A 72,089-nucleotide genomic window follows, 5' to 3' on the forward strand; every position below is an offset into this window, starting at 1 on the left:
AGATGCCTAACATCACAAATTACTAGAGAAATGCTAATCAAAACTTCAATGAGCCATCACCTCACACCAGTCAGAATGGCCATCACCAAAATAACAAATAACAAATGCCAGAGAGGATGTGGAGAAAAGGGAACCCTCCTACACTGTTGGTGGGAATGTAAGTTGATATAGTCACCGTAGAAAACAGTATGAAATTTCCTTAGAAAGCTAAAAATACAGTTACCATATGATTCAGCAATCCCACTCCTGGGCATATATCCAGAGAGGATGAAAAATAATTCTAAAAGATTCAGGCACTCCAATGTTCACAGGAGCACTATTTACAATAGCCATACATGGAAGTAACAAAGTGTCCACTGACAGATGAATTGATAAAGAAGATGTAAACACATACATACAGTAGAATATTACTCAGCCTTTAAAAAAGGAATGAAAGAATGCCATTTGCAGTAATATGGAAGAACCAGAGATGATCATACTAAGTGAAGTAAGTCAGAGAGAGAAAAACAAATATTATAGGCTATCCCTTATATGTGGAATCTAAAAAATAATACAAATGAATTTATTTAAAAAACAAAAACTGACTCATAGACATAGAAAACAAATCTTATGGTTTCCAAAGTGGGAAGTGGGAGTAGGATAAATGAGGAGTTGGGGTTTAGCAAATGTACACTACCAGACATAAAATAAACAATAAGAATTTAAAATATAAAAGAAAAAGTAAAAATAAATATGCTAGTTCCTCTTGTGGCTCAGCAGATTAAGAATCCGACTACATCCATGAGGATGCAGGCTCCATCCCTGACTTCGCTCAGTGGGTTAAGGATCTGGCATTGGCACAAGTTGTGGCATAAGTTGCAGATGTGGCTTGGATCAGACCCCTAGCCTGAGAACTTCCATATGCCGCAGGTGTGGCCCTTAAATAAATAAATAAATAAATAAATAAAAATAAGCTTACCTAGTATCCACTTTTTTAAGCTGGTCCTCATTAGAGTTCAGGGGATCTGTGTTTGCAGGTGCTGTTGACCAGACCTGCAGGACACATCTCAGTCTTCTGTCCCTGGCTACCTCCCTGGGTGAAAGGCACCTCCCTGACACAACCTCCCACTGTCCCCTCTGATCATAGGAGCCCAGACTCACAGCTCTTTTTTTCCATTGGGATGCTGATATCATTTGCACTAATCCTTAGGTTTCTTCACCCAAACCGTATGTAGAATGGGACAGAAGCCATAGGTTGGTTGTTTCTTAGATAATCCAGAGAAATTGCGAAGGTTCAAATCTCACAAACAACCCCTCTTCATTTTCTTGAGGTTTGTATTTTTCCAATGTGTTGTTGTCATCCCTTTATTACTTTTTTATTTATTACTAACTTTTCAGACAGAGAACTAGGCATTCATAGATATTCATTCTGAGTGATGGAGAAGAAAAGCCTATTTCCTATAAAGCTGAAAGGTGTTTTTCACTTGCCACCAAAACTTCCTAGCTACTATAGCTTGAGTTTGGTTTTCACCTTTGCAGCCATGTGCTACAGATTATAGCCCAAATTTAGGACCATTTGAGGGGACTTTTTGTTTGTTTCTTTGTTTGCTTTTTAGAGCCTCTCCCATGTCTTATGGAAGTTCTCGGGCTAAGGGTCAAATCAGAGCTACAGCTGCCAGCCTATGCCATTGACATAGCAACTTGGGTACACTGCATTTCACAACACCCAATTGCCAACCCACTGAGTGAGGCCAGGGATCGAACCTACATCCTCATGGATACTAGTTGGATTAGTTTCCACCACACCACAATGGCAACTCTTATGACCATTTTCGTTTTAATTTTTTCCTTTATAGCTGGTTTAAGTGTTCTGTCAATTTTCTACTATACAGCAAGGTGACCCAGTCACACATGCATATATTCTGTTTTCTCACATTATCATGCTCCCTCATAAGTGACCAGATACAATTCCCAGTGCTAAACAGCAGGATCTCATTGCTTATCCATTCCAAAGGCAATAGTTTGCATCTATTAACCCCCAATTCCCAATCCATCCTACTCCCTCCCCTTCCCTCTTGGCAACCACAAGTCTCTTCTCTAAGTCCACAATTTTTTTTCTGTAGACAGGTTCATTTGCGATGTATATTAGATTTCAGATATAAGTGATATCATTTGTCTTTCTCTTTCTGACTTACTTCACTTAGTATGAGAGTCTCTAGTTCCATCCATGTTGCTGCAAATGGTATTATTTTGTTCTTTTTTAATGGCTAAGTAGTATTCAATTGTGTATATATACTACATCATTTGTTTTTATTGTACATATCACATTATTACCAAACTAGTTTAATTTTGCCTGATGGAAAGCAAGACATTAATGCTGAGATGCTTAGATTTATAGCAAAGAAAGAGTTTACTCACAAGGCAGCCAAGCCAGAAGACAGGAAAACAAGTCTCAAAACCCCCTACCCAAAGGCAAGGGCGACAGCATGGTCTAAAGCATGGGAAGCATGAGGAAAGTTGATGGGCAAAAGGTACGGAGATCATTGTTCTCTGCAGACCTAACTAAGCTATAGGCGTCTGCCCAATCAGAAGATCTCCGAGTGAGTGAGCAGAACTCATGCATACCTGATTGAAGGGTCAGTGGTCCCAACCAGTCTCAACCAGCTCAGCTCAAGCTACACATAGTTCAAAACAACTCAGGCAAACAACGTAGAGGACATGCAAGTCTTAAAAGGACCTTGAAGGTGGGGCAAATGGATTGGACTAATTACCCACAATCTCAACATTTCTTAAGGAACTGATCCATTTCTACGATATACAATGTCAACTACATTCCATAGAAACTATAATGAATACAGAATTTTTTTGTCAGAAGTTGGTGGTGGTATCGGTTCATCCTGCCCTTTTCCAAAGCAGGCAGATTATTTTGGTACTTTGGTACATCTATTTATTTGTCCTTTCAGTGTAGGTGGAATTTATGTATATGAAGGATGGAACACAATTTCCATGGTTTATTACACTTTAGGGCCTCGGACAGAAAAAGACTGTATACAAATGTCATGTATCATCAATACAATTCTCTTTTTTTAAATACAAATTTCCATTTCCCTGTAGTTTATATATCTGATCAGTTTCCATTTTTTACTTCTTTTTTGTTGTGGGGAGACTAAGAGGCAGAAATATAAGTATTGTCAGATATTGCCAGGGTTTCCATGGCTGCCAGTGACATTCATGCTTTCCTCTTGATAGTGCATAAGAAAGCATGTATTATGTAAATAATTTCAAATGCCATCTAAAATTACATTTCCCTGAAGAATTAGACAACTTGGAGGCTATGTCTCTTTTCCCTCAAATGATCTGGAATCCCTCATTTGAAAAATGATTCCACCTTATTCCAACTAACTATCATGGAAACAATTTCCAATATTTAGAATTCACTCTTAGGTAGCAATAAGAGTCCTAAGATGCTGCTCCGGCCTTGACTGCACTCTGAGGGCTCATTAAAACCTACCTCACCTTTCCCACCTTAGCTGGTGCTTTTATTTACAGGGAATTAAGATACTTTTCCTCAATCCTCATAGGAATATGCTTGCCTCCAAAATACTCCTAGCAGGACCACCTTGTCTAAACCCACAGCCAGGTGACTAGTGCATGAAATTGAAAATAGCTTGAACAATATAGACCAAAATGATAGATGAGATTGGCTAGGCAGGCATCATCCTTCACACAGGGCATATGGTCTCATTTTCCTCCATCAGTATAGAGGGTTTTGCATTCTCCTTTGCACTTTCTCAATAAAAACTGTAAATCTACCAACAGGAGGAGCAATGCCAGTTTCCTAATGTACTGTTTTTTAGAGGAGTTCCTCAACCCAGCCAGAATGCTGGATTGGTGGGCAATCATTAGCGCTATTTTCCAGTCACATCCTTTCTCACTGGTTTCTTCCCTCTAGGAACATAAAAATATATATATTTTTTGTCTATCTCCCTTAAGCATAAGTAGAAACAAACTCTGGCCAATGGGCTGTGAGCAGAAATAATGTGTGTCACTTTTATTCTAGAGCTCCTAATTGCTTGTCTCAAACCCTCCACAGCTCCCCATCCATCTGTCACAAAATTCAAAGCATTTAACTTATGGCTGCTTTAACATCCTCCATCCTTTAAGAAGATATGCCCAAGCTAAAAGACAGAAGACATGCAGCAGGATAAGAAATAAACCTTTGTTGCTTTAAAGCACTGTGATTCTGGAGCTATTTATTATCTCCTTGTAATTTAGCCTATCCTGACTAATACCATTGGGAAGTTCAATTCTTCACAACTAATTTCAGCCTTATTTCCAGAATTATTTGTGGACAGTGGGCAACAAGTTAATTTAGTTCAATAATCAGAGGAGGGGCCAGAAGAGGAAATTCATCCAAGTCACATTCAGTGGTGAGAGCAATTCTAATTTGTAAGTAAAGGAGGTGGATAGTGAGGGCTGAGAAAAACAATGTCTTGGGGCCTAGAGACACTCACAGATCTTGTAACCCTCAGCTAGGGCCCTTCCTGGAGAGTAAGAGGGAATATCCTCTCAGAATCAGAGGAAGCATACAATTTGACAAGAAGAAGAAGTGGGAGAGGAGGAAGAAGAAGAAGGAGAAGGATGCAAAGTGCAAAAATGCAAGGGATTCTGAAATACCACCCACCACATTCCTTTGCCTTTCTCCTCTGTTTTTACTGGAGTCTCTGCACCAAGATAGAATTCTGGGATGGTGTGTATTAATTTCTTAAAAACTTGCATCAAGACATTCTGATGTTGGGGCAGAGTACAAAATGCGACAGCCAGAGTCATGGCAGGACAGAAATTTAGAAAGTTTCTTCCTCTCTTTGACATGGTTTTAGTCTTTTCTTTTCTTTTAGGGCTGCTCCTGCAGCATATGGAAGTTCCCAGGCTAGGGGTCCAATCGGAGCTACAGCTACCAGCCTACACCACAGCCACACAGCAACTCGGGATCCAAGCCACATCTGTGAGCTACACCACAGCTCAGGACAATGCCAGATCCCGAACCCACTGAGCAAGGTCAGGGATCCAACCCGTATCCCCCTGGGGTTTTTTGGTCAGATTTGTTTCTGCTGCGCCACTACTGGAATTCCCTGACCTACTATTAGTTGAAAGAAGTTCAGCTGAAACTGCAACCAAAGGAGGCATTATGCTTCCAGAAAAATCTCAAGGAAAAGTACTGCAAGCAACAGTAGTAGCTGTTGGATAGGGCTCTAAAGGGAAGGGTGGTGAGATTCAACCAATTAGCATGAAAGTTGGAGATAAGTTTCCTCTCCCAGAATATAGCGGCACCAAGGTAGTTCTGGATGACAAGGATTAGTTCTTACTTAGACATGGTGACATTCTTGGAAAATATGCAGACTGAAATAAGTCACTTTTGAAATGGCATCACATAAAGCTGCCTATTCCACTGACATTCTGAAATCTTTTCATCATGTAAATAACTTTCATGTCTCTCTATCATGATAAACTAATTGATATTCAAACATCAGTGTCTAATGACATCCAGTGTCTCTAAAATGTAGTTACACTGTAATGATATAAACATTCCCAAATAAGAATATAAAAATTTAAAAAAGAAGTTCTGATGTTAAATTATATAACAAAATCATAAAAATGTACTCCTATCACTCAGTGGGTTGGGGATGTGGCGTTGCCGTGAGCTATGCTGTAGGTTGCAGACGTGGCTCGGATCTCGTGTTGCTGCGGCTGTGGTATAGGCCGGCAGCTCTATCTCCGATTCGACCCCTAGCCTGGGAACGTCCATATGCCACGGGTATGGCCCTAAAAAGCAAAAAGGAAAAGAAAAAAATACTCCCACCAAGAAACAAGCAAACTCGTCTGTGCCTTAGCTGGCTCCAGGTTTTCCATTGTGCCAAATCCTCCCTGGTCTTTGCTGTTAATGACAGCCGTGATTTTCCTTTTCTCATCCCACTTACTGCAATGCTCTGACAGGCTTCCTGCTCAATAACAGTGACAGACTAAAGCCCAAGGCCAAAAGCATGGGGACACCTGATTAACCTGCTTTCTTCTCTTAAAAATATGAGAGACATTTATATGCCACTGAAAGACCCGAATCTTCCTCTTTACCCACTTCACCTCCATTCTTGGTAAACATAAGAGAGTTGCCTGAGATTCTAATCAAACCCTTACAAACAGAAATTTTGTTTTTTCCCAGCTTTTGTATTCTTAGGAAGATTCTTCTTTCAGGAAGGACCTAGAGGCAAAATTTGATGAGCAAATGGAGAGGGAACTAGCAGGAGCAAACTGCCGCCATGCTTGGCAACCACTGCAGCATCACCTGAGGTGGTATCCTGCCTTGAGACCCCACTTGGATCTATGATACCCTCAATACCAAGGGAAATTAACTGGATTTATCACTGATGGGAAAGAAATGGAGGCCAAATGGCATCTGGGACACCATGAAATAATAATTTTGGCAATGACTCAAGGAAAGAAACAATGAGAGACTTGAGACAGCACCTAGTGTCACGGCCGCAGACGTCCACATGGCAGAAGCAGAGCCACTGGTGCCTGGTGCATCAGAGAGCAGCCACTGAGGAAAAGAGCCTGTTTCCTATGAAATCAATTAGGCTAACATGATTTTATTTATTTTTTTAATTTTTAAAATTATAGTTGATTTACAGTGTTCCGTTAAAATTTTTTGGGGGGGGTCTTTTTGCCTTTTCTAGGGCCACTCCTACCGCATATGGAGGTTCCCAGGCTAAGGGTCTAATTGGAGCTGTAGCCGCCGGCCTACGCCACAGCTATAGCAATGCCAGATCCTTAACCCACTGAGCAAGGCCAGGGATCGAACCCGCAACCTCATGGTTCCTAGTCAGATTCATTAACCACTGAGCCACGACATGAACTCCTGTTAATTTCTGCTATACAGCAAAGTGACCCAATTATACATATATATGTGTGTATATACATATATATATATGTATATATACACATTTTTTTCCTCATACTATCTTCCATCATTTCCATCGCAAATAACTGGATATAGTTCTCTGTGCTATACAGTAGGACCTCATTGCATATCCATTCTAAATGCAGTAGTTTGCATCTATTAACCCCAAACTCCCAGTTCATCCCTCTTCCTCCCCCTACCCCTTGGCAACCACAGATCTGTTCTCCATGCCCATGAGTTTGTAATTTGATTTTAATTGGTTGCAAAACTTGATAGCTTTGCCTGAAATTTCTATAAAATTTTGTTTTTGTTTTCGAGATCATTAAAGCCAAAAACTTAAGAAGTTCAACCAAGTTCTGTACTTTACATATTAAATAACTTTAAAATACAAATAGCATAGGAGTTCCCATCGTGACACAGTGGGTTAAGAATCCGACTGCAGCAGCTCAAGTCACTGCAGAGGTGCAGGTTCAACTCCCAGCCTGGCACAAGGGGTTAAAGGATCCAGTGTTGCCATTGCTGCAGCTTAGGTTGCAGCTGTGGCTCAAATTCAGTCCCCGGCCCAGGAAACTCCATATGCTGCAGGTGCAGACATTAAAAAAAAAAAAAAAATACAAATAGTGTAGATCACTACTTAGTGGCTCATCAACCTCTTTCTTTTCACAGTTATCCATTCATTACTCAAGTCAGAGAGCTGCGGTTGTGAAGTGAATAATTGATACTTTGGATAACTGCTAAGGATACAAGTAAAATGGGGTAATGTTCAGAGACCAGCTTCCCTCTGTGTGTACGTGTGTGTGTGTGTGTGTGTGTGTGTAGAGGGTTGGGTGTTGGGTAAGGAATTAGGGTATGTCCTGAATTTCTTGGTGTGGGGTGACAATGTAAGTCATGAAAGGACAAGGCAGGGGTGCCTTCTTTCCTTCACTACCACAATACTAACTTTATTGTGAGTGGCTGGGTCTACCAGTAAAACTCAGTTCTTTTGTGGAGGAAGGGCCATGTAGGACAAAGCTGGAGTGAAATGCAAGCACAGGTTGTGAGGTAGGGATTCCAGAAAGCTCCTTTAAAGGGGGTTGACTCAGCATGCTTGCTTCTTCCTTGCCTTTCCTATTGCCTGCTGTGTGGACTGTGCACAGTTGCTGGTGCTGATGCAGCCATCTTTCCAGGAACCAAGACAGAGGTGCCTAGAGACCTCCAAGGACCCCTAGAATGCTTTCCTTCAAGTTTCCTGATTACCAAGAGGAAGATCTTGTTCAAGCCTTTGGCACTAGGATTTCCCTTACAGGCAACTGAGCGGGGCCTTCAGAAGAAGGCACCCCAGCCCATCACAGCCCTCTGCTGATGCTGTGTGGGGAGAGCGGCAACCTATCACAGAGACCCTGACCCATAGCAAGGTGGCCACTGGCCCCAGTTGGCCTGGCAGCTGGAGGAGAGGCCCTAAGACATCAAGAGGGGCCACTGGGGTTGATATCAAGAAAAGGAAGCAGGGGAGTTCCCGTCATGGCGCAGTGGTTAACGAATCCGACTAGGAACCATGAGGTTGCAGGTTCGGTCCCTGCCCTTGCTCAGTGGGTTAAGGATCTGGCGTTGCCGTGAGCTGTGGTGTAGGTCGAAGACGCGGCTCTGATCCCGCGTTGCTGTGGCTCTGGCGTAGGCTGGTGGCTACAGCTCTGTTTCGACCCCTAGCCTGGGAACCTCCATGTGCCGAGAGAGCGGCCCAAAGAAATAGCAAAAAAGAAAAGGAAGCAGAAACTCCCCTACCCCAAAACCCTCTTCTCCAAAAACTCAAAGGGAAAGGGATCTTAAAGGGAAGGATAAAACTGGCTCTTTCAGATTACCTACATTTAGCACTTCCTGAAAGCAGCTATTTTGAATTGTGTGAACAAAAAGCAACGGAAGATGTTAAAAGAGGAGAGAGAGAGAGTGTGTGTGTGTGTGTGTGTGGAAGGAAGCCGTGTAAATTTAACTTGGAAGAAAAGAATGAGAGTGAAGTAATTCAGAGCATCACCTATTTGGGTCCAATTCTAGTTGATTAGTGGACAGCATGGCCTTACAATTAGAAGGAGAAAGGGAATTCTTGTCGTGGCTCAGTGGTTAATGAATCTGACTAGGAACTATATGGTTGTGGGTTCGATCCCTGGTCTCCCTCAGTGGGTTAAGGATCTGGCGTTGCTGTCAGCTGTGGTGTAGCTCACAGCCGAGGCTCGGATCCTACGTTGCTGTGGTTCTGGCGTAGGCCCCTCTGATTTGACCCCTAGCCTGGGAACCTCCCTATGCCGGGGGTGAGGCCCTGGAAAAGGCAAAAAGATGAAAAAATAAAATAAATAAATAGAAGGAGAAAGAGGAAGATAGAGGAAAGCAGTACTCAAGCTTGAAATCAGATGAGGAATGAAATGCTGTTTCATACACAAGCCTGGAAACAGCGCTCCCTGACTGAGACCATCATTGCTGGGACAATTTGAATGTTTACTACGTGACAACACTGTGCCAAGTCTTTCACCTCTGGGGTTTCAGTTCATCCTAAAAGATATTGCTCCTAGTTACCGCTGAGGCAATGAGGGTGTCTGTTTGTAGCCAATCACAGTGCAGAGCAGAGAGTACCCACCCTTCCAGCCCCGGCTTTGACAGTGTCGTTTTCAGTCGACAGCAACTACAGCGGAAAGAGCCGGACTCTAAAGCTCTGGGAAGCTTCTCGTTTTAAATGTGATTGCAAAAATCTCAATTAAGAGAGTCTTCAATTAATCGAGTGTTCTGGGTAATTTAATTTCCTGGCTTCATTGAGCACCAACCAGGAAAACTTCTCCAAACGTTCTTCCCAAAGTATATAAGACACACTTTCTTGACTTAGTGAACCCAGTTTAAATTTTCTTCAATTAAGTCACTGACGGTGCCGCAGGGGCTGATGGCTCTTCCCACCATCCAATAGCACACGGCTGCTTGGTGGTGTATCAAACTTTTTTAGGTTTTTTCCAATAAGCTACTAATTTAGGTTGAAAAGGATGTCTCTGGGCAGACGATGTTTTCTATTTCAGAGAAGATTCAGATATGCCTACGGTAGGTCTGTGAGTTATAACATATTTCAGAGTTTTTTATTTTTATGTATTTATTTATTTATTTTGACTTTTCTAGGGCTGCTCCTGCGGCATATGGAGGTTCCCAGGTTAGGGGTCAAAATCACCCGCCTACGCCACAGCCACAGCAGCGCAGGATCTGAGCTGCGTCTGCGACCTACACCCCAGCTCAGGGCAACGCCGGATTGTTAACCCATTGAGCAAGGCCCACAACCTCATGGTTCCTAGTCGGATTCATTAACCACTGCACCACAACGGAAACTCCTATTTTTATTTTTTAATGATTTTTATTTTTTACATTACAGCTGGTTTACAGTGTTTGGTCAATTTCTGCTGTACACCAAAGTGACCCAGTCACACATATATATACATTCTTTTTCTCACATTATCTTGCATCATGTTCCATCATAAGTGACTAGATATAGTTCCCAGACTAGTTATAGTTCCCCAGAGTTTTTTTTAATGCTTCTAAAGATGTTTCCAAGATGCTACACCTGTTTTCACCACCTTCAGCCCTCAGCACTCAGTTGCCAGCACGCAGTATTATAGTTTTTACAAATCTTAAAATGTAATTGCGTGTGATGAATTTAACAATAAACTGGAAACTGATGAGCTGGGAGACCAGCAGAGAAGATTCAGGTGAAAATAGGATGAAGATGGCTAACAACCAGGGAAAAAAGAACGTGCTCAGAGAACAAAGTCTCAGAGAGGAAAAGATAAGACACTTGTTGACCTACACGTCAACCGTGTGCTGGTAAATGTTTAACAATCAGCTCTTCAGCAAAGAAAGGGGAGGGAAGGGGAGGGGCGGGGGGGCAGGGAGGAAGGCAAGGAAAGCCTTGATTTGCAGTGTTTGATAAGGTGTAAATGTATGTTCCTGCCGTAGCTGAGCTCAATGCACTTAACCCTCAGTTAGGAAAAAAAATGGGCCCAGTGGATTCTTGTGACGGAGTAGACCTGACACCAGCACACTGCTGACTACGAGGGACAAAGGGGACCATTGGAAGGGGGTAATGAGATTGAAGATTCTTAGATGCGGATGTGCCACCACATCCTCTACAAGGTGTCCTGTGACACTTGCCACCCAACAGTTCTGGACACATCCTGGGACCTCTAAACAGAGAGCTGGATGCAGGTTCGATCCCTGGCCTTGCTCAGTGGGTTAAGGGTCTGACGTTGCCGTGAGCTGTGGTGTAGTTCCCAGATGCAGCTTGGATCCCACATTGCTGTGGCTGTGGTGTAGGCTGGCAGCTGCAGCTGATTCGACCCTTAGTCTGGGAACCTCCATGTGCCACAAGTGTGGCCCTACAAATACCAAAAAAAAAAAAAAAAAAAAAAAAAAATACATCCCCTGACCATGACACAGCTGAAATTTTCCTATGTGTTGGAGGAAGTGCCCGCTAGGAACCATCATATCCCTTAATCCTTTCATGAAGTCTTGTTCAATCAGACCAGACAACAGAGGCCCTGGACCAGGCATTAGATTCCATTGCATAATCAGATCTCATATTGGTCATCTATTTCTGCCAAATTAGAAACACCTAACAACACAAAAATAGCTCATTATGAGTGACAGTAAGTGGTTGATTATTCTGGCAGACAGTTTTAAGTACTAAGAACTAAGGTTAAAAATGGACTCAGAAATGGGAAGATGGTTCTCAATGGACCCAATTTCAGTGCTTTATCTGATTTGGGTGAAGGAGTACAGAATACTCAAAAGCCAGAGGTTAAACATTTCAAAAGAAAGATCATGGCAAATGGATTCTTAATCTAGTCACTTATTTCATTTGGCTTTAGAAGGTGTTTCTTCATGTTCTTTTTCCCAGCATTTGGATAGGGTTTTAAATTATTCATACTATGACACTGCTTTATTTCTCTAAAAACTTAGAAAAATAAAATATGGGGGAAATGGTGATCGAACCATCTCATGAGATCTTTTTTTTTGTCTTTCCAGGGCCACACCCACAGCATATGGCGGTTCCCAGGCTAGAGGTCAAATTGGAGCTACAGCTGCCAGCCTACACCACAGCCACAGCAACTTGGGATCAGAGCCACATCTGTGACCTATACCACAGCTCACGGCAATGCTGGATCCCTGTCCCACTGAGTGAGACCAGGGATCAAACCCGCATCCTCATGTATGCTATTCAGATTCGTTTCTGCTGAACCATGACGGGAATTCCATGAACTCTTAATATCCTACCTATGAGATAGAGTACCAGTGTATTTATCATGACTTTTATTTTCTGTATTGCTGATGCTTTGACATCTGGGGCCTTGTTGACCCTGGAAGGACTGTCCTTCCCAAGGTCAGCCACTTCCTAGAGATGGGAAATGACTCACCTATGAGCATGTCTTTATTATACAAACCCCCCAAAACAGAGCCCACATCCCAACCACTTCCTTTCTGGGACTCTCACACTCAGTCCCTTCCCTGATACCCCAAAGCCAGGTACCAAACTACCAAAAACAGCCTTTTTGCATTAGTCTGTTGAAATTTTTCACACTAGCCAATCCTAAATTTGTTTACCTTGCCTTGTTCATTCCTTCCCACAGAAGCCACAACAAGGCTCTTGTCTGCATTGTCCACTCTCCCTCTGCCTCCTGCATGGTTCCTGCATGTTTCTCCCCCCCCCCCCCCCCCCCCGTGGCATGACATGCTATGTCCTTCTTATTAGAATCTGTGAATATAACAAACTATCTTTTTAATAACAATTGTCCTCTGATCTGTTGATCTAACCATATCTGAAAATGAATAAAACCTACATTTTAAAACAGCCGGTTGTGGACTGCCCTAATGGCTCAGCATGTTGAGGATATGCATTGTCACTGCTGTGCCTCGGGTCATTGCTGTATTGTAGGTTCAATCCCTGGCCCAGGAACTTCCACATGCTTTGGACATGGCCTGAAACAAAAATAGCCCAGTTGCCTGTCAATACAAACTTTTCCTTCCTTGATAACAGATCCCCAACTTCTAAATAAGCACACTGCCTCCCAGATAAAAAGAGAGTCTTTTCTGAGTCTTTCTGGCCACCAGCAATGGCTAGGTGAATACTTTCTGCTCAGTGGAGTGCAGTGGATTATGCATACTTTCCTTTGTATCCATCCTATTGCTGTCAGCCTGCAGAGAATTTGATGGCTGGAGCTCCAGCAGCTATGATGGGCCATTAGTATGTGTCCCATACCCTAGAGAAGGGGGAGCTGAATCATATAATTAATCTGGACCCTCATGATTTCCTGAAGTCACTGGACTCCTCTCAGTGACAAAGAATAAAAATCTATATTGTTTCCATTATTATCATTTGAGATTTTACTGTTATATTCAGCCAAATAAGCTCACATGATACATTCTCCTTAATGTAAAACATCACATCTTGACCTAAAGTAAGAGTTCAAGTCTGTCAAGGTACTCAATGTATCCCAAAAATGTATCACTTAATCATGTTACTGACATAATCGGTATTAAAAAGAAAATAGTTTAACTCATCTTTAATGTCAAAAACTTGGTGTCTTTTCTTTCAAGAGTCAACATACTAAAACTGAAAAGCAGCATGCAGCTCCTCCACTTTTTCTGAACATAGAAGACTGCCAAGGTACTAGTGGCTATGCTTTGATCATATTCCCAATTTTCACTTTTTCTTTGAACCATAAATTAGAATCCAGAAGCAACTCATTAACATCCCACAAAATAACCACAAGTATAACAAGTGACAACAACGAAACATCTTCCTTTTATAATGTGGATTCTCTGTTGACCCCTCCTGTGTTCCCCTCAGTATGTCAAGAACTGATTCAAGTGGAACAGAATCAGCAAACACACTAACACATTGGTTACTGTCCTTCTCCGGGGATGGCCATTAATATTAAATAATATCTAACAGTAAATAAATGAATTTTAACCAAAACTTGTTGTCCTTTCTCTCTGAGAACATCTATAATAAACTTAGCCTGATTTTATCTCTGTGGTAGAATGATTTGTGTCTCTATTACCAAAAAAAAAAAAAAATACAATTTATAGTTTATTCATTTCTTTATCAACGATTCATTAATTTCACACTTAAAAGTATTATGTTGTGGAGTTCCCACTGTGGTGCAGTGGGTTAAGGATTCAGCATTGCCGTAGATGCAACGTAGGTCACAGCTGTGGCTCAGATTTGACCTCTGGACCAGGTAGTACTTGCACATGCTATGGGTGCGGGCAAAAAAAAAAAAAAAAAAGTATTACGTTGTGTTTGGTTAAAAAATAAGATCATGATTACCTTATTTACTAATGATGGTGAAATTTTGGCAGAGCCTCCTTGCCTGCCTGCTTGCATCTCTCACAAAGGTCCTATCTTAATAAATCTATTCTTTTAAAAAAATGATGGTGAAATTTTGATGATTTGATAAACCTTCTGAAAGAATAACTCACTGACAGGAAGAGTCCAGACACACAATATCAAATTGTCAGGTATATTTGCCTTATTTCTTTTCTTTTTTTTTTTTTTTTTTTGTCTTTTGTCTTTTGTTGTTGTTGTTGCTATTTCTTGGGCCGCTCCCTCGGCATATGGAGGTTCCTAGGCTAGGGGTTGAATCGGAGCTGTAGCCACCGGCCTACGCCAGAGCCACAGCAACGTGGGATCCGAGCCGCGTCTGCAACCTATACCACAGCTCACGGCAACGCCGGATAATTAACCCACTGAGCAAGGGCAGGGACCGAACCCTCAACCTCATGGTTCCTAGTCGGATTCGTTAACCACTGCGCCACGACGGGAACTCCTGCCTTATTTCTTAAACACCTTTGTTAGGGGGTGAGGGGAAGAGAGTTCTGTCTTAGAAAATCATCATACTCACAGATTCACAGATTCTCTGTATGCACAGAAAGATCCTAGTGTTTTATGATGTTATAAGTTTGCTACTACTTTATTTTACCATTATGCTTTTATTGAGTCATGAGTTAGGCATTTTTTAAAATGCAATTTAACAAACCAAGAAGGTCCATGCAATAGTATGAAAATATACTAGTCAAGGTGAAATGCACAATGTTAATAAAATAGCAGCCTGGGGGACATGACAAGTCCCAGTGGCTCTGCAAGAGCTGCTGTGAGCACAATTACCAGGAACTCAATGGAATTTCTGTGACAGTCAATTAGTTTTATAGTTCACATTTATAAAATTTAAAGAATTGCAAAAAGGGGGTGGTTAACTGTCTTCCCTTTGAAGATTATGAAAATACCTACACGCCACTCAATTGGCCACATCTTTTTTTTTTTTTTTTTTTTTTTTTTTTTAATGGCTGCACCCACCCCATGTAGAAGTTCCCGGATCAGGGATTGAATCTGATCCTTTAACCCACTGCACCAGGCCAGGGATCAAACCCTCACCTCTTTAGAGACCTGAGACAGAGCAGTCGAATTCTTAACCCACTGTGTCATGGCAGGGACTCCAGCCACATCTTGAGTCTAATTGATTTATGGGGCAAAAGTAAGACATTCTGGAGAGCCTGAAGAGTTGTCAAATTGACCAAATTTTTTGCATAATTTCTGTAATCTAATTCATTTTTAGTTGACATTAGTCGGCCTAAATTTGAGAATTTTTCATTAAATTAATTTTTTTTGTCTTTTTTTTTTTTTTGGTCCTTTTTAGGGCCGCACCCAAGGCATACAGAGGTTCCCAGGCTAGGGTTCTAATCAGAGTGACAACTACCGGCCTAGACTGAAGCCACAGCAACGCCAGATCGGAGCCGCATCTGTGACCTACACCACAGCTCACGGCAACGCCAGATCCTCAACCCACTGATCCAGGCCAGGGATTGAACCCACAACCTCGTGGTTCCCAGTTGGATTCGTTTCCGCTGTGCCATGATGGGAACTCCAGGAAATGCAAACCAGAGATAATGTATTAGTCAAGACAGAGTGGGTAACACTACTGTGACAAACAACCCCAAAATCTCAAGTGCACAAAACAGCAAAGGTTTATTTCTCCCTTGGGAAATAGATAGATAGATGATAGATAGACAGATACATACATACATACATACATATGTACACTGCAGGTTAGCAGAGGGCTTTGCTTCCATCTCACCCTAGTCTTCTCTGATGCAGGTTAATGGATCAACCACTGTCTAGAACATCGCTGCTCCTGTGGGAGAAGTAAAGCAGAACTCAAAGGGCCTCTCACTGACCACTAAATATTCCAACCTAGAAATGACAGGTGTCTCTTCCATACACCCTTCTTGGCCAGAAATGGTCAGATCCAACCTGACAATAAAGGCCCCAGGAAGTGAAATCCTCCCCTACCCCAAGTGGGAGGATGGGTATGTTTGGAAAACTGCCCAGAATCCCACCGTGAGTGATATGTGGTAAATAAGCATTTACAGGGCATTTCTGGTCCAAAGTACAGTTCAGGTTGTCAAGTGAGTTCAGCAATGATTTCAGGTTAAATAGTATGGAACAAATCGGGACATATGCAAAAGTCATTTCAGAGTAACCAAAACAGGTCGTAGGAGCCATAAAGGACAGGGAAAAAGAACCCAGAGGGATTCTGAAGATGGAGAAAATTCTCTTTTGATTTAAGTGACCAGGGAAGAGTTCATGGAGGAGTTCATTAGATGGAAGCCTTCGTATAAGAAAATATTTCAATATGCAGGAACGGGACCCAGAGACAGAAAGGATTTCTGAGCAGGAAAAACGGCATGGTCAAAAAAATAACATTTTGACACAGTCAGTTTATAATTGTATGTTAACAGTTTTACAGTGACTGATATCTTAAACAAAGCTCATTTCTTCACCCTCAGTGGAGTTCCTGATACTTACCTTGTGGTTATCTTATTGGGGGCATTGGGGATACTTTATAGAATCTAACTCTGAAGCCTGATTTATTACTATGGTTGACTGAAGGCCATTGAGCACTTAGAGAAACTTCCTCAAAGCTGTCTTTGTTAGGGAGTTCCCTTCGAGGCTCAGTGGTTAATGAACACGACTAGGATGCATGAGGATATGAGTTCAATCCCTGCCATTGCTCAGTGGCGTAAGGATCCAGCATTGCTGTGAGCTGTGGTGTAGGTCCCAGACACGGCTCAGATCCCGCATTGCTGTGGCTGTGGCATAGGCTGGCAGCTGCAGCTCCAATCTGACCCCTAGCCTGGGAGCTTCCATATGCCACGAGTGCAGTTCTTAAAAGCAAAAAAAAAAAAAAAAAAAAAAAAAAAGCTGTCTTTGTTATTAGATGGACCACAAAGAATGCAATCCTGTCTTTTGAGATGTGGGAAATAAATCTTCCGCATCTACTTTACATTCCCTTTTTTCCCCTAATCAATTGCAGAATTTTCGTCTTAAATTCATTATAAGTGGCTCCATCTCCACCTAGCTTTTTGCTGACCCCTAGATCTTTCTTTTTATAGAAGTTCAGCTGGAAGTTGGTAGTTTACACAACCTTCTTATACCTAAACTAACCCTCCCCACCCCTGCCATGTTGCTTGGGGCAAAGGGAGTATGAGGAGTTATAACAGCAACCCAATAAAAGCAAAGATAATAATGATAACAATCTTTATTGATAAAAGACTGAGTTACATGCTTTCCTCTCTGGGTCTGTCTTGTGATAACGCTAGGATGGGCAAAGACTTCTTTTAGTTAAGAAAAAGTATTGGAAAGGGAAAATGAAAGAGAGCAACCCCAAAATATGAAAATAGGCGCCCATGTGAGGTCATGCCCCAATCTGTAGCAGGACTGCAGTGGGGCAGAGCCATTGCCTCACATCAAAGGAATGGTGTAGGGGTTCCCATAGTGACTCAGGGGAAAAGAATCTGACTAGCATCCACGAGGACGCAGGTTCGATCCCTGGCCTCACTCAGTGGGTTAAGGATCCAGTGTTGATGTGAGTCGTGGGGTAGATCACAGACGTGGCTCTGATCCCATGTTGTGACATAGGCCGGCAGCTACAGCTCTGACTGGACCCTTAGCCTGGAAACTTCCATATGCCGCAGGTGTGGCCCTAAAAAAAAAAAGAGGAATGGTGTAGCCACTGAAGGTTGAATGTAAGAAGCTCTGACCACTGATCACATTCATAGTATTGGTACGAGAGCAATGGTAATTCAGCAGGACTAAGGCATGATTGATAAGGGGCCATGGACCCTCAGTATTTGTAGGTCTGACGAAACTGGAGGGGTTTTCAAGAATGAGTGTTGTGGAGTTCCCGGTGGTGGCTCAGCGGTAATGAACCTGACTAGTGACCATGAGGATTCGAGTTCAATCCCTGGCCTTGCTCATTGGCTTAAGTATCTGGGATTGCAGTGAGCTGTGGTGTGGATCACAGATGCAGCTCCAATTCCACCCCTAGCCCGGGAATGTCTATATGCCGCCCGTGTGGCCCTAAAAAGAAGGGGGAAGAAAAATGAGTGCGTGTCATGCTGGCATTGGTCTAAGCAAGGATGGGACACTCAGCTGTTGGGACTCAGACTTAGGACTAGTGACATCACTTCAATAATTAGAGCCGACTCAACTCCTCTAGATGGCGCAGTGGGTGGGCGTTTTATACCTGGATTGTAATTTCTTCTCAGTGCCAATGTGGGGAGAGACTACACATAAAGGAGGCTGTGATGGTCACACTGACTTCATCAATTGCCTCCTGGAAAACGTTCATTAAAAGGGAAATCTTTTTTTTTTTTCTTTCATTTTTGGCTGCCCCAAGACACATGGACTTTCTGGGCCAGAGGTCAAGATTTGAGCCACAGTTGTGACCTGTACCACATGTGCAACCTATGCTGCAGCTCCACCAACCCCAGATCCTTTAACCCACTGTGCTGGGCCAAGGTCCGAACCTGTGTCCTGGCACTGCAGAGACAGCCTGATCCTGTCGCACCATAGCAGGCACTCCAGAGAACTCAATGTAATAAGCAACCTGATCCCCTCCATCCTAGGAAATTTATGAAGCTGGCAGGGCTTCCCAGTTAAACTTGACTGACCATGGTGGTTCTCAAACTTTATTCTACATTCCAATCATATAAGAACTTTTAAACATCTCAAAGCCAAAGCCACATTCCACACCTACTAAATCACAGTTTCTGGGGTGAGGCCTGAATATTGATGCGCTCGGGGCAGGCCGAGACAACATATACCAAAGTGGAAAATTGATTATTTTCCTTAACACACAGCCAGTGGAAGAAGGACACTCTGACCCTCCTTTGTCCCCCTCACAGCAGGAAATAAATCTCTCTTGTGAAAGGTACCCTTTCCTGCACAAGGAAGTAGAGATGCTTATCACCAAAGGGAGGGAATTCAGTGCTCAGAAGGCTATGTAAACACACCCCGCTTAGATCCTTCACCACCTAGCACCCAAACCTAAGTTTCTTTGTCATGTCAGTTCTTCAAAAGAAGAACTTTGTCTAAAAAGGTATAAAAGGTGCCTGCTTTGGTCACTTCTCTGGCCTGCCATATATGCATAATTAATTTTGGTTTCATGCCAATTTTTAAATTTTTTTTTTCCCCCTTTTTGTGGCTGCACCTGCAGCATATGGAAATTCCTTGGCTAGGGGTCGAATGGAGCTGCAGCTGAGGCCTACGCCACAGCCATGGCAATGCCAGATCTGAGCCACATTTGTGACCACAGCTTGTGACAACGCCAGATTCTGTACCCACTGAGCAAGGCCAGGGATTGAACCCTCATCCTCTCAGACAGTATGTCGGGTTCTTAACCAACTGAGCCATGATAGAAACTCCCAGTCTCATGTCAATTTAATTATTAAGCTGGCCAGAATAATCTAGAAGGGTAGAGGAAAGCTTTTGCCTCCCAACAATTGCCTTACTTGACAGAATCTTCACTGGCTGGAAACTGCTTTCTCTTAGGACTGGTGCAGATAAAGAGATTCTGGGCATTGTGACAGCCAGCCACAGAAGATAAGAATTCTTACCACATCAGCCTCCTGAACCTCTGTTTGCAAGGTCCAGTGGGAGCAAAAAATGGTGAGAGTCTTTTTTCTTTTTTGCTAAATTTAGATTAGTAGAAAATATTTGTGACACTCATTCCTTGGGCATTAACAACTCTGGTAAGAATTTGGTAAGGTGTACTCTTGGCTTTTATTGATCCTTTTTCTTCCCCCAGAGATGGTCATGGTTTTCCCAAGCCTCTGTTGTGTTGTTCATCACAAAGAGAAAAAAGAAAGAAAAACAAAAACAAAAACAAAAACACAAGCCATGGCCCTGTAAGGTTATTGTTCAAGCCAGTCTCAGACTGGTGGGTGAGTTTAGGGATCTTATCTGTTTAGACAAATTTTGGTGTGGGCCCCCTAGGTAAAAACTAGAAGAGGTTTTTGTCCCTTTTATTTTGCCTTATGTTCTGAGAGCTTGGCTTTGTGACCAGAGAGAATATTTTCTCCGATCTCTGCCATTTGGAAGGTGCACTTCCTGGGGTGCATCTGGTGGCCAGCTGAATGAACTGAGTGGGGTTCTAAGGTGCAAAGTCACAAGGAGCACTCTCTTTGCCAGGCTGTGCCAGTGCTCAGGGGAGTTTGCTGTGCTGTGAGTGTTGGAAAATACCGTGAGCACCTGCTTTGTGTCATAGAGGGTCAGGTTTGTAACCAGAAGTGCCTCACGGTTCCCCTGTGAGACCTGAGACACCGTTTTCGCCACACCAAGCCTACCTACCAGCTGGTGCAATTAAGGTCTTTGCTGTCTTAGGTTATCTTTGAGAACACACGTTCCCAATCTTGTGAGGGCTACACTCTCTTGTGCGATGCCTCTTGCATCCTTGGTTAAGCCATAAGAAGGCTTATTGGTTTGAGTCATTATTAAGATCCAGCATGCCAAAGGATGACTAGACAATAAATCCTTTTTTCCTTTTTTGTCTTTTTTGCCATTTCTTGGGCCACTCCCGCAGCATATAAGGGTTCCCAGGCTAGGGGTCTAATCGGAGCTGTAGCTGCCAACCTACACCACAGCTCGCGGCAACACTGGATCCTCAACCCACTGAGCAAGGCCAGGGATCAAACCCACAACCCCATGGTTCCCAGTCGGATTCGTTAACCACCGCGCCACAACGGGAACTCCCAGACAATAAATCCTTTAAGTTGAAAATCTAAATTGATTTTTTTTTTAACAATTGTCTTATTGGTGTTTATGGGCAGATCAAATTAAAAAGTGGACACAGGAGTTCCCATTGTGGCTCAGTGGAAACGAATCTCACTAGGTTGCAGGTTCAATCCCTGGCCTCAATCAATGGGTTAAGGATCCAGCCTTGCCATGAGCTGTGGTGTAGGTCGCAAACATAGCTCAGATCTGATGTTGCTGTGGCTGTGGCATAGGCTGGCAGCTATAGCTCCAATTGGACTCCTAGCCTGGGAATCTCCATATGCTGCGGGTGCAGGCCTAAAAAGCAAAACAAAACAAAATGAAGAAACAAACAAACAAAAAAATGGATACAGAGCGGAACTCCTGCTGTGGTGCAATAGGATAGCTAGAGTCTTAAGAGCAAAAGGACACAGCCTCCATCCCTAGCCCTACACAATGAGTTAAGGATCAGGGTGTTGCCACAGCTGCAGCTTAGTTCGAGGCTGTGGCTTGGATCTGGTCCCTGGCCAAGCGCTCCATATGCCTCTGGGCAGGCAAAAAAAAAAAGTGGATATAAAGAAATATAACAGCTAAACGTATGGACTCCCCAACAAGAGGAAAAAACAGAAATTAGACATAGAACAAAATTAAAGTTCACAGCCAACATAAATTCCCCTTCTTAAAATATGGCCCCATCTCTTCAGCAAATTCCTTTAACTCCCAAAACACCTTCATCTTTCCCAGAAAAGCTCTTAAACACGCAGTTGCTAATTTTAACTTCCCTTTCTCTACAAGATTTACAGAGGACACTCCAGCCCAATTTCTAGACCCAAAGTCTACAGGTTACTGATATTAGTGCTTCAACCAGGAAATAAATTTCTTGGCAGTACCCAGGATAGACAAGAAGGCAATAAGGCTATTTTGCTGGGACCTCTAATCAGGCTTTCCAGCTTCAGGCCTTCCTATGTAATGTCCTTTGCAGATGTATCCTAGACTCCCAGCCAAATAATTAATATCCTCTAGATAGCAGAACATAAAAATATTTTGATTTCCATCTTAGCTGGAAATTGTCTCCCTGATATAAAAAGGCAAATTCAAAATAATATGAGCCAATCAACCTCTAACCATTATAATGAAAACGCCTATGCAATTCTTTGAAGATAGTTTACAGAAATGCAAACAAGCAAAAAAAAAAAAAAATCAGTGATACTTAATTTACTACTTGGCTCTTCAGAAAAACAAAAGCGTAATTCTGAAATAACTCAAAATCCACTCAGACTTTTTTTATTTACCTTCAGACCTTTACAGATACTGTAAAAAATCAGGCCACTAGGAGTACAATTGATCTAAACTTAACAAAAATAAGAAAAGGAATTCCCATCGTGCCGCAGCAGAAACAAATCCGACTAGGAACCATGAGTTTTCGGGTTCAATCTACGGCCTTGGTCAGTGGGTTGAGGATCAGGGGTTGCCGTGAGCTGTGGTGTATGTCACAGACTGCAGCTCCAATCTGGCGTTGCTGTGGCTGTGGTGTAGGCCCGCAGCTGTATCTCAGATTTGACTGTTAGCCTGGGAACCTCCATATGCTGTGAGTGTAGCCCTAAAAAAAAAAGAAGAAAAATTAAATCGTAATTACCCTAGACTTCTAATAATAGTCAAATATATCCCCAAACTCTAGGAGAAAACTTGCATTCTCCCTCTATCTTTTGAAGTTGTAAATTTTACCATGTCTTTGAAACGTAAACATTCTGAAAGGTAATTAAAACTGCCCTGACTGAATTAAAAAGGGGGAAAGGGTTGTCTTTTTAAAATATATATCGCTGGGAAGATACTTTTACCAAAAATCTAGCTCACAGCCTTCTCAAAATTATTTATCAAAGACAAATACAAATCTTAAAAGTTTTCTCCTTAAAGAGTACAAAGCTTTAGCAATCTGAACGTAGAAACCTTTTTTAAATGTTATTTATAAACTAGAGATTTTATATTGTTATATAAAACTAAGAGAACAAAGCTTTAGCCACCTGAACATATAAATCTATTTCAAATGTTATTTATAAACTAGTGAGTTTTATATTGGTATACAAAACTCTAAGATTGGCAAATGTTTGTCTTTATGTATGTCTATGTATGAATATTATATACATGGTATTTTTCTACCTTCAGAAGCAATTGCCAAATTTAATTTGAAAAGGAGTTCTATAAGGCTTAAAATTAATCACCTATAAATAAAGTATTTCTCAATCTCATAAATATAATAGAAACTAATTTAAATGTTTGGCAAATGTAATATAGGATAACTTTTGGTGAATAAAAGCTACTTTAAGTGTGTTTAATACAGACTTGTCTTTAGAATTATCAACATTATATATAATACTATTTTTCTACTTAGGTTTCCTCAAATAAGTTTATCTTATCTCTGTTATAAAATTTGTCAACAAAAATACAACTAAAGATGATAGCAACTTGGCTTAATGTATCATTAAGTCTTCAATCTTCAGGAGCAATCTAAGTATGATTGTTTAAGAGATGAATTAAATAGATGTAAATGAGAAAGTTTTCAGGTGAACTTTTAAACGATGATTGTTTAATGCTTACCCATTTCAATAGTTTCCCAAATCTCTTTAACTTGTACACTTACAGTTTTGTTAATTGAAATGATGGGACTTTACTAAATGTTTAAGTAATTTCCAGATAAGATAAAATACTGAGACATTAATTGCTAAACAAGTCTATCTACTTTCCATCTCTTATCACAGGGACTAAATATATTTGAGTCTATTAATACATGTGGTATATGTTACATTGAAAACCTGTGTTATGAGGAAATGTGTATTTCTAGAAATTATGAAATGGATTCATAAATTTGCCAATCTAAAGACTGCTGATGTAATTGTTCATAATTTCTTCTTAGATTTTAGTTGAAAAGAAGGCTTCAAAGGATTAAGAACGCTAATTAACATATACGATTAAAGCTATTGGAAAGAATAAGAGAAACAACTCTACATGTAAGGAAAATAGGATGTGTTTGGGGGTAGAAAAGGTATGAGATGTGAAGATGCATTTTGGTTGAGGGAAAATAAAATAATTTTGTCCTAAAATAAAGCTGAATGGGAAAAACAACAAGGAACAAATGAAAATGGGCATAGAAAGTTGTAGAAGTTTTTTAAAAAAAAAAAAATGGAATCTTAGAAAAGAAATGGGATTGGTGGCATCTCTGTAGCACCAGGGCACAGATTTGACCCTTGGCCCAGTACAGTGTGTTAAAGGATCCAGTGTTGCTTCAACTGTGGCATAGGTCACAACTGTGGCTCAGATCTGAGCCCTGGCCCAAAAAGTCCATAGGCCATAGGGTGGCCAGAAAAGAAAAGAGAAGAAAAAATTTTTCTTGGACTATTGGTCTGCTCTCATGAAAGGCTTTTCTTTCTTTTTTTTTTTTTCTTTTATCTTTTCTAGGGCTGCACCCTCAGCACATGGAGGTTCCCAGGCTAGGGGTCAAATCGGTGACACTGGATCCTTAACCCATTGATGGAGGCCTGGGATCAAACTCGCAACCTCATGCTTCCCAGTCAGATTTGTTAACCACTGAGCCACAACGGGAACTCCCAGAGGCTTTTCTTTATCTTCAATGTAATCTGCCTAGAGAAACAAAGGTTCTGTTTTGTCTTAAGTTTTTTTTTTTTTTTTGTCTTTTGTCTTTTTTTTGTTGTTGTTATAGTTGCTATTTCTTGGGCCGCTCCCGCGGCATATGGAGGTTCCCAGGCTAGGGGTCGAATCGGAGCTGTAGCCACTGGCCTACGCCAGAGCCACAGCAACGCGGGATCCGAGCAGCGTCTGCAACCTACACCACAGTTCACGGCAACGCCGGATGGTTAACCCACTGAGCAAGGGCAGGGATCGAACCCGCAACCTCATGGTTCCTAGTCGGATTTGTTAACCACTGCGCCACGACGGGAACTCCTATCTTAAGGTTTTGATTATTAAAAAAATTGCCTAGAGATTATCATACTAAGCAAAATAGGCCAGAGAGAGAAAGACATACCATATAATATCACTTATCACTTGTAGGTGGAATCTAAAATGCAACACAAACCAACATATTTATGAAACAAAAGCAGACTCAGACATAAAGAACAGATTTGTGGTTGCTGAGGGGGAGGAAAATTGGGGTGGGGAGGATTATGAGTTTGGAATTAACAGAGGCAAACTACTATATATAAGATGGATAAACAACAAGGTCCTACTATATAGCACAGGGAATTATATTCCATATCTTGTGAAAAACCGTAATGAGAAAGACTGTGAAAAAGAATATATTATATATATACACACATATATGTATCACTGAGTTACATATATATGTATATATGCATAACTTTCCTGTATAGCAATTAACACAAAGTAAATCAACTATACCCAAATAAAAATTTTTAAAGATTAAGAAAATTGAGTCTTGTCTATACTAAAATAGCTAAAGCTTTTTGCAACGATTCAACTTTCTATATTTGCCCATGAAATCTCTAACTGTTGCCATATTTAGATGAATATGAATAATTTAGAATAGTTTCACAGTAACTTATGTTTCTATTTGACCAAATATTCTAAAATCGCTGACATTTTTGACAAACTTCCCAAAAGTCAAATTCTAAATGAGGTCTTTTTGACCTAAAACTAACTTTGAAAATTTCTAGAGGGCCCCTGGAGTATCTCAAAGGATTTATTCTCTTTCATTATAGAAAGAGAGAGATTAAACTAATTAGGTGTATTTGGTATGTTAAATTACACGGGAAACATTTTCAAATAAGGGATAATAAAACTTCTTAGGTTATATTGTATGGATACATGTTATTTAATACGTGTTCTAGAAATTACATAAAATTCTTAAAAGTCAGATATGTCCTAGTATAATGTTATCATTTGTAATTCCAATTACTATTTTTAAATGTATGTCACAAAAATAATCAAATTTCCTTGTCAACTGATCCTTTATCATGGTCATTGGTTTTTTTGGCTGCACCCTCTGCATGCAAAAGTTCTTGGGCCAAGGATGGAACCTGCACCATAGCAGTCACCAGAGCCACAGCAGTGACAATACCAAACCCTTAAACCACTGAGCCGCCAGGAAACTCCAGTCATGGTCAATTTTTAAGTTTTCACAGACAGTTATTGTTTTACTCTGATGCTTTAGCAAGTATGCTTCATCTTCAAAGGAATTCACGTAAAGGACTCTAAAGTACTCTAAAATACTGTCTCTGGGAGTTCTCCTTGTGGCTCAGAGGGTTAAGGACCTGACCAGTATCCATGAGGATGTGGGTTCAATCCCTGGCCTCGCTCAGTTAAGAATCCAGCATTGCCACAAACTGCAGCTTAGGTCGCAGATGTGGCTCCAATCTGGTGTTGCTGTGGCTGTGGCGTAGGCTGATGGCTACAGTTCCGATTTGACCCCTAGCCAGGGAAACTCCATATGCCGCAGGTGCAGCCCTAAAAAGACAAAAAAGAATGAGTCATACTAAAGTGGAAGAGTTTATTTAGAGAGACACACATTTCATAGGCAGAATTTGGTCCATCTTAGAAGGTGAGAGTGCAACTCTGTGGAGATTTTAGGGGGTGGATAATTACACATTCTATTAAGTGGGAGGAATATTCTAACTATTCTGGGTGAGCTTTTGTGGGGTGGGTAATCACACATCTATTAAGTGGGAGGAATATTCTAACTATCCCCGGGAAGAGGCAGGGATTTCCAGGAATTGGGCCACCACCCACCTTTTGGGCTTTTATGGTTGGCCTCAGAACTATCACGGCACCTATGAGCGTGTCATTTAGCTACTCCATTACAGTGAGCATATAGTGAGGCTCAAGTTCTAAGGCAAGTTGAACCTTCTGCCCTCTTGTGGGTTCTAGCTAGTTTTTGTCATATCCTCAACGGCTGTATCCGTCTTTTAAAAGTTGTGCCCTGCCCCCTTCCCTCCCATCTGAATTCTAGTGCTGTGTCTCTCTTGAGGTTTTGTTTATTATTTGTAACCTGGACTGGATCTTTTTTTTTTTTTTTTTTTTTTTTTTTTTTTTGTCTTTTTGCCTTTTTCAGGGCCGCTCTCGTGGTATATGGAGATTCCCAGGCTAGGGGTCTAATCGGAGCTGTAGCCACCGGCCTACGCCAGAGCCACAGCAACGCGGGATCTGAGCCGCGTCTGCAACCTACACCACAGCTCACGGCAACGCCGGATCGTTAACCCAATGAGCAAGGGCAGGGAACGAACCCGCCACCTCATGGTTCCTGGTCGGATTCGTTAACCACTGTGCCACGACGGGAACTCCTGGACTGGATCTTGAATTCTCCTTGTGTCCTCATATCTGGCTACAACTCTCCAAACTAACATTTTCCTTTTTTTTTTTCCCCACTCTTTTGACTGGGAACCACTATGAAGAAATGTTGCCCTTTCCCCCGTAGGCCCTGCAAACTGAATGGGGGCAACTGCAAATAAACTTCAGAGTAATCAAGGCAACAGCTCATGTACAGACAATCTTCATGTTTACTGCTCTGTGGTCACTCAGAAAGATCACCAGAGACATTCGAATTGTAATCTAGGAAAACTGTCAGATTGCTATTTCCTGCCTTCATCACGAAGATGATTTGAGCCTGACATCTAGAAATCTTCTTGACTGCCTGCCCTCGAAACTCAAAAACTGGTTTATAACTTGTTCCAATCATTAACCATTGTTTTTCTTTTGTTTCCATTGAAATGCCTCTAATGAACACCTGATCACTTGTGCCCCGTGCCCAACTTTGGGAGCCCACCCACATCACCGCCTCCTGTTGAACCAAACTGACCCATGTTCAAGACTAAAATATTAGTTCACCAAACAAAACATTCTCCCAGTTCAGTTTTTAATGTGTGAAACTTGCAGGGAAGCTTCAGATGAGGGAACTGATGGAGCTGGAGGCAAGCTACCACGAAACAGGCCAAACTGGAATATTGATTATTTTGAATTAAAGTTCTTTAACTAACTTGTTGATGCAAGAAGGACACTGTGACCCTCATTTGTCCCTTGAAAGCAGGAAATAAGTCTCCCTTGTGAAAGATACCTTTCCCTGCACCAGAGATGGAGCATTCAGGGCCCAGAAGTGGATATAAACAAGCTCTGCTTAGACTCTCCACTAATTGGTCCCCAAACCTAAGTTACTTCGTCATGTCATTTCTTCAAAAATGCAGTTGGGGGTGTTCCCGTCTTGGCGCATCGGAAACGGAACCATGAGGTTGCAGGTTTGATCCCTGGCCTCCATCAGTGGGTTAAGGATCCGGCGTTGCTGTGAGCTGTGGTGTAGGTTACAGACGCGGCTTGGATCCTGTGTTGCTGTGGCTCTGGCCTAAGTAGGCCGGTGGCTACAGCTCCGATTGGACCCCTCGCCTGGGTAAGGGCCTAAAAAAACAAAAAACAAAAAACAAAAAAATGCAGTTTATTTAAAATGTTGAAAAGCTGCCAGCTTTGGTCACTTCTCTGCATCACCATATATACATAATTTTTTTTTTTCCTGTTAATCTCATGTCAGAAGAACCTGGAAAAGTGGAGTAAGGTTTTTCTTCCCCAACAATATCAATAGGTTTCAAAACTCTTCCAGGTGATTCCAATGGCAACAAAGGTACAGTATCAGCAGTGAGGTCCTACTGTACAGCCCAGGGAACCACGTCCAACCTCTTGGGTTAGAACATGGTGGAAGACAGTATGAAGAAAAAAAGAACTGATATATGTGTATGACTGGGTCACTTTGTTGTACAGCAGAAATTGAAGGAAATTTGTAAATCAACTATAATTTTATTTTTCTTTTTCTTTTGTCTTTTTAGGGCTGCACCCGTGGCATGTGGAGGTTCCCAGGCTAGGGGTCTAGTTGGAGCTATAGCTGCCAACCTACACCACAGCCACAGCAACACCAGATCCAAGCCACCTCTGCGACGTACACCACAGCTCACGGCAACGCCGGCTCCTTAACCCACTGAGTGAGGCCAGGGATCAAACCTGCGACCTCATGGTTTCTAGTTGGATTCGTTTCTGCTGCACCACGACGGGAACTCCACAACTATAATTTAAAAAAATACAGGAGTTCCCATCATGGCTCAGTGGAAACGAATCAGACTATCATCCATGAGAACTCAGGTTCAATCCCTGGCCTTGTTCAGTGGGCTAAGGATCTGACATTGCTGTGAGCTGCGGTGTAGAACACAGATGCGGCTCGGACCCAGCGTTGCTGTGGCTCTGGCGTAGGCAGGCAGCTGCAGCTCCAATTTGACCCCCAGCTTGGAACCTCCATATGCCGAGGGTGCAGCCCTAAGAACATAAAAATAAATAAATAAATAATGAAAAATACAGGAAAGAAAGTGCGGTATATGTAGAGCACAGCCTTGCTGCTCAAACTGTGGTCAGTGGGCAGGGAGCGTTCATGCTCTCCTGGGAGCCTATTAGAAATGCAGAGTCTTAGGCCTGCCCCACCCTGCTGACTCAGACTCGGCTGACGCTCAGGGCCTTAAGGGCTTTATTTGCGCATTAAAGCTTGATAAGTACTGGATGGGATGCCCTTTAATGGGGTCTAATGGGGCCTGCTGGTTGTAATTATTCCTGTAAGTGGAGAAATCCCTGAATAATGTAGTATTAATGAGCTTGGGGGGGCGGGGGGGGGGTAGAGCATGCCAAGAGCAAGCCCAGAAAAAGCTGTTAAAGAGATTTAAAGACACTGAAAGTTTCTGGTGTTTTGCTGTGTCTGCATAGATTGATTTTCACAGGGCCCCAGACCTTGCAGAGTCTTAGTGACCGAGGGGGGTCTTTGTTTCCACTGAAAGCTGGATGTGTCACAAGACAGCACTAAGTGCTTTGTGCTTATTGTTGCTTTAATTCTCTGTGCTACAGATGTTAATAATTCCCATTTTGCAGAAGCACAGGAAGGTTTAAGAACCTGCCCACAGTCTTTTTAGCTATTGAGTTTAGCTATTTAGCTATTGAGAATGACAGTTTGGTTTGGTTTTGTGGGTAGTCATTGTCTTTCAAAATCAAAAGCAGGCTTTAATTTATAGTTAGTGTTGAGAAGATTAGAAGGACAAATAGTGTCAGAAGTTGGGCCGGGGAACAGAGCTGGGGCTTTTTATATCAGCTCCGCTTGACAGCCTGGCCTCTGTGAGGAAGCCAAGAGTGGGGAGAGATGGGATTGTAATGGAGCAGGGCCCCGTGGGACTCCTTGAGCACATAAGCCTTTCTGTGTCCTCCATTTCTTTTTTTTTTTTTTTAACTTTTTTTTTATATTTTCTTTATTTTTATTTTTTTATTGCTACTTCCCCAATATATTTTTTTTTCCTATTGCACAGCATGGTGACCCAGTTACACATACATGTATACATTCTTTTTTCTCCCGTTATCCTGCTCCATCATAAGGGACTAGACATAGTTCCCAGTGCTACACCGCAGCATCTCAGTGCCAATCCATTCCAAAGGCAATAGTTTGCATCTGTTAACCCCAAAGTCCCAATCCACCCCACTCCCTCCTGTGGAAAGTCACATAATGTCTTTTCTATCAAAGGAAATCTTGGTTACTCCATTTTGCTCTGGTTTCAGCTGAAAGGCCTTCCTGTGACCGCCCCCCTCCCCTTCTCCCAGTAAAATTTGTTTCAAATTAGCCAACAGGGAAGAAGGGCACCCTGACCTGACCTGACCAATGGGAAGGGGACAGGTACAGCACCTGCGTTAGGGATAAATAGGGAGGATCTTTTCCTCTTTGCACATGCTTTTTGAGTACCTGCACCCTTCCGCAGAAGTAAAGAGCCTTGTTTTTGTTGTTGTTGTTGTTGTTGTTGTCTTTTTGCCATTTCTTGGGCCACTCCTGTGGCATATGGAGGTTCCCAGGCTAGGGGTCGAATCAGAGCTCTAGCCACTGGCCTAAACCACAGCCACAGCCACGCCAGATCCGAGCCGCGTCTGCAACCTACACCACAGCCCACGGCAACGCCAGATCCTTAACCCACTGAGCAAGGGCAGGGATCAAACCCGCAACCTCATGGTTCCTAATCAGATTCGTTAACCACTGAGCCACGACGGGAACTCCTGAAGAGCCTCGTTGAGATCTCCCCTTGTTCATGTGTCTCATTGTCCGACACTGACCATCTGAGCCATGTCCCCAACGCTCCCCCTCCCCCTTGGCAACCACAAGTCTAGTCTCCAAGTCCATGTCCTCCATTTCTTGTTTGCAGGGAATAAGCTTCAGCCTCCATGACCTTCCCTGAGTTCCAAAGCGCAGATTCTAACAGTTGCTACTCAGGGAAAGAAAGGGATGCAGAGACCAAGGAGGAGCCCTCAAGAGACAAGACTGGAGACTTGGGGCAGGGTCCCGGTTCCTCTTCAAGGAATATACATAATATCTTTCAGCCTTTCTGCAGAACTAAAACCCCCAACACAGGGAAGAACTACTTGATGCCGCATTCTTCCTTCTGGGAAGAAGGAGGACCACCAGAACCAGTCCTGGGGCCACTAAACACCAGCTTTGAAAGAAAATGCGACCTTGCCTCCTCACTGATCTTTATCTGTGGCCCTTTTCTTCCACACCCCAAACTGTAAAACCACCTCCTAACCCCTTCAGGGGGTGGAGGGAAACAGTCTTTAAGGCATTAGTCTGCTTTGGCTCCCTTTGCCTAGCAAAGCAATAAACCTATATTTTTCTCCTTCACCCAAAACTCTGTCTCCAAGGTTTGCCTTTTTAGGGCCACAGCCACGGCTGTCTCCGGATTTCTGTTCTGCAATGGCATACAGAGGCCAAGTTTCGGCAACAGAATTAAAATGGAGTTTTTCTTCTGGCACTATTTCCCCTCTAAGCCAGGGAGGGCCCTATCCCTACGCCTTCCCTCTCACCTCACCCAGCCTGGAGCATCGCATCATCCTGGGGACAGGAACCATTTGGAAAACTTCCACAGAGCACCCAAGGGCAGCTGCTGTTGCCAACCCCAGACCTGCAGAGCCTGGCAGTCACCCACGTGGTCAACCAGCAAGTGAAAGCAGCTGCAGAGGAACTAGGGCAAGACCATCACAGACCCCTTGGTACCCTGAAGAGTAAGAAACGTCACCACCTTCCAGCCGCATGTCAGAACCAAAGCTTTATTTGAATATGCTTATTATTTTCAGAACATTGATGACGACTAGAAACTTGTGTGCAAGAGGGATTGTTCTAACTGTCAATAAACTAGGTCATGGAATTGTAACAGTAAATACACCTTAAAGGTAAACAGACACATGGCCATCCCACACACAGAAAAGTCATGCTCTGTAAGTGCTCTGTCCACACACCGCCTTTGTGCGGCGCTAAATTCCAGGAAGGATCTTCGAGGGTTTACATGTGTCCCATAAGTTATGAATATTTCCAGAGAGCTTAGGGAGGAGCAACATTTTACAAATTTTGAAAAAGAAATTAAATATCACAGAGTGTTTTTTGATATTTAATACTTTTGTTCTATAAAGAACAAGCATCTCTTAAATATTACAAACAGTGAAACAAAGATACTAGCTTACAGATATGTACAATGTACTCCTTTACACTTCAAAAATGCAGAAAGAATTATATATATATTATATATATAATTTTAGATCTAACGAACAATTGAATATTGCTCTTGTGTTGGTCTTGCTGTATTGCATGCATGCCCAGGGCACGCCCATGGCTTGTCACTGGATGGAAGAGGGTTTGGCAGGGACAGAAGGGGACTCATGGAGCCCCATGCTTATTCCCAGAGTGCCATCTTCAAAGCAATATTTTGAGTTTTGTAATGTACTGTAGCTAGGTCAAAAATCTGCTATGCCCTTATGCAGTGTAGGAGGTATTCCCAAAGACCAGGACTACTTCTTTGGAGATGGGGCACATAGATGCTAAAAACATCTGACTCACTGGAATTAACTCCTTGAGCCCTGAGTCAATTGGGGAGCTCTGAAAAAAAAAATATTTTTAGATAATCAACTCTACCCTCAGGGCACTTCATAAAGAATTATCTCAGAACAAAGACCCATGATTGAGACATCAATAGCCTCACCATAAACTCCACAGGCAAAGTGCAAAGGAGCACTTGAATGAGATCAGAATTTCAAGAATTACAAGTTTCTCAGACTGATGAAGCTGTAAATGTTTTTAAAATGTAGCTCTCGCCTTGAGAGGGCTCAATGAATTTCTCACTTGGGCCAGGAGGAACGAGACAGTGGGAGGGAGCCCACACCCTGAGAGCCTTGTGGACACAGCTGCCCGTGGCAGACATCACATTTTCCGGTTAGCAAAGGGCCCACCCCCAAATCTTTAAAATCCATTTGGGCCATGAAGTCCTGCTTCTTCTTCCACTTAACCCATCTCCAAATTACAAACTGATGATATCTCTCTGAGAAGAGAAATAGGAAAAAAGGAGGGATGAGTTGAAAAACAAGTATTCTCAAAAAACTACCAATGAGATCTTACTGGGAAGGCTGTGGAACAGCCACTTGGAACAGAAGGAGCCTGTCAGAGGGTGCGGCCATTAGAATTTGACCACTTGGTTCTAGATGAGCGTTGGGCCCCCTCAATCTCTGCTGGTGCCCAGGCCGCTTCTGTACCCTCCCTGCCCAGGTCCTGTTGTATGTAGGAGGCCAGGGTGGTGGGCAGACCACGGAGCCAACGGTTCTTAAAGCACCCCCACACACACACACTACATAATCACGAGGATGAGTTACTAGTAGAGCAAAGGGGAGGAAATGAAGGCAAGAAAATTTAAACAGAAAGGATTAATTAAGCATCTGTTGGGAGCAGAGCTGCTCAGGAGTTGCTGCAGCAGGAGGCGCAGGAAAGACAGAGCGAGGGCTGGGGTACGTGCAAAGGTCCCAACCTTGCCAACTCTGTCCCAGCTGGTGCCCCCAGGAAGCGCCCCTATGGAAGCCAAAGGGCAGCGCTCTCTCTGCCTGCCAGGTGGGCAAAAGGAAAGTGTGCTGAGAGGAAAATTCCACAAGAGCCCAGCATGGGATGCAGACTAGAATAAACCGGAGACTTTAAGGGCTCTGTCAGTGGGAATGTGGGGGAAGCAGAGTCAAAGCAGACTTGATGGCAGAGTGAGCGGGCTATGCCCTGCCCAGCACAGAGCCTGCCCATCCCATCTCCACTCAGTATGCAGAACCAGCAGTGGCTGTAATTTGGTTTGAAGGGATGAGGAAGCACATGAGACCACCAGGAGGAAATGACCCCAAGTAAACACTGCATCAAACAGCTCTTAGACATTTCTAATGGAACATGCACAACAATCTATCACTTGAACACATCTTCCAGGAATATATTTGTTAGAGATAGATCATCAAAAACACAGTGAACAACTTCTATTTCAAAGTATTTCATTAAGGTGCAAAGTATGGCATATATACGTCCATGTCTGTTACAAAATGGATGTGCTTCTGATCTCCGGATGGCCTTGGTTGGCTTGTTACCCAGTTGGATACAGATCGAGTTATTGAAAAGAAGGAAAATCATGTCAGAGGGGAAAAAATATCTAAAAATAGCTACTTTAATTACTTTTATTTAAAATCTGAGGGCTGGAAGAGTCAGACCCCTCATGGATCAAAGGAAGGAAACTTCACATTTCTGAAACGCTCAGAGTATAACCCACAGGCGCGTTATTGCGATGTTTTAGTGTTGTCACAATATCCTCTCTCAAACATTTCAAAGAGAACTCGAAGAATGTCTGACAGAGCAGCACACACTCTTAAGGGAGTCGTCATTGTGTGCGAAAAGAAAGACTTTGAAAGGTTAAAACGCTACCTGCTAACTAGGCTTAGTGAGGTGAGACCATCCCCGCAGAGTGGCAAGGCTCACAGGTCAGCTGGGATTTGACAGTGAACAAACATCCTCTGGGGGAAGAGAGGCTGAGTTATTTATTTTTAATCCGGGGGGGGAAAACCATGGAAGGGAACTACCCCAGCCTGGTCGTCTCACCTCCTCCCACCCCGCCCCTCCCCCAGGGATGTCACCGGCTTCTGAGCAGAGGGAATGTCTGGTCTGGGGGTCGTGCCTGCAGCTCTAGGTTAACATACTCTCACATGCATGCAGATGGTACGTCCTCCTCTCAGACGCGCTGCTTCCGCGGGCAGGAGCCCGACCACCGCCTGATGGCAAACAACGCCTCCAGAAATGACTGGCACCCCTCTCGGGTCCCTGCGATGCCGGGCAGGTTGGTTTTCAGTGTAAGCATCTGGCAGACTCCCTGATTCTGGAGAGGGGGTGATTATCGGTGGTGGTGTGAAGTGCCCTCTTAGGACAATAGCGCACGTCTCGGTCAAAACGCAATATTTAACACGTGGGCGGGCATCTGACATGCTACCCTGACGACTGTGGGTTTCACGCGGGAGGGGGGCGGGGAAGCGAGGGGGACACACAATCGCTGCTCCCACCGGAGGGCGTTCACATGATCACGCACTTGCCCTTGAGCTTCTCTTTCCTTTTCTGCTGCTTGCTCTTTTTCCCATCGATCTGGAGGCTCACGGTCCTGCGCTTCTCCAGGTTGAGCAGCTCCTGGAAGAGCTCCTTCACGTTATGGTTGAGCTTGGCCGAGGTTTCCATGAAGGCGCACTTCCACTTGCGGGCCAGCGCCTCCGCCTCGCTGCTCTCCACCTCTCGGTTCGGGCTCTCGTCACACTTGTTCCCCACCAGCATGATGGGGATGCTCTCCACGTCCCCTTTGATCTCGCAGATTTGCTCATAGATGGGTTTGAGCTCCTCCAAGGACTGCCGGCTGGTGATGGAGTAGACGAGGATGAAGGCGTGCCCTTTGGAGATGGACAGCCGCTGCATGGCCGGGAACTGGTGGCTGCCGGTGGTGTCCGTGATCTGCAGGGTGCAGATGCTCTTATCACAGCTGATGACCTGCCGGTAGGTGTCTTCCACGGTGGGGATGTAGCTCTCCCGGAAGGTGCCTTTCACAAACCGCAAGACCAGGGAGCTCTTGCCAACACCACCTGCTCCGAACACTGCCACCCGGTAATCATTGCTCTGCTCCGGCATGTTGCTCGAGGGGGTCCAAGGATCAACTAGGAAGCACCTAGCAAAGGAACCAGATGTTTGAGAGAATTAGTAAAAAACAAATCTGGAACAAGATTGCTTTACCTTCTCTTGATGGGGCTCAGATCCCATGTTGCTGTGGCTGTGGTGTAGGCAGCAGCTGTAGCTCCGATTGGACCCCTAGCCTGGGAACTTCCATATGCCACAGGTGGAGCCCTAAATAGACAAAAAAACAAAAAACGAACAAAAAAACTCAAAAACCCTACTGCTAATAAAAGGTAAATGGGTTATTTAAATAAAAAAAAGGACTATTGCTGGACTATTACAATATAAATAAGGATATCTTAAAAAGAAATTAACAACTTCCAATAGAGTGTAATTTTAGACTCTCAGTTTAATTCAAGATTCAGAGTTCCCGTTGTGGCACAGCAGAAACAAATCCAACCAGGAACCATGAGGTTTCAGGTTCAATCCCTGGCCTTGCTCAGTGGGTTAAGGATCTGGTGTTACTGTAGGCTGTGGTGTAGGTCACAGACATGGCTCAGATCCTGCGTTGCTGTGGCTGTGGTGTAGGCAGGCAGCTGTAGCTCCAATTACACCCCTAGCCTGGGAATCTCCATATGCTGCAGGTGTGGCCCTAAAAAAAACAAACCAAAAAAAGGTAAATTTCATGTAGCTTTTGTGGCTTTTTAGGGCCACACCCATGGCATATGGAGGTTCCCAGGCTAGGGATCCAATTGGAGCTGCAGCTGCTGGCCTACACCACAGCTCACAGCAATGCCGGCTCCTTAACCCACTGAGCAAGGCCAGGGATCGAATTCACGACCACATGATTCCTAGTCGGATTCATTTCCACTGCACCATGACGGGAACTCCCTTATGTAGCTTCTTAGCTGAACATAAAAAATGAAAGATTTGTTAGTGGGCAATGCCCACCTGGTCATAAAGAAGAGTTAGTTGTCTATGGCTCATCTGTCTCCAAAGAAGCACAATCCGGAGTTCCCGTCGTGGCACAGTGGTTAACCTCATGGTTCCTGGTTGGATTTGTTTCCCATATGCCGAGGGAGCGGCCCAAAGAAATAGCAAAAAAAAAAAAAAAAAAAAAAAAAAAAAAAAGACAAAGAAGCACAATCCTTTTTCAGGATTTTTGTTTCACAGTCTTACGGAGACACCCATCCTGGCCATGTTAGTGCAGGTGCTAATGGAGGTGACACATCTGCACCCATGTAACCAGGCCCCTATCCCATACAGGGGTGAGGTGGTCCTTGGGAACGGATTGTAAGACTCATGATATCTGCAACAATGAAATAAGTGGAGAGAAGTTAGACCTTTCTTGGAAAGGAAGGTGTAGAATAAATTAGTCTTCAAGCATTTCACTATTGAGAGGCAGATAAGCCCACAGCTCAGTTCCAGAAATAAGATTCACCGATGTCTGTCTATAGCCATTCCATTTGAGGAAAATAGGAAGGTGAGGAAGCCCGAACAGCCACATAAAATACACTGAGTGATGATTTTCAGACGCTGAGAGCCTGACTATGCTTTGGCCGTTTTCTGCTTTATTCCTTTTCTATGTGGGTAAGAGAAAGAACAAGGCAAATCATGTGAATAAAGAAGAATAGCATCGCCCTGGTCAAAGGATTAGTACCAAGGCTGATCCTGAATGCCCAGTGCAGCATGGTAACCCTGTGGGGAAATAAACCCCAAAGATGAAGGTAACTGGAGAGCAGAAACGGCAGACCAGGAGAAGCGAGTGTTGAGTACTGGGAATGATGGCTTACTATGCAGCCTGGGGCCCTTCGCTCCCTGTACGCCTATCGGAACATGTGTCTATGTATATGTATTTGGTTAGGTAGATTTCTAGTTTTAGCCAAATAAACGTTTACAAAATTGGCACATGGATTAAAAAAAAAAGATATCTTGACACAATCATGTACTATTTTGTTCCTCACGCTTTTGGTCTTCTATCAAAGATTCCATTGCCAAATCTAAGGTCATGAAGATGTACCTCTATGTTTTCTTCTAAGAGTCTTATGATTTTAGATTTTATATTTAGGGCATCGATCCACTTTGAGTTAATGTTGTATATGGTGTGAGGAGGAATCCAACTTCATGCCTTTACCTGCAGATATCGAGGGCCCAGCGCCATCTGTAAAGAGGCAATTCTTTCTCCACTGAATGGTCTTAACCCGTTACCAAAAATCTATTAAGTATAACTATAAAGGCTTATTTCTGGACTCCCAATTTTATTCCATTGGTCTACATGTCTATTCTTATGCCAGTACCACACAATTTTGTCTACTATAGTTTTGTACTATGTTTTAAAATCTGTAAGTAGAAGGTCTCCTTTGTTCTTTTTCAAGATTGTTTTGGCTCTTGGGGGCCATTTGAAAGTTCATAAGAATACATAAATTAGAGTTGATCAAAATTAGAAAATTTTGTGCAACAAAGAACTTTATGAAGAAAGTTAAGAAAGAACGTACACAGTAGAAGAAAATGTATCATAAATGATAAAGCTCTAATATCCAGAATTATAGAGAACACAACTGAATAATAACAAGAAAAACCAACCAACTAAAAAAAAAATGGATAAAGAATTTGTACAGATAGTCTCCAAAGAAAACCCACGAATGGTCCATAAGCCCAGGAAAAGCTGCTCAGCATCATTAGGTATTGGGGAAATGCAGATCAAAACTACAGTGAGATGTCACCTCACATCCACTAGGATGGCTACTATCGAAAAAATCACAACAAAAAACAAACAGAAAATAGCAAGTGTTAGAGAAGATGTGGAGAAATCAAAACCCCTGGGCAATTCTAGCAGGAATCTAAAATGGTGCATCCAAGGCGGAAAAAATTCAAAATAGAATTAGCATATATATGTCCAGCAATCCACTTCCGAATACATACCCAAAATGATTAAAGCAGACATAAAACTGATATTGATATATAATTGATTGAAGAGATATCTGTGCACCCATGTTCATAGCAGCATCATTCACAATAGCCAAAAAGTTGGAGTTCCCATTGTGGCTCAGGGGTTAACAAACCTGATTAGTATCCATGAGGACATGAGTTCGATCCCTGGCCTGCTCAGTGGGCTGAGGATCCGACGTTGCCGTGAGCTGTGGTGTAGGTCATAGACACGGCTAGGATCATGCACTGCTGTGGCTGTGGTGTAAGCCGGCAGCTATAGCTCCGATTCCACCCCTAGCCTGGGAACCTCCATATGCCGCAGGTGCAGCCCTAAAGAAAAGACAAAAAAATAAGCAATAGCCAAAAAGTTAAAGCAACCTAAATGTCCATCAACAGATGAACAGAATAACAGAACATTATTCATTAAGCTTAAGAGGGAAAGAAATTCCCTCACATGCTTGTAACCTGGATGAAGCATGAAAACATTATGTTAAGTAAGCCAGTCACATAAGCACAAATCCATACGACTCCACTCCTATGACATATCCCTGAGTAGTCAGATTCATAGAGACAGAAAGTAAAATGACGGTTTTCCAGAAGCTGGGGGAAGGGAGAATGGGGATTAATTGTTTAATGGGTACAGAGTTTCAGTTTTGCAAGATGAAGAGTTCTAGAGATGGATGGTAGTACAGCAAAGTGAATGTGCTTAATGCCACTGAACTGTGCAATTAAAAATGGTGAAAATGGCAAATGTGTATAGTTTACCACAATAGAAATACATGATCTTAAGTGAAAATGTTTTTTGCAACAGCAAAACTATGAATTAAAAAACCACACTCACAGATGAGATAAATTCATTTCAGTAATTAAAAAAAAGAAAAGAAAAAAGAAAAAAAAAGCCTAACACAGAAAAAAGTTCTAGGATTAGAGATTGGAAGGAGACAGAAGTTAAGGAAAACTATACATTCCTAATAATTTATTTTTAATTGAATTAATGGAAAAGAATACCATGTCCCAAGGTAAAAGAATTAATCATTTCCAAGCGATCAGTTATTCCAAAATAAAAAGTAGATTTAATGGAAAAAAAAAAAAAAACACACTCACAATGTGAGAACACTTAGCAGCAGGGGCAGAGCAGACAGCCCTTCTCCTCTGTCACCACCTTACACAGGAAGAGCAGTAAGGGTCTAATCCAATCTGACAAGGCCAAAACAATCTCATTTCCTGAGAAGACCAATTAAAAAATGAACCTACTTCCAGGCCCTCATGTTACACCGTTATCGATGGTACTGCAACACATCTCTATCAGCAACTGCATTTAAAACTAAGCCTGCAGGGAGTTCCCATTGTGGCTCAGTGGAAACAAACCTGACTAGCATCCATGAGGACTGGGGTTCAATCCCTGGCCTCGATTACTAGGTTAAGGATCTGGTGTTGCCGTGAGCTGTGGTGTAGATAACAGACATAGCTTGGATCCATGTTGCTGTGGCCGTGATGTAGTCTGGCAGCTATAGCTCCGGTTTGACCCCTAGCCTGGGAACTTCCAGATGCCGCTAGTGCAGCTCTAAAATGACAAAAGAAAAAAAGAAAAAAGAAAAAAAAAAAAAAAAACCTAAGCCAATAGGACTGTGCTGTCCAATTTGGTAGCCACTTGCCAGCTGAAATCTCTCTAGATAGACTTGAGATGGACTGAGTTTTAAATGGAGTATAAGAAAATGTTAAATATATATTAAAAAAAGAAAGTGTTAAATATCTCATTTACAATTTTGATATTAATTACAAGTTGAAGTAATGTTTCAGATACACTGGGTAAAATAAAATATATTTAAATTAACTTCACCTGTGTCTTTTCACCTTTTTAGATGTGGTTATGAGAAAACGCAAAATTACATACATGGCTCACATTGTTTATCTATTGCTTTTTTTAAAATTTCTACGCTTTTTTTAAGCAAAGTTTAACACACTATACTTAATCCAATGTGTTGCAAAATCTAACTAAACTTTATTTTTAAAATGCTTAGAATTTTCTTATTTACAGTCAAAGGAAAAATACCGCAAGCCATTGGAAAAATATTTTCTTGCTATAATAAAATATATTTAAAAATACACCAAAATGAATTATGACAAACTAAAATGCATTCTTTCCTCATAATTCAATAGGAAGATAATTAGAAAACAAGCTGAAGGTGTAGAGAACCAGTATTAGAAGTTTCACAAGGGAGAGATTTGCTTAACAGAGCATAAGCACAAATATTTCAAACAGGAATTCCCATCATGGCTCAGTGGCGATGAACCTGACTAGCATCTGTGAGGATGCAGGTTCAATCCCTGGCCTCATTCAGTGGGTTATGGATCCAGCCTTGCCGTGAGCTGTGGTGTAGGTCGCAGACACAGCTTGGATCCCACATTGCTGTGGCTGAGGTGTAGGCGAGCAGCTATAGCTCCAATTAGACCCCTAGCCTGGGAACTTCCATATGCCTCAGGTGAAGCCCTAAAAAAAAAAAAAAGACCAAAAAAAAAAAAAAAAAAAAAGTATCCAAACACACTTCAGCACTTCTCTGATTTGTTGGAATGATTCTCTTTCAATAATAAAATATTTGGATACAGGCTTCTCTTAGTATTTATTTATTTGTGGGTTTTTTTTTGTTTTTTTTTTTTTGTCTCCACTCCCCCAAATATCAATGTCATGAAGGCAGGATCCCTGGGAATTCACTCACAAGCATATTATTGGATCCAACCCAGTGCCAGACCCATTGAAAACACTTAGCACATGTTGATAATCGGCTGTTGAAATACATGTACGTGAGCTGACCCAGGAAAACTGTACCAGAGAAGATCAATGAACACTTTAAAGAAACAAAATCAGGAGTTCCCGTCGTGGCGCAGTGGTTAACGAGTCCGACTAGGAACCATGAGGTTGTGGGTTCGATCCCTGCACTTGCTCAGTGGGTTAACGATCCGGCGTTGCCGTGAGCTGTGGTGCAGGTCGCAGACGCGGCCCGGATCCCGCGTTGCTGTGGCTCTGGCGTAGGCTGGCAGCTACAGTTCCGATTCGACCCCTTGCCTGGGAACCTCCATATACCTCAGGTGCAGCCCTAAAAAGCAAGTAAATAAGACCTTTAAGATCTAGTAGATTCCTCACAACACCATATATGGAGATGAGGAGCCACCATGAAAATATTTTCTACCACAGGAAGGTTCGCTAATCAGCTTGAAGCAAAGAAAATATGTGTCACAGAACTAAAAGGCAAGTCATATGTTTTTCTATTACACAAAAAGCAATTGTTCTACATCCATAACCATTTTCTAGGTGGCAGGTGGCTTTTAGCAATGTGCCATATAGCATGTATTTTCCAAAAATAACACACTTCCTCCATCCCTGTAATAGAAAGGTGGCATTTTAAAACATAAGGGAGGGACTCAGTGCCTGCTTTGGAAAAATAACTGTCTTTCAGAGAGAGCATTTTGAAAAGAGACATAATGGTGGAAGCGTGGAGGCATTTTTTCTTTTTTTTTTTTAAGGGCCGCACCAGTGGCATATGGAGGTTCCCAGGCTAGGGGTTTAATCAGAGCTGCAACTACCAGGCTACAGCCATAGCAACTTGGGATCTGAGCCATGTCTGCGACCTATGTTGCAGCAATCCTTAACCCACGGAGAAAGGCCAGGGATTGAACTTGCATCCTCATAGAGACTAGTCAGGTTTGTTAACCCTTGAGCTACAACGGGAAGTCCTGGAAGCATTTTTATACATGATTTTTGCAAAAACAATGCAAATGTGTCCCTTAAAAGCTCTCCTACCTGCAAGATCAAAAACTTGACCATCAATTTTAATCATTTTAAAGGTCTTCCAAATGAAGGATTTCCATGCATGTGTGTGTATTTGTTCAACACATCAATGTAGTATCTTTCAGTTACCTTTCAAGAATGTACAGTGGACATCAGAGGTGACCAGAGGCTGGACAGGGGCCCTTGGAAAGCTGCTATTGGAGCAGAGATTCGAGATCGGTGATGGTGTGAAATCTGCACACCCGGGGAAGAAGGGGAAGAACTTCCCTACCAGAAAGAACAGCAGGTGCAAACAGAGATGCTAGTGTGGCATGTTTTAGAACAGGGAGGATTCTAGAATGGAAGGAGGGAGAGAAGGAGAAAAGTAGATGAGGCCAGCAAGCTAACTGGCAGAGGACATGCAGGTAGTATAAAAGCAGCTTTTACCGTGAAGGGGATGACGAGCTAGGAGGGCTGAGCAGAGAAGTGCAGACCTGACTCCTACTGTGCGAAGACCTCCTTGAGGGCTCTGAAGGGCAGCAGCAGGGGCGTCCAGAGGTCCAGCTTGGGCCAGGGTGGTGGCATCAGGAGGGAGGGTCAGTGCCACCTCTCCTAATTAGCTTGCCAGTAAGACAGCCTCATCCCTCCATCCTTGTTACACTCCTCACCCCCAGCTTCATGCTCACCCTCTCTTTGGTACCATCAGATTTCACAACCTTAGATGTCATTTCCATGACAACTTCCAACTAAACACACATGGCCAGTCTCCTTTATAATGTGCAGGCTCTTATGTCCCTCTGCCTCCAGAACATCTCTGCTCTGACGCCTTGGAGATACTCCAAATAAGTTTTTTTCTTTCTTTTTTTTTTCTTTTTAGGGACGTACCTGCGGCACATGGAGGTTCCCAGGTGAGGGGTCCCATCAGAGCTACAGCTGCCAGCCTACACCACAGCCACAGCAACGCCAGATCCAAGCTGTGTCTGCAACTTACACCAAAGTTCACGGCAATGCTGGATCCTTAACCCACTGAGCAAGGCCAGGGATCAAACCCAAAACCTCATGGTTCCTAGTTGGATTCGTTTCTGCTGCGTCATGACACAACAGGAACTCTGAGATACTCCAAATATGATTTGTGCCCAACTGAACACCTGTCTTACCCTAAACTCTTCCCCTGACAGTTTTTGTCACATCGATCATTGGCCACATTCTTCTCCCAGTTGTCCAGGCCAAGCCCCTGGAGGCCTCCTGAACCCCTGTTCTCTTGTATCTCATATCCATTCCATCAGCAAAGCATGTCAGGGATATCCTCAAAACGAGTTCACACCTAACCACAAATCATCTTCCCTACTGCCCTCAGGTTCTCCAAGTGACTGTCACCTCTCACCTGGAGCACTACAGTAGACTCCTAAGTGCTCAGTTTGCCTCAGGCTTTGAGCCATTCCAATCACACATACACACACCCCACCACCCGCTGCTGCCTCCGTGCCACCGCCCCAGTATGGTCAGGTCATTCCCATGCTCAAAATCCTCCACTGGCCACCTTGCCTCCCTGAGAGAAACAGATGAAGGGCTCTGTCCCCACCTGTTCTCTCAATTCCTACTACTTGACCCCCAGATCACTTCATTTCAGCCCACATTTTTCCCACGGCTACTCAGACACACCTGCCATGCTCCTGCCTCAGGACCTTTGCACTGACTGTTCCCTTTCCCTTGAGCACTCTTCCCCCATGGCCTCCAGTAGGCCTATGTTCACTTACCACCTCCTCTGTGAGAATCTCCCTGACTGCCCCATCTGAATTTACAATTCCAGCCTCAACCCTGGCAGTCTTTAGCCTCTTTCTGCTTTATTTTTTTCCATAGCAAGTCTGACATGCTATGTCATTTGCCTTTTTAAAACTTGTTTACTTCCACTACTCTATAAGCTCCATGAGGGTTGGTTGGTTGGTTGGTTTTTTGGCAGCACCCATGGCACGTGGAAGCTCCAGGGCCAGGTATTGAACCTGCGCCACAGCAGCAACCCAAGCCACAACAGTGACAAGGCCGGATCCTCAACCCACTGTGCCAGCGGGAACCCCTCTGTGAGGGGAGCAAGGGGTGCTCCAAAGTGTGGAGTGAGGATGGGAGAGGAGCTAGATTGCCTTCGGTTGGGGAGTGAGCATGAGATGCTAAAATTGACACAGGCCACTTAGAAATATTTCCTGAGACTGGTTGTGAATTGGTAGCTAAGTCATACCCAGTTTTGATTTGTTAGAAAGGGCTTTTAAAATATTAATTTTAAGGTAAAAAGACATGAACATGTTTAAATGTTAATGGGAAGGGAACCGAATATATTAGCAAGATAAAATGTAAGTTCTGGGAGAAGCTCAAGGAGAAATTGAGCAAGGATGCTGTGGAGTTAGGATGCTGTGGTCAGAGAGAAGAGGCCCCACTGTGCTTCTGGAAGTGGGAAAGCCTCCAGCATTGACAAGGTCCACTGTGACTGTGGGTGTGGAGCTAAGAGGACTGGAAGCAAAACACTGAAAACACCTGGATGACGTGTAAATGGAAGGTAAGGGAGATATTCTTTTTTGTGTGTGTCTTTTTTGCCATTTCTTGGGCCGCTCCCGCAGCGTATGGAGGTTCCCAGGCTAGGGGTCTAATCAGAGCTGTTGCTGCTGGCCTACGCCACAGCCACAGCAACATCAGATCCAAGCCACATCTGTGACCGACACCGCAGCTCACAGCAACGCTGTGGTTCCCAGTTGGATTCACTTCTGCTGCACCACGACAGGAACTCTGAGATATTCTTAAACATTCAGCTCAATTAGAGGGCAATCCCTTGGTGAGTGTAGGAGACCATGTAGGAAGCTGAATGAGAAAAGGCAAGGGCATACAGTCAGCAGCTAGGAACCACTCATCAACGAATACTTACTTGTGTCTGTCCTCTGGTAACTAGGCAGGTCAACAAAATCGCTGGAAAAAGCTAGTTACCAATGTGTCTAGAATCCAATGACAGATACCATCAGACAGGCCACAGCACCACCTGCCCTCAGCAGGCTTCCTGTCAAGGCCAAGACCCCCAAAGTCATTATATAGATAAATAGCTCAGAGCCAGGGTGACATGATTATCAAACAGGGGGTATTCTCGCAGACTCACAACTATGACTTCCATTAGAGAGCCCAGGACTGCCTGTGGGGAGATGAGCTCAGTCAAGGACCAGAGGAAAAGGGTCCTGGCGAAAGAAGGAACGTGGTTTTAACCAGACACAGAATAGAGAGGGAGTTGTGTAGACCCAGATGTAAAACCAATCAATATTTTAAGAGGAATCGGAGCGTGTGCGTATCAGGTAAACTAGGGAAAGCTAAAACTAGAAATCCACCCAGAAGCAAAGTGCGACTATGTAATAATGGGCTTCATGCCAGGTTGTAAAGGGGAATACATCTGAGACGGTGAGAGGGAGAAACCATTAAGATGCTGATCAGGAGTTCCCATCGTGGCGCAGTGGTTAACGAATCCAACTAGGAACCATGAGGTTGCGGGTTCGGTCCCTGCCCTTGCTCAGTTGACGATCCAGCGTTGCCGTGAGCCTTGGTATAGGTTGCAGACATGGCTCGGATCCCGCGTTGCTGTGGCTCTGGTGTAGGCCGGTGGCTACAGCTCCGATTGGACCCCTAGCCTGGGAACCTCCATATGCTGAGGGAGCGGCCCAAAGAAATAGCAAAATGACAAAAAGACAAAAAAAAAGATGCTGATCAGATAACAACCATCAACAGAGCCCAGGAGTCCTGACCATTTAGGAAGTGCTGCGAGGTCCCAGACAAGCTTGATCTTCAAAACATCTCTGATTTAGGTATCAGCAGCCCCATGTGACACACAAAGGAACCAAGACCTTGGGTGCTTAAAGTAACAGTGCCTCAATGCACAGCTAGTCAAGAGGCAGAACTCGTATTTCAGCTCAGGTTGAGCAAACCCAGTAAGGCATTCAGGCCAACGCAAATTTGAAACAATTAAACAAGGAGCTCTGGATTATAAAATGTTGGAAGTTTTTTTGTTTTTGTTTTTGTTTTTTTGCCGGAATATGTAATATTGCCAAGCAACTTTCAGAACACCTCATATTTATTTTTAAAATGTAATAACGATGTTAGGTAGCTAGTAATGGATGATCGTGTGGGTTCTCTGACTCATCAAAAAAGTCATAGAGGAGTTCCTGTCGTGGCGCAGTGGTTAACGAATCCGACTAGGAACCATGAGGTTGCGGGTTCGGTCCCTGCCCTTGCTCAGTGGGTTAACGATCTGGCGTTGCCGTGAGCTGTGGTGTAGGTCACAGAGGCGGCTTGGATCCCGCGTTGCTATGGCTCTGGCGTAGGCCGGTGGCTACAGCTCCGATTGGACCCCTAGCCTGGGAACCTCCATATGCCATGGGAGCGGCCCAAGAAATAGCAAAAAGACAAAAAGACAAAAAAAAAAAGTCATAGATACCTTCTAAAAGGCCCATATCAAAAGATGAACTCTGAACAACCATGCCAGGTGGCTAATATAACATACCTGCTCGTAGGAAAACACGGGTTATGCTTATATCATGGATATATACTTGAACCAGTATTTTTTTTTTTTTTTTTGGTCTTTTGAGCGCCGTACTCATGGCATGTGGATGTTCCCAGGCTAGGGGTCTAATCAGAACTACAGCTGCCAGCCTACACCATAGCCACAGCAACACCAGATCCGAGCCACATCTGCAACCTACACTACAGCTCATGGCAACACTGGATCCTTAATCCACTGAGCAAGGCCAGGGATCGAACCCACAACCTTATGGTTCCTAGTCGTATTCGTTTCCATTATGCCATGACAGGAACTCCTTGAACCAGTATTTTAACTCAGCCTTAACACTAGGAGCAAAGGTGTCCTGATAAATCTGACCCATAAAGGGCCAGTCTCTGCAAGTCTTAGGAGAAAGCAATGAGATGATATAAAAATGTTTAGGACTAAACATGCCTTTCAATGCTGAGTTAAAATAAAGACTCACAGTTGCTAATTAGTACAAGTCCTACAATTAAAGTTTGGGTCGAGCTGGCTATCTCAGTTGGAGAACAGGCCCCAAACATGGATTGTGTTTCTGTAATGGAAGCAGAACAGCTTCAGTGGAATCTGGAATTGTCCTAAAGGAGAGAGCTGAGTAATCCATGAAAGAAAATTCTCAGAACATCCATGTAAGAATGAAAACAGTACCTGGAGTTCCCGTCATGGCTCAGTGGTTAATGAATTCAACTAGGAACCATGAGGTTTCGGGTTTGATCTCTGGCCTCACTCACTGGGTTGAGGATCTGGCATTGCTGTGAGCTGTGGTGTAGGCTGGCAGCTCCAATTGGACCCCTAGCCTGGGAACCTCCATATGCTGCAGGTGCAACCCTAAAAAAAAAAAAAAAAAAAAAAAGGAAAGAAAAGAAAATAGTACCAAACAATGACCAATGCACCTCCCCCGCAAAATCCCCAATAATACTTCATGTTTGGAAATGAAAAAAAATGGACAAAATCATATCCATTTCGAATGCATTTAACTTGATTGGGCTCGTTTTTTCACGTTAACTCACAGCGGCAACTTACCCGACATGACTTCTGTTTAAATCACCAGAAATAGTCAAGAGCACAAATCAGATGGGAAAGGAGGGCATGCAGTGACACATTTAGTATATGTTGCCCGTTTGGTGGCATCCAGTGTTAACAAATGGTATCCAGGCAAATGGGGATAGGTATCAACTGACAGCATCTAGTGAGAGTGTATCACGCATGCACGCACGCACGAACACACAAACGAGAGTGCAGTATCCGCCGTGTTCATGTAGATCTGAATATATTAGCACCTACAGAACCATAGTGTGCTTTTTACCAGCTGCATAGAACGCCTGAGATGGTCCATCATTTATCAACCACTTTCACTGACTGCTTTTTTTTGCTCAACGAACAGACTCAAACATAGTTATCATGGTTTTGAGTCTACACGTAGAACAAACTCCTATAAAAGTTTATTTATTTTATGGATCAAAGGGCATGTGCATTTTAAGTGTGGTAGAGATAGCCAGCTGCTCTCCAAAATCACCTCCACTTTGCCCTGAGAGGTGCATGACAGTGCTAGTTCCATTCATGGGGCATAGTCCACTAGGTTACCAAATTCTTGGAACCTCCCCAAGGTACCAAGAAGGCTGCTTCTCAGAGTTCCCATCATGGCTCAGTGATTAACGAATCTGACTAGCATCCATGAGGACACAAGTTTGATCCCTAGCCTTGCTCAGTGGGTTAAGGATCTGATATTGCCGTGAGCTACAGTATCGGTCGAAGATGCAGCTCAGCTCCTGCGTTGCTGTGGCTGTGGCACAGGCCAGCAGCTACAGCTCCGATTGGACCCCTAGCCTGAAACCTCCACATGCTGCAGGTGCAGCCCTAAAAAGAAAAAAAAAAAAAAAAAAAGTCTGTTTCTCATTATTGGTGTAATCGAATGTATTTTATCTGTGACATCGAGCATTTCTTCACATGTTAAAAGTAATCTGTCTCACTGAGCCCTGCATGTTCCCCTGTTCTGCTCGGTTTCCTCCTAGTTTGCAAGGACAGCATTTATCCTATTTCAAGACAGCCGTTCTCAAGCTGGGTCCAGCAGACCGTCACTGGCCCCCTCACCTGGGGCTGCCCTCAAACTGCCCTGGCTCCACTGCATCAAGTCTCTGGGGTTGAACCCAGCCATCTCAGGTTTAAACCACTCTGTCTGGTGATTTGGATGCTCAGAAGTTTGAGACCTACTGTATGAAGCAAATTTGACCTCACCTGAAATATGTTATATTTATTCCCAGTGATCGTTTGTCCTTTGATATTGTTTCTTTCCCCCCCGCCCCAGGACAGAAATTTAAGATTTCTGGGAAGCCAAATTTAACAAACCTTTCTTTAGGACCCCAGTTTGATATCATCCTTAGAAAAATCCTTCCCTACTCTGACATGATTACACATTCTCTATAGTCACATTTAAATATTGGCTCCAACAACCTTATTTATATCTGCATCTTGAAACTGTTGGCATTTTAGAGGAATTTAAACTAACATTTAAAAAAAGGGAAAGACTCCAAAGGAGACAGTTTGCGGGGTGGGGGGATGTGCTGGGGTTGTGGGATGGAAATCCTTTAAAAATGGATTGTGATGATCATTGTACAACTATAAATGTAATAAATTCACTGAGTAATAAAAAAATAAAAATAAAAAAAGGGAAAGAACAAAAAAGAGGGGACGGAGTGCCACCTGTAAATTTACCTGGAATAATCAAAACTATATAAACACATGGTTGTCATGATAGCCTGGAAAATTTAGCTTCTTTTCAAAATCTAGGCCACCCAGTCACTTCTAGCACTCAACAGTCCCAGCGTCTTTTGTGCTCGCGTAGAGCTTATACAGTACCTTACAAAAACAGTAAGGTCAGTTTTCCATTTTGTGGTATCCTTCCACCACTCTGTGGTCAAGAACCCGACAAAGTCCAAAGAGGCCTCAAAAGAGAATTAAAATCCTTTAAGTGTTGGGGACTATTCCATAGATCTCTTTCTTTAAATCTCTGCGGACTACATCAAGAAGGCAATGAGATAACCCACTGTTCTTATGGGTGTATGTGTGATGGTGGGGCACGGCAGTTGAACAGTGGGGCTGGGGAGATAAAAGGACAACGATGTTGCATTAGATTTGTCTTTTTGTTGTTGTTGTTTTCGTTTTTGTTTTTGCTTTTAGGGCCTCAACCATAGCATATGGAAGTTCCCAGGCTAGGGATCAAATCAGAGCTGCAGCTGCCAGCCTACATCACAGCCACAGCAATGCTAGATCCAAGCCTTGTCTTCGACCCACACCACAGCTCACAGCAAACACTGGATCCTTAATCCACTGGGTGAGGCCAGGGATCAAACCTGCATCCTCATGGATACTAATGGGGTTCATTATTCCTGAGCCACAACGGAAACTCCTGTTGAGCTAGATTTTTAATCTGCAGAGACGTGAGAGAACTCTTGGTTTTTCTCTGGATACAGAGACCTGGATGGATACGGATCATTTTTTCTCTTTGCTCAGGATCATGTGAAGATAAATTTCTGATTCAGGAGTCATAGAGGCGCTGCAATAAAACAGAGTGTAAAGCAGACATTGGAAAGAAAGTCTACCCCTGCGAAGGTGCCTCTGTTTGAATGTTGATGAGTTTCTAGACTGTTCTGGAGCCCTGCTTCAGAAGTTAAATGGGAGCGGGCCGGAGAGAGAGAAAGGGAGAGACAGAGATTCATTACTGTAGGGGGGTCTAGCGGAAAGTTCCTCTGTTCTCTCATTTCATCACAAAAACAATCACTTTCCAAACACTAATTAGCACTAGGAAAATACTGCACAAATCCCTTTCATACAAAATGCAGTTCCTTATGTATCCTATCATGATTCCTAACACACAAGCCTTGTGATGGAAACGGTGCTCGTCCCTCCAGTGCTCCCTCCAGACAGCCAAGCACATGTCGTAAATTAATACATTCTAATGTAATAAGCTCCTATAACAAAACCCATCATTGGCAATCTGAGGCTAAAACTGCCTTTACGCTGAATAGTTTCACAGTAGTATTTCAGAGAAACACCAGGTATGTATGTTTCTGACATTGATAAACTATATTGACCAGCTATCCAGGGACTGGGCGAAGAAAATGACATTTTTTTTAAGTCGTTCGTGTCTGTGTTTCAAGAAGTCAGTATTCACGAGTCAGTCAATTATAGAGTATTCCAGTTCACAGAACTTGATTTAATGGTGTTAGAATAAAGAGGAACATGGAAGATATGCATGCCAGCCAAGGATAATATAAAAGAGACCTAAATACTAGCTCACTCACGAGTTACGATTTACGTATTGATTTTATAATGGGTTGGCTGCTACTTGCTCAGTAATTTAAATATGAAAACTGAGTGATCTCTGATGAGGCGTTTGGGGCCTCAGGTACTGACATCTGTCTTCGGGGATTGAACCAAAGCAACCTCGGTGCAAAATGGCAACGCCCACCACTCAGTAGGCTCCCTTTGTTTATGCTGAGGTAGATCTCTAGGCTGTGTGAATGTTGAATCCACATCTACTTGATATTTTTCATAAAACCACGGAAAGTATTGACCCAGTCCTCTTGTTTTACTGATAGAGTAGTAAAAATAGGTCCAAGACTATACAACTGGCAGGGAAAGATAGGACACAGATCTTAGGGCCATTTGAGATATATTTAGTTTTCATAGTGTTTAGTTCATTTAATGGCTCCTAACATTTCGGTTTTAAATTGCTTTGTCGGAAGGTTAACATTCTATTGTGCTGGTCCACACAACAGCCAACTGCCACGTGGGCTACTGACCGCTTGAAATGCGGCCAATCTGAATTGAGACGGCCTATGTAAGGCTTAGCATAAAAAAAATAAAATATCTTGTTAGTATTTTGTATTAATTGCATTTTACATGGCCGTTTTTTAATAGATTGGGTTCAAGAAACTATATTATTAAAATTAATTTCACCTATGCATTTTTACCTTTCTACGGGGACTAGGAGGACATTTGAAATTATGCATGTGACTTAACACACCTCATTTCTATTGGACAGCCCTGATTTATGGGAAAACACTTAACTGCCCTAAGGAGAGAGCTACAAGCAATCTTCCTCAATTTGCCGGTGACAGGAGCAAAGGAGGTGAGAATGAAACAGCATTTGCTCTACTTTAAAAAATTACTTACCAGCTTAAGAAAGCTAGACTTGCAAGCCACATAATAAAAATAAAAACTAAAACATAATTTGAAATCAAATAGTTTTTAAGTTCATCCTTAAGTATGCATGCATATGTAAATGTTACTGGTAAAAGAACACTAGCAGTTATGACAGCGTGACAATTATCATCTCCCTTAAGAGCAGCTCTTTCCCTAGAAAAATCATAACCAAAACCAACTAGTGTCCTAGACATCAGTACTGCCTTTAAAGAGATATCTGTCCATTATAAATACACCAAATAGCGAGCTAGATGGCTGACAGATAGATAGATTCAACCCATCATATAAGTGGGAATGGGGCACCATGGCTATCTGAATTGAAAGTCATAGGTTAGCACTGAGCCCTTTTAAACTTAAAACAGCTGGAAGGCAACCTCCTCACCCAGAGAACCAAATGTTCTTTGCAACAAAGAAATTCTCCAGGGCAAAAACGGACTGCATTTATCCTGGGGGAAAACAATGATGTGGTCTAAATTAATAGGTGAATTTCCAATATACTAATATATATATCACCTACGGCTTCACAATTAGAAAAAGGAGCATGTTTTTATTATCACGGTTCCACTCTCTTTTTGACAAAAGAACCCCGTTATTTTTCAAAGGTATTCATTTTTCAAAGGTTTTAATTTTTCAAAGGTTGTTACCTGTAAGATACACAGGTACCGGAGCAGAGACGGTGTTTACTCCCCAAATAATATATTACTAACAGAGTAAAGTCAGGTGTGGTTCCTAGGAGATGCACAACGTGAAATTAATAACATCGTCTCCGTTCTCAGGGTGAAGTGGCACTGCTGATTGCTGAAAATGCTAGATTGATAGACACAAGCTGAAGAGGAACTTCCACAACTTGGAAGGCAATCCGGGGGTTTTCCAGAGTCTCTTCTTTGGAACAACTCTATTAAACAAGAAAAGATTCTGGAGGTTTCTGCAATAAACCGTGCCCATCGGTTTGCTCTCTGCAGAGATAACTGTAAGCAGCAAGTCTGTGATGATGGAGACGACTGGCTCTCTCCCCCTCCCTTCCAGTGGTCACCAGCCAGCATGGTCCCCATTACCAAATTAAATGCCATGTGTTAAATGGAATGAAAATGCCTCCCTGCTTTGTATCTCCTGTTTCTATAACATGAACTATCGATCTTCCTATACCTCAGCACATAGGATCTCCGGCATTTCCAGAGATAGAATTGTTGACAATTGGCAATTTCAGGCAACCACCCCTCCAAAGAAAATACTATTATTCCCCCCACAAATATGTTAAATTTGTTCTAATTTTATCCTCCCTTTTTCTCTCCCTCCCACTCCACCTCTTCGAATCCAAATGCTGCTGGGAAAGAAGCGCATTTGGACTGATTTGGAATGTAAAATGTTCCAGCCTTTTACTGTTACCTAGAAAAATCTTCCTTAAAAAGAATATTTTTTTAAGTTTTTAGTTCAAAGCAGAAAGGGCCCCATATACTAAGACTAGCTTCTCGAATGGAAGGAGGTCGTTCAAAAAACAACATGGGCAAATATGTAGAATAAATTCCTAAGGAAGGCAAGCTGTGTCACTGCACACAGTCCAAAGAAACAATTCCATCACAACGGTGTATTTCACCATTCAATGGATGTAACATGATGCACAGGGCTGCTAGTTGAAAAGTCTCCCAGGGCCCCCACAGAACGTGAATTGGAGTTTTAAAGGGGAAAAACAGTATTTTTCAGGACGGAAGACTCAGGCAGGTTCCCACATGGCGAGAAGCCAGCAAATGCTTTGCAGGCGAGCCTGGGAGCTGTCAGCAGTCATTGTCATCGTATGGGAACCACAATCTTACAACTAAAGCTGGGATGCGGCGCCTTTCCTATCTTCTGTTCTTACAACAAGGAAATAGAACGAAACACATGTAAACATCATGAAACGCATTCTTTAAAAGGAAAACTAAAATATTTAGTCAAGTCTCAGCCAAGCCCAGGACGCTAGTAGGAAAACATGCTGAAGCAAACAGCAGCCTCTAACGTGCCTCGCATTTTTCTCACTTTTGGACCACAGCTCTTCTGGACTTTCTTAAATCCATGAAATCAACTTTTACATTAATAGAAACACCTGCACTGGAGAATTTCCTAAAACACTAACTCCTGTTTGGAAAAGAATCTCAAATAATGTGTAAGAGGCAGGTTTTTTTTTTTACAGTCCATGTTTTAGGAAAGTATATCGGGATGCTCACCCTCCCTGACAAGTACACAGAAATGCAGCTTTTTTTCCCCCCTCGCCAACTCAAATCCTTGTATTGCTGACTCTCCCTCCCAGATAGCGGCAATCCCTTTACAGGGGCTTGCAAAGGAGAATCCCAAAGCCGTTAATGTCCCAGTGCAGAGCAGCGAAGCCACGGGAAAGCAAGAGAAATCGGTTACCTGAGGATGAACACAACTCTGCTCAGAGCTTCTTCTGAGCTCGCCTCGCATAGGACAGGGCAGCGCAGGCTGTGCGGATGCGGGCTCCTCCCGCAGGCAGGCGGGGCGCGCGCTGCCTCGCGCCGCCGTGACGATGCCGTCAGCTGCTCGCCAGCCGTGCGCCCCGCGCCCCCGCGCACCTGCGCCCCCGCCCGTGTGCCCCGCGCACCTGCGCCGCCGCCCGGGCCGGGCGGGCCGGCGTGGTCACGGCTGCCCCCCCATCCTCCAGCCTCCCCTTCTCCTCCAGCTTCAATCTCTGACTTCTCAGCTGTGCCAACTGCTGCAGCGGCGGGTGCTCCGGTTTAAATGGCGCCTGCTCGCCTCCAAAGAGCTTTGAGGGGCCACCTACTGCATGCTCCTGGAATAGACGGTCAAGACTGGAATTCTCAGGGAATTCAATGAATTAAAATAATTTCATTGAAAGTGCACCAGATTCTTTTGTTTTTGTTCACAATACCAACGATAATTACTACTAAGCGCATAAACCTCTCTTTCAGTGTGTAGATACTAAATTAGAAACCTCATTTTTAAGACAGATGAAATCGGGCCACAATAGACAGCCAAGCACATGTCGTAAGTTAACACATTCTAATGTAATAAGCTCCTATAACAAAACCACCATTGGCAATCTGGGGCTAAAACTGCCTTTACGCCGAATAGTTTCACAGTAGTATTTCAGAGAAATACCAGGTATGTATGTTTCTGACATTGATAAACTATTTTGTCAAAGAAGCATTGATCAAAAACAGATGAATCAGCAAGAAATAAGGTTATGGCTAATAATTCTGTGCTGAAACTTTAAAAAAACGCTTCCCTATAACATTGATCCATATTAAATTTAAATGACATTTGAAGATGTCTTCTTATTATAACTCATTCTTCTTTAAACATTAAATTTTGTAAAAGAATTGGGCAGTATTTTCTTGTACTTTAAATTTGATTAGGCTTATAGAATCCCATTTATCAGTTCTAAGACTGTTTTTTTGTTGTTGTTTTTTGTCTTTTTGCCATTTCTTGAGCCGCTCTGGCAGCATATGGAGGGTCCCAGGCTAGGGGTCCAATCGGGGCTGTACCTGCTGGCCTACACCAGAGCCACAGCAACGTGGGATCCGAGCCACGTCTGCGACCCACACCACAGCCCAGGGCAACACCCGATCCTTAACCCACTGAGCAAGGCCGGGGACCGAACCCGCAATCTCATGGTTCCTAGTCGGATTCGTTAACCACTGCGCCACTATGGGAACTCCCTAAGACTGTTTTAAATTGACAGTTAGCATTGTCCTTTGATATCTTTTTCCAAAGTAAATTCCAGTCCTGTTATCCACAGGAAATATATGCCTGTGCTCTGTCTTTTTCTGTGGTTTGTCTTTTTTTAATTATTATTATTTTTAATCTCTTGTCTTTTTAGAGCAGCACCTGTGGCATATGGAGGTTCCCAGACTAGGGGTCTAATCAGAGCTGTAGCCTCCAGCCTACGCCAAAGCCACAGCAATGTCAGATCCAAGCCGCATCTGTGACCTACACCACAGGTCACAGCAACACCAGATCCTTAACCCACTGAGCAACGCCTGGGATCAAACCTGCGTCTTCATGGATACTGGCCAGGTTCGTTAACCACTGACGGGAACTCCACTTTTTTTTTTTTTTTTAATCTTACTTCGGTATGGTAATTGTAATCAAGAAAATTTATTTTACTCACTAGTTCATCCAAATTCTGACTTTGACTCTACGGCCATTGAAATATGGGGGGGGGGAAGCCATTTTTTTTCAGTCATGTAAGGCTACCATCAGCAAGTGTACTCCAATTTTCACGATGCTGGAAACAGGGCAGTCACTCTGTTCCCAGGCTCCTCTTGGTTATAAAAGAATGCATGGCCACTAGGAGAGTTGTTCCAGGGGAGGGCCCAGAGAGAGACAAAGGCCACAGACCCCCGTGTCTGCTTCCATTTCTGGAATCTGAAAGGACCATCAAGCTAACAAACCATGGTGTTTTCCATGGCAATCCAAAATGTAGGTTATCGGGTTAAGTGGTACATTGGAAGTTGAGGGCTGACTGGAGAAGGGTGAAAGACTTCATTAAAGAGGTAAACATATTAAGAGTTCCTGTCGTGGCACAGTGGTTAACAGATCCAACTAGGAACCTTGAGGTTGCAGGTTTGATCCCTGGCCTTGCTCAGTGGGTTAAGGATCCGGCGTTGCCGTGAGCTGTGGTATAGGTTGCAGACGCAGCTCGGATCCCGCGTTGCTGTGGCTCTGACGTAGGCCAGCAGCTACAGCTCCGATTCAACCCCTAGCCTGGGAACCTCCATATGCCGTGGGAGCGGCCCTAGAAAAAGCAAAAAAAAAAAAAAAAATGGGGGGGTAAAGATATTAAAGGCAATATTCTAGCACCGAATTAGTAGGGAGAGATAATCTGGAGGTGGTGTAGAAAGCCACTTTGATTCTGCAAACTTCGCACTGCAGTGGAACCCTGCATTTTGCCATACATAATCATTGTTTGTTCCAAGAATGTGAAGTAGGGCTCCCACAGGACCCATTTAAACCAGGAACAACACACTTCAAATGATGTCCCTGGTCTATCTGTCACTCCCTCTACAAGACCTGACTTTTCGTCGGCCAGAAGGAACAGATTGCTTCCAGGACTACAGTCTCGGGATCTGCTGTAATAAGATCCCCAGGAGGTTTCCAGCCCTGTTGGAGGTGGGATGCTCTAAGCCAGTGTCTCTCAAACTCTAATATGCAGCAGAATCACCTGGGGGGGAGGGAGCTTGTTTAACACAGCCAGCCAGGATGCACCCCAAGTGTTCTGATCCCACACAGTGGGGCAGGGTCCCAAAATGTGCAATTCTATCAAGTTCCCTCATCTTACTGAGGCTGCTTATAGCAGGGGCCCGCTGAGCTTGGCTGCTCAGAGAATGCGGAGACTGATAACAAGCGGTAGTGTGCTCAGGTATGAAAAGCATGGCTTTCCTCTATTTTCTTTCCTTTTTTTTTTTTTTTTTTTTTTTTCTTTTCTTTTCCTCTTTCTAGTGCTGCACCCACAGCATATGGAGGTTCCCAGGCTAGGGTCTAATCAGAGCTGTAGCTGCCGGCCTACACCAGAGCTACAGCAACACGGAATCCAAGTCGCATCTGCGACCTGCACCACAGCTCATGGCAACACCGGATCCTTAACCCACTGAGCCAGGCCAGGGATCAAACCCGCAACCTCTTGGTTCCTAGTCGGATTCTTTAACCACTGAGCCATGACAGGAACTCCCTTTTTTCTTTTGTTTTTTTTTTTTTAAGCTGCACTTGCTGCATATGGAAGTTCCCAGGCTAGGGATCTAACCGGAGCTACAGCCCAGTCTATGCCACAGCCACAGAAACCCCAGATCTGAGCCACATCTGTGACCTACACCACATCTCATTGAAATGCCTGATCCTTAACCCACTGAGCAGGGCCAGGGATTGAACCCACATCCTTGTGGACACTAGTCGGTTCCTTAACCCACTGAGCCACAATGGGAACTCCCCATCCTCTGTTTTCTAAAGCACTTTAAGACTGGCTCTGTCAATCCATTGCCCCTCATTTTGAGGAAGCCTCATCCTTCTCCATAGAGTCACACACCCTGGGACCTTCAGGGGAGCTGTAAAAAGAACCTCTCCAGCTGCATTCCCACTTTGCCCTTCGACCTAGGTCTCTGCACAGGTACTCCAGACCTTTATGCAAGTTAGAGAAAGGACCCCCTCTCTGGGTGGACAAAATCTCTCTCTCCCTTACCCCCAAGACAGCTCATGGCTTGAGGAATAGAAGACCGTCTGTGCAGAGGACTTGTCTGAGGCACGTACAGCCCACTCCAGGTCCCCACCTGGGTGAGGGGGGCACCTCAGCTGAACCCCAGCCCCCCTCTCACCCTCTGCTGGTCACCAGTGTATATTACATAAACTTCACAAGTAAGCACATCGCTGCTGGCCTCTGGGGCCAGCATGGTCCAGGTGAGGGCTGGCAGCGCCGCTTAGGACCTGGGTCTACAGATCCGCAGAGTGTCAGACACCATCAAGGGAGAGGGAGCTAAATTCTAACAATGGGGTAACAAGCTGAGAGGAAAGGTGGGAGGGACCCTAGTTTGCTGCTGAGCAAGCAAACGTATAATGAAAAGACACACCTTTGGACTATGTTCTTTATAGGTGTCTCGTCTCACTCCATCCTATTTTCTCGAAGACAGTGGTTTGGTCCTGGGTGCCAGAAATAACAGCATCACTGGGAAGTTTTTTAAAATGACCATTTTAGCCCCATCAGGATTTACTGAAACAGAAACTCTGAAGGTAGGGCCCAAATATCTGCATTTTAGCAAACAATCCAGGTGATCATGATGCTGCATAGTAGAGTTTGATGCCTCTTGCACCAAACTTTGTTTTTTTTTTAATTAGAATTTTAGCAAATGCTATGGCAACATATCTCCTCAAAATTTTCTGAAAGGGTATCATCTTGGTAGAATGTGCTCAGGGGAGCAGTGGACCCCCTTTCCAGATGTTTCTGACCCTTCAGATTGCCCTAGCACCTTAGTTCCTGGCCATGTGGTCCCTCCTTCTAAGATTCTACCACGTGGAGCTCCTGTTGTGGCTCAGCAGGTTAAGAACCCAACGTAGTCTCCATGAGGACACAGGTTTGATCCCTGGCCTCACTCAGTGGGTTAAGGATCCAGTGTTGCCATGAGTTGTGGTGTACGTCACAGACGGGGCTTCGATCAAGTGTTGCTGCGGCGGTGGCATAGGTCCCAGTTGTGGCTCTGATTCAACCCCTAGCCTGGAAACTTCCATATGCCCTGCAAAGGTATGGCCCTAAAAAGAAAAAAAAATCCTACCACGTAAAGGTGGGGTGCAGGACTCCACTGCCTAAAAGACACCCCGTTTCCCAGCAACCTTATCAGCAGTCAGGATTTCTACCTCCAGGGCTGACTCTCTTCCGCTCAAACTCCTGCCTCTATCTCCTACCCCATCAAGTCACTCCAGCCAAATCCCTCAACAGGCCAGAACCTCCCAAGTAAAATCTCAGCCTTGAAGTGCAAAAAGCTTTTCATATCTACTTATAGAAAGGAAGACCAGGTCCATGAACATAAAGAAAGGAGAAAATAAGATTTCTTTTGATTGTTGTCCACGAGTTCCCCAGCCCCATAACAAGACCTCTGATGTTGGGTTAGTCCTTCAAAGATGCCCCACCTTGAGAGCCACTTTATGGATGCTATCCTCCCTTCAGGTCCTTTTGAGGACAATTCCCAGGAAGGAGAGCTGCTGACAGCCTTCAACAGTAATCCCCTAGTCACTGGGGCCAGGAGGCTCTAGTCTCGAGTGGTGGTGGCAGTGGGCTTCAGCACCCTCTTCAGAAGCCAAGGATGATATTTATAGAATGGCATCGATTTGTCCTGAATGAAGAATCTCAGAGGCAGGTCTTTTCACAGAGAATAAATGTTCTGTATGATTCCACTGGTTTTAATTCTGCCTCTGTATTTTTACTTTTTATTTAATTCATTTTTATTTTTTTGTCTTTGGTCTTTTCTAGGGCCTCTCCCGCGGCATATGGAGGTTCCTAGGCTAGGGATCTAATCAGAGCTGTTGCCACCAGCCTATGCCACAGCCACAGCAACACCAGATCCTTACCCACTGAGCAGGGCCAGGGATCGAACCCGCAACCTCATGGTTCCTAGTCAGATTCATTTCCACTGTGCCAACAACAGGAACTCCAGTTCTGCTTCTGTATTTTTAATCATCCCTTCAAGCTCTGTACAAGCGGACCAGATGCTTTTAAGTCTAAGGAGGTTTTGCCTCTCTTCTTCCCTCCACCCTCCACATCATGTGCAGTAAGGATGAGGCACCATGCTTGCTATCTGCTTATTAATCTTTTTAGCTTACCCACGCTACACAGATACTAAAGCCGACATCTGTTTTCTGTAATCTCAGAGAGTTTCTCATCCCCGCCTTATCTAAGGTTGACCTAGTTCTCTTGGTCTACTAAAATATTAGTGAACACATCCAGATGATTCGATTCATCAAATGCAACCTTGTGCACGTGTATAGCTCTGCACAGGCCTGGGTCTAGCCCATCAAACCCCTTACCTACCCTCCTCCCGTAACCATCCATGCTAGTCTATGGAACACCTGTGCCCTATTTATAAAGTTCCTCTAAGTCCTATATTGCTTTGTGGAAGAGTTGCCTAGCCTTTTGTCCTAATTAAAAGCCGATTATTCTCTAAACCCCACTTCTCCTGTAGCATCTCAAACAGAGATTTGTTTTTCTCTCTGCTCCATCATTTCCTTGATCCCAATGCATGGTATCTTCTGAGCCCCATTTTCCCATCTGGCTGCAAAATCCTGCCACCTTTTAGGCTGTACCCCCTTCCTCCCTTTGTCTTTTATCCTTTGGATCTACCTGGATCCAGTGCCACCTAAAAAAATTCATCCCACTCTCTGCTCTCCTGCTGTGGTCTTCTTGCTTTCAGTAACTTCTTCCTCCACCACATTCTGCTCCCTGGCCTCATGACACATTGCAGGACAGTGGGATTTTGGTTTCAAACATCCCCCTTTCCAGCCACTCCTCCTCAGAGCACCCCAGTTTCTCCACTGTGCTCAGGATTACCTTCCTTCTAAGCATCTATCTCTGCCACATCATCACATTTCCCTTTTCTTTCTTTCTTTTTCTTTCCTTTTTAGGGCCACACCCATGCCATATGGATGTTCCCAGGCTAGGGGCTGAATCGGAGCTACAGCTGCCAGCCTACATCACAGCCACAGCCATACCAGATCCGAGCCACGTCTGCAACCTACACCACAGCTCACAGCAATGCTGGATCCCTGACCCACTGAGAGAGGCCAGCGATCGAACCCACATTCTCGTGGATACTAGTCAGACTCATTTCTGCTGCGCGCCACGATGGGAATTCCCACATCTCCCTTTTCTGTCTGTACACTGTGTGGAAGAAACACACAGTGCTGTTATGTATACTCATATATGTAACAGTAACTTTGAGGTGAATAAACAAAGAAGGAACATTGCAGAAACCTCCGAGTGCAGTGAACCTCCAAAACTGGTTTCTGGTTTTGCTTCTGATTCTAGCCAAGTGTGTTCTAATCTGGGACAGATGTATCATTTTCTATATTTCATGCCTGCTCTTGAACTTTTCTAAGACAATATCATTCCAAGCATTAGCTTCTAATCTCTTTAACAATTATATCATATCTACTGCACTCTAGCACATGCTGGATTTGTGCAGAGATCCAAATGCAGACCAAGTACCACAGTGGAGAAAGTTTTGTTGTCCTTCCTTCCTCCTCTCTTTCTCCCTTCCTCCCTTTCTCTCTCTCTCTCTCTCTTTTTTTTTTTTTTTTTTTTTTTTTTTTGTCTTTTTGCCGTTTCTAGGGCTGCTCCCACGGCATATGGAGGTTCCCAGGCTAGGGATTGAATCGGAGCTGTAGCCGCTGGCCTAAACAGCCACAGCAACGTGGGATCCGAGCCGCGTCTGCAACCTACACCACAGCTCACAGCAGCACCAGATCCTTAAGCCACTGAGCAAGGCCAGGGATCGAACCCGCAACCTTATGGTTCCTAGTCGGATTTGTTAACCACTGCACCAAGACGGGAACTCCTTTCTTTCTTTCTTCCTTTCTTTCTTTCTTTCTTTTTCTTTCTTCCTTTCTCTCTTTCTTCTTGTACAACCAGAAACTGCTAAATAATCAGTGCATAAAACTTTGAGCAACACAAGTAAGTATAAGGAATAAAGTTAAACTTTTCCAAAATTTCTCTGACCCAGGATGACTGCTATTCACATCATTTGCACTATATGCATAAAATATACACATATATATACATATATATACACATACAGTCACACAATATCATTTGCATTAATATAATAAGTTTATTTTAAATCCTTGCTTCCAAAATACATGTCACTTATATTGTTTGGAAATATGGATGGTTTAAATCTGTTTTTTTGTTGTTGTTGTTTTTTTTACTTAATTATCACAATATCTCTCCCTCTCTTTCCTCCCCTCCTTCCTTTCCTGAATCAACACTAAATTAATAACCTGGTAAATATCCTTTCATGATTTTCTCATTACTCACATAATTACATGCAAATAGGTATATATACCTACATATAGTTTTTTAAAGTCTTTTTTTTTAAAATGAAATCGTAAAAATGAAAGAAGGATACATTTCAGCATTAATTTAACGATACACTGTGGACATTTTCACCTATTTACTGATCATCTCCCCCAAATGCTACAGCTTTTCATGCCTCTACCAGGACTGGAAGAGAGCAATACTTCTGCTCTCCACCAAAAACCATGCTAGTCACTGCTTTAGGTGAAGTTCTGCCAGTCTGATGGGCAGAGACCCACCATTTGTACTTTAATTTTACCTGCTGACTCCTGGTGCAGCTGAGGTCCCTTCCAAAGTTATCAGGTCATCCAGATTTGTCCTTCTGTGTCCACTGGCTCTTCTGGCCCATCTCTCTATCCCCCCATCTCTAAGCTTCAGCCCCACCGATTATCATTTGAAGGGTTTTAAACAGAGGAGGTGTGTGGTCTGCTCTACAGCTTTAAGAGATTACCTTGCATGATGTGAAAAGAAAGAACTCTAAGGGCAAAAGCAGAAACAAGTGCACCCATCCTGCAGGGGGATAGTTATGCTCCTAAAAGTGAAAAAATGGCTTGGACTAGCACAGTGCTTTTAATGGGAACGTTAAACATTTCATCAAATCTAGCATTTGCCACTGGGTTGTTATTCTTGTTTTTCCTATAACTTTTATTAAGAATGGTTGCTACATTGTACCTTTGTGTATCAACAAATCACATGACTTTCTTTCTTTCTTTTTGTCTTTTTAGGACTGATTTGCAGCATATGGAAGTTCCCAGGCTGGTGTTGAATCAAAGCTGAAGCTACAGCCACAGCAACATGGGATCTGAGCTGCGTCTGCAACCTACACCACAGCTTACAGCAATTCCTGATCCTTAATCCACTGAGCAAGGCCAGGGATCAAACCCGAGTCCTCATGGGTACCAGTTGGGTTTGTTACCACTGAGCCATGATGTGAACTCCTATTTTCTCTTTTAATTGGATGTCAAAAATTTGTCGTTATTGAACCATCCTTTATATATGTGATTATCCTTAAAGTTATCTTGAGTTGCTTTTTTCTTGGTCACTTCCAAAGTATGTGGAAGTTCCTGGGCCAAGGAACAAACCTGTGCCACAGCAGTGACAACACCGGATTCTTAACCCACTGCACCACAAGAGAACTCCTGGGTTGCTTTTAAAAAACACCACTAGATTCTGGTTTTGAACATTTTATTCATAATTAGGATTGACATATTTCTTTTTTAAATTATATTATCGTAAAACAAATGATAACAATAGCTTCTCGGAGTTCTCATTTTGACACAGCAGAAATGAATCGGACTAGTATCCATGAGGATTCAGGTTCAATCCCTGGCCTCATTCAGTGGGTTAAGGATCCAGCATTGCCTTGAGCTGTGGTATAGTTTGCAGAGGTGTCTCGGATCCTGCGTTGCTGTGGTGTCGTCTAGCAGCTGTAGCTCTTATTCAACCCGTAGCCTGGGAACTTCCATATGCTGCCAGTGCGCCCTTAAAAAGCAAAAACAAAGCAAAACAAAACAAAACAACATGACAATAGCTTCTCAAGTAAATTGAGTTTGCAACTTTTTCTTTATATGGTCTGGAATATTTTAATATTACTGGAATAATCAATTATTTAAAGGTTAGAATTTAGTTGTGAAGCCACAGATCCATAATGTTTTTTTTTAAAAAAGGCACTGAGCTTCAGTCCTATTTTCCAGTTTTTTTGTTTGTTTGTTTTTGTTTGTTTGTTTGTTTGTTTGCTTTTTAGGGCTGCACCTCTGGCATATGGAAGTTCCCAGGCTAGGGGTTGAATCAGAGCTGCAGCTGCCTGCCTACACCACAACCACAGCAACGCAGGATCCGAGCCACCTCTGTAACCTACACCATAGCTCAAGGTAACTCTGGATCCTTACCTCACTGAGCGAGGGCAGGGATTCAACCCACATCTCCATGGATACTAGTTGGATTAGTTTCTGCAGTGCCACAATGGGAACTCCCTCAATCTTATTTTCAATTTTTCTGTAAAATTGTTATATTTTCTTTTCCTAATTTATATTTTGATAAGAAATTGTAGTTGTATCAATAATCGCTTATCATTGGTGTAATCATCTTTATCTATGATGATGTTCCCTTTTCTAATCTTGTCCACCCTTTGTTCACTCATCAGGCTCATGAGAATTTTATCCATTTTTGTCAGTCTCTTTAAAAAATTAAATTTCAGGAGTTGCCATCATGCCGCAGTTGTTAACGAATCCTACTAGGAACCATGAGGTTTCAGGTTCTATCCTTGGCCTTGCTCAGTGGGTTAAGGATCCAGCGTTGCTATGAGCCGTGGTGTAGGTCGCAGACTCGGCTCGGATCCCGCATTGCTGTGGCTCTGGCGTAGGCAGGTGGCTACAGCTCCGATTCAACCCCTAGCCTGGGAACCCCCATATGCTGTGGGAGTGGCCCTAGAAAAGGCAAAAAGACCAAAAAAAAATTAAATTTCAACAAAAACAAACCAAAAAATTGAAGGAATATCACTAGAGTGTTATACGGAAAGAAAAAAATACCTAACTTCCAGATTTATTGGTGCCATTTTTTAATTTCAACTTTGTTTTTTTTTTTTGTTGGTTTTGTTTCTTTTTTTTTTTTTTTTGTCTTTTTTTGCCTTTTCTAGGGCTGCTTTCGCGGCATATGGAGGTTCCCAGGCTAGGGGTCAAATTGGAGCTGCCAGCTTATACACAGCCACAGCAATGCCAGATCCAAGCCAAGTCCATGATGTACACCACAGCTCACAGCAACGCCGGATCCTCAACCCACTGAGTGAGGCCAGGGATCGAACCCACAACCTCATGGTTCCTGGTCAGATTCATTTCCACTGCACCACAATGGGAACTCCTCAAATTTGTTAATTTCAGCTTTGTCTATATGAAATCTCTCTACCCTGACTTCAATTTTCTCTAATTTTTAAAATTTCTATAGTTTCATATTCTTTAGCTAAGTACCAAGTACCTTAATTTTTAGCCTTTCTTTTTTTTAGCAGTGAAGGCATATGAGATTATGCATTTTTCCTTGAGTATGGCTTTCATGGGTTTTAATGTCAAAATTTCTCCTTTCTGTTGCTTTCTGATGGTTTGTGGAGCCTTGATCCCTTACAGAGCTATGGGTCCCAGTTTGGAAATCCCCACAGTCCATCACCAGGAGGTCCTTATTTCTGAGAGGCGGTAGAGGGTGATGGCTTGAAGCAAGATCCCAATTCTCTGCTCAGGAATTGAACCTGGGCAGCCTGGATGAAAACCAGGAATCCTAGCCACTAGACCAGCTAGAGGTTAAAAGTACAATTCCCCTGATTCTTGCCCCCCATTGAAAGCAACAATGTTTCAAGGAGGCAAAGACGGTAAAGACAGGTATAAAGTCAAAGTTCTCACTGTGGCTTGGCGGAAATGAATCTGACAAGTATCCATGAGGACGCAGCTTCCATTCCTAGCCTTGCTCACTTGGTTAAGGATCTGGCGTTGCCGTGAGTTCTGTGTCGTTCACAGACGTGGCTCCAATCTGGCGTCGCTGTGCCTGTGGCATAGGCCAGCAGCTGTAGCTCCGATTTGACTCCTAGCCTAGGAACCTCCATATGCCTCAGGTACGGCCCTGAAAAAGACAAAAAAACAAAACCAAAAAAAACAAAAAAACAAAAAAATCAGGTATAAAGTTTATTATTATAAACATGTTACATAGGAGTTCCCATCGTCGCTCAGTTGTTAACGAATCCAACTAGGAACCATGAGGTTGCAGGTTCCATCCCTGGCCTTGCTCAGTGGGTTAAGGATCTGGCGTTGCCGTGAGCTGTGGTGTAGGTCGCAGACATGGCTCGGATCCCGTGTTGCTGTGGCTCTGGCATAGACTGGCAGCTGTAGCTCCAATTAGACTCCTAGCCTGGGAACCTCCATATGCCACGAGTGCAGCCCTAGTAAGCAAAAAAAAAAGAAAAAAAAAGAAACATGGTACAACATGTGGGAGAGCACAGCAATACAGAGTATTAGCCTCTCTGGCCAAGGCAGGAGTAAAGCAGTGATACACACCAAAGGAGAAGTGAGGCTGCGAGTGTCCCCCTGAATGAGGAGCACGCCAGAGAGGTGATGTAAATTGCTTATATAGAACACTTCTTCCGCGTCTTTGTCTTCCTTTGGCCAGTAACTTGTTTCACCTTTCACACCTGACCAGATCTAGGGGGGTCTCCCCGGATCTGCATGCGCATCATTTGGCCAAGATGGATTCTAAAGCAGAGCATGGAGGGGAGGTTATCCAGACTTATTATGGCCTGGCACCCCCTCCCTTTTTGACCCAGAGGAGTCTCTCTGCGCCTGTGTAATTGAGGTCTCTCTGATCCTGAGGATGAAGAGTATGTGACCCTTTGTTCTGCCCAAGCAGGGCTCAGCCCCTCTTCTGATCCTGTCATCACCATTGTGTAACAAGTTCACAGAAGACAAGTACCAGTTCTTTATTTACCTTGTGCGTGTTGCTATTTCTTTCTTTCTTTTTTTTTTTTTTTGTCCTTTTTTGTCTTTTTTTGCCTTTTCTAGGGCTGCTTTCGCGGCATATGGAGGTTCCCAGGCGAGGGGTCGAATCGGAGCTGTAACCGCCAGCCTACGCCAGAGCCACAGCAGATCCAAGCCGTGTCTGCGACCCACACCACAGCTCACGGCAACGCCGGATCCTTTACCCACTGAGCAAGGCCAGGGATCAAATCTGCAACCTCATGGCTCCTAGTCAGATTCATTAACCACTGTGCCACACGGGAACTCCAACATGTTGCTATTTCTATCTTACAGTATAGCTAGGTGGCTGGTTGTACATGTCTATCTTATTTTTATTTTTTTGTCTTTTTGCCTTTTCTAGGGCCACACTTGTGTCATATGGAGGTTCCCAGGCTAGGGGTCCAGTCAGAGCTGTAGCCGCCGGCCTGCACCAGAGCTACAGAAAGGCAGGATCCAAGCCACGTCTGCGACCTACACCACAGCCACAGCAACGTTGGATCCTTAACCCACTGAGCAAGGCCAGGGATCAAATCTGCAACCTCGTGGTTCCCAGTTGGATTCGTTAACCACTGAGCCATGACAGGAACTCCGCATTATAATTTATGTGGAGATAGTTTAACATTCAAACCTCACTCTTGCAAGCTTATGCAAATCATTTTGGAAGAGCACAGAGCAGAGAGCCATTCCGAAAGGCAGTCCATAGGAATGGTGTTGGGGGTGAGAAAGATGAGGAACTTCCAAAAAATATATGAAATATAGAGACTAGTTTTTAAGTTTTCTGTATGTTTACACATCTTGTCATTTGCCACCTATTTTATGCAAGTGAGACTATCCGTCCGATATTAAATTTGTTCCTTTTTTTCTATTTTTTCCAAAATAGACCTGTTTGTAAACTCATTCCATTTTGCTCCTGTCTCCGAAGCATTTTTTTTTTTTTTAAGTTAATTGTGGGAGTTCCTGTCATGGCTCAGTGGTTAATGAATCTGACTAGGAACCATGAGGTTGCGGGTTCGGTCCCTGCCCTTGCTCAGTGGGTTAAGGATCCGGCATTGCAGTGAGCTGTGGTGTAGGTCGAAGACATGACTTGCATCTGGTGTTGCTGTGGCTCTCGCGTAGGCCAGCAGCTACAGCTCCAATTAGACCCCTAGCCTGGGAACCTCCATATGCCTTGGGTGCAGCCCTAGAAAAGACAAAAAAAATTTTTTTTTTTTTTTTGTCTTTTTGCTATTTCTTGGGCCGCTCCCGCAGCATATGGAGGTTCCCAGGCTAGGGGTCGAATCGGAGCTGTAGCCTCCGGCCTATGCCAGAGCCACAGCAACATGGGATCCGAGCTGCATCTGCAACCTATACCACAGCTCACGGCAACGCCGGATCCTTAACCCACTGAGCAAGGGCAGGGACCGAACCCGCAACCTCATGGTTCCTAGTCGGATTCGTTAACCACTGCGCCATGACGGGAACTCCAAAAAAATTTTTTTAAATAAAGTTAATTGTGCATTTTTTTGAACCCCATAGTCTATACTTCGAGGGACGTGTGATTCCAATTCTAACATTCTGTATAACTTTAAATATATAGATGATAATTTATATCATCTGAGATTTGATGCTATGTAACATGTAGTTTATAAAAAATAGCTGTGTTAAAAATACTGGGCATCAAGGACATATCAGAAGAGGCACCTGCAGAATTGATGTTCTGTCTTGGTTTATTGTGGTTTTACTCTCTCACCTAACTCTGAAAATTCCTAACTTGATTTGATATATCAGGAAAAAAGTGGGGGGTGGGGGGGGAGTCTTCAGTTCACCAAGCATTTTTGCTGAAATAACTAGGTTTGGGCTGCCATTAACACAGTAATAACAGAACAAAGGAATGATAAATGACTGTTACTGTCGAGTTGTGCTATTTCAAAAGGAAAGGCTCTACAAGTTTCTCAGTCTTGCATGCAGGAGAGGTTTCTAAAGAACAAAGAAGCAATACAGGATGCCAGCAGACATTTATTTAAATGTCACTTATGCACTGGGTAATGAGAATTGAAGGAGTTCCATTTGAGATAATAAACCAATTTTTGCCAGAGAAGATGAAATAATTAATTATTCAAGGGCAATGACTTCTCCTTCAACTTCATTTCTACAGGCCCCATTTACCCTTAGCTGTTTAAATAAGAAATCTTCTGCATACTACATTCGCAAGGACCTGCTTAAATAAGAGACCAGCTGTAGCTAATCCAGAAACTCTGCATGTCTGTGATTCTTAGGGATTCTAGACTCGAGGACTGTATCCAGGCAAGACAGGTTCCATGTTCTTCCAATGTTAGGAGGGTGGTGGCTGGATGGACTGTGTTCCAGCAAGGTTCAGGGTGACTGACAGAGGGGGATCCCTCAAAATCAGCAAAGGGATGCTTCCCATCAGAGGGGTCACGGGTTTGCTTTCAAATATTCAAGCTAGGAAAATGTTGCCAGATGAGAGGATTCTTGGAATTGAACTGGGTAATAACTCATCTTGGCTCTGGCAGCATCCTTCTAGGTTTAGTGGGAGTTGATGGGAAGGAGCCATAAGTATTTGGAGAAGTCCTGTGGTAATAGAGAGGATACTGTCAAGCTTTAAGAAGCCAGTGATATCAAGCATATTGTACTTTTCCAGCTGGACCTGCCATTCACCTCCTCTAGGTCTTAATGTCTCAAAGAGTGATACTAGATGATTCCTGTGTTCTTTTTTCTAAATTTAGGCTTTGGGGGTGATATAAAATACAGGGCTCTCAGCTCAACATGACAGAATAGGAGCCAATCATCTCTATATCTTTTCTCCAGAAATCTTACTGGATAAGTCAGGGTTGAACCAATAGGGTGTATGTGTATGTGTGTGTGTGTGTGTGTGTGTGTGTGTTATAAGGAATTGGCTTGGTGGGATTGTAACTTGGTGCAACCACTGTGGAAAGCAGTATGGAAATACCTCAGAAAAGTAAACATAGAACTACCATTTGATCCAGCAATCCCACTCCTGGGCATCTACCCAGAGAAAACCATGACTCAAAGAGACACATGTACTCCAGTGTTCACTGCAGCACTATTTGCAATAGCCAAGACATGGAAACAACCTAAATGTCCATCAACAGAGGAGTGGATCAAGAAGATGTGGTACATATACACAATGGAATATTACTCAGCCATTAAAAGGAATGAAATACCAGCATTCTTAGCAACATGGATGGACCTAGAAATTACCATGCTAAGTGAAGTCAGTCAGACAATGGGACACCAACATCAAATGCCTTCACTGACATGTGGAATCTGAAAAAAGGACAGAATGAACTTCTTTGCAGAATAGATACTGACTCACAGACTTTGAAAAATTTATGGTCTCTGGAGGAGAGAGTGTGGGGGGTGGGGGGATGCACTGGGGTTGTAGGTTGGAAATCCTATAGAATTGGGTTGTGATGATCATTGTACAGCTATAAATGTAATAAATTCATTGAGTAATTAAAAAAAAGGAGGAGTTCCCGTCGTGGCGCAGTGGTTAACGAATCCGACTAGGAACCATGAGGTTGCGGGTTCGGTCCCTGCCCTTGCTCAGTGGGTTAACGATCCGGCGTTGCCGTGAGCTGTGGTGTAGGTTGCAGACGCGGCTCGGATCCCGCGTTGCTGTGGCTCTGGCGTAGGCCGGTGGCTACAGCTCCGATTCAGCCCCTAGCCTGTGAACCTCCATATGCCGCGGGAGCGGCCCAAGAAATAGCAACAAGAAGACAGAAAGACAAAAGTCAAAAAAAAAAAAAGGAATTGGCTTACATGATTATGGAGGCTTACAAATCCCAAGGCATGCACTCAGCAAACTGCAGACCCAGGAAAGCCAGTGACATATGTCCTTGTCTGAGGGCTGGCAGGCTCGAGACCCAGAAGGAGCCAATGTTTTTATTTGAGTCTAAAGGCAGAAAAAAGTCAATGTCCCAGTTCAAAGGCAGGCAGGCAGGAAGACATCCTCTTCCTCAGGGGATGGTCAGGCTTTTGTTTTATTTAGGCCATCAACTGATTGGACGAGACCCACCTCCATTGGGGAGGGCAAGCTGCTTTACTCAGCCTATTGATTTAAAAGCTAATCATCTTTTTAAATACCCTCCCGGAAATAGGTAGAATAATAGTAATAATAATAATAATAATAATCTGGATCACCCTCTGGGCCAGTCAAGTTAAAAATTAAAATTAACTGTCGCACCCACCAAAGGGATCAATGGATTATAAGGATAAAGAGAGGATGGGGAGGATCAGAGAGTCTTACAAATGTTGGATGGGAAGACAGGTTTGATGCCCTAGGGTCGATGCACCTTCATAGGACAAGGCTGGAGCTGAAGGAGGTGGTTCTCTCTGCTGACCCCCAGGGTCAGGTGGCATGAAGAATGGGTCTGGAACAGAGAAGCCGAAACCAAAACAATTTTTTGTTTGTTTGTTTGTTTGTTTGTTTTAGGGCCCTACCTGTAGCATATGGAGGTTCCTGGGTTCGGGGTTCAATTGGCACTACAACTGCCAGCCTACACCACAGCCACAGCA

At 43.4% G+C, this 72,089-nt stretch overlaps 1 protein-coding gene, 1 long non-coding RNA gene and 1 pseudogene across 4 annotated transcripts; 2 read left to right on the forward strand and 1 right to left on the reverse strand.

Annotated features, from left to right (window-relative positions):
* LOC106508052 lies at positions 4,808 to 5,383 on the forward strand (annotated as a pseudogene).
* On the forward strand, positions 19,795 to 34,944 carry LOC110256656. The gene is made up of 2 exons (XR_002338507.1): positions 19,795 to 19,943; positions 31,253 to 34,944. It is a non-coding gene; the product is annotated as an uncharacterized LOC110256656 (long non-coding RNA).
* On the reverse strand, positions 32,131 to 55,189 carry DIRAS2 (DIRAS family protein). 3 transcript variants are annotated; one of them, XM_021072210.1, is made up of 2 exons: positions 54,882 to 55,047; positions 32,131 to 36,088 (listed from the first exon to the last, which is right to left on the reverse strand). In XM_021072210.1, exon 2 carries the CDS (start codon positions 36,049 to 36,051, stop codon positions 35,452 to 35,454), a length of 600 nt encoding a protein of 199 aa, XP_020927869.1. In that variant the 5' UTR covers positions 36,052 to 36,088; positions 54,882 to 55,047; the 3' UTR covers positions 32,131 to 35,451.

The sequence above is a fragment of the Sus scrofa genome, chromosome 14 (genome assembly GCF_000003025.6).
Source record: "Sus scrofa isolate TJ Tabasco breed Duroc chromosome 14, Sscrofa11.1, whole genome shotgun sequence".
NCBI lineage: Eukaryota > Metazoa > Chordata > Mammalia > Artiodactyla > Suidae > Sus > Sus scrofa.

Coding starts and splice junctions, on each gene's coding strand:
- DIRAS2 (XM_021072210.1), bottom strand. CDS start 36,051: ATGCCGGAGCAGAGCAATGATTACCGGGTGGCAGTGTTCGGAGCAGGT.